General features: G+C 40.1%; 5 protein-coding genes and 2 pseudogenes across 8 annotated transcripts in view; all 7 read left to right on the top strand.

Annotated features, from left to right (window-relative positions):
• LOC307257474 (uncharacterized protein) overlaps positions 1-18950 on the top strand; it is a 43310-nt gene extending 24360 nt beyond the window's left edge. For both annotated transcript variants that reach the window (XM_080036721.1, XM_080036720.1), the window contains 6 exons: positions 11307-11514; positions 13418-13556; positions 16019-16088; positions 16780-16826; positions 16969-17027; positions 17899-18950. In XM_080036721.1, the coding sequence (XP_079892847.1) occupies positions 11307-11514; positions 13418-13556; positions 16019-16088; positions 16780-16826; positions 16969-17027; positions 17899-17941 (566 nt within the window). In that variant the 3' untranslated portion in view covers positions 17942-18950. The remainder of the gene's footprint in view (positions 1-11306; positions 11515-13417; positions 13557-16018; positions 16089-16779; positions 16827-16968; positions 17028-17898) is intronic.
• Positions 18951-30931: 11981 nt separating this feature from the next.
• Positions 30932-53121, top strand: LOC307257955 (E3 ubiquitin-protein ligase TRIM35-like; annotated as a pseudogene). Its single transcript has 2 exons — positions 30932-31112; positions 51905-53121. The product of its transcript is annotated as an E3 ubiquitin-protein ligase TRIM35-like (transcript).
• On the top strand, positions 31230-33274 carry LOC307258020 (nuclear factor 7, ovary-like; the record flags this gene model as incomplete). The annotated part of the gene is made up of 2 exons (XM_080037406.1): positions 31230-31274; positions 32402-33274. The coding sequence occupies 2 exons, from the start codon at positions 31230-31232 to the stop codon at positions 33272-33274; spliced, it is 918 nt and encodes a 305-aa protein (XP_079893532.1).
• LOC307257956 (caspase a-like) lies at positions 34900-44209 on the top strand. Its single transcript, XM_080037326.1, has 8 exons — positions 34900-34949; positions 35344-35603; positions 42283-42359; positions 42638-42814; positions 42903-43137; positions 43236-43373; positions 43494-43603; positions 43831-44209. The coding sequence occupies exons 2-8, from the start codon at positions 35351-35353 to the stop codon at positions 43933-43935; spliced, it is 1095 nt and encodes a 364-aa protein (XP_079893452.1). The 5' UTR covers positions 34900-34949; positions 35344-35350; the 3' UTR covers positions 43936-44209.
• Positions 53122-54872: 1751 nt separating the features above from the next.
• LOC307257507 (uncharacterized protein) lies at positions 54873-61797 on the top strand (the record flags this gene model as incomplete). Its single annotated transcript, XM_080036769.1, has 4 exons — positions 54873-56363; positions 57681-57686; positions 58224-58407; positions 60329-61797. 4 exons carry the CDS (start codon positions 54873-54875, stop codon positions 61795-61797), a joined length of 3150 nt encoding a protein of 1049 aa, XP_079892895.1.
• Positions 61798-67967: 6170 nt separating this feature from the next.
• LOC307257703 (nuclear factor 7, brain-like) lies at positions 67968-69654 on the top strand. Its single transcript, XM_080036990.1, has 2 exons — positions 67968-68082; positions 68174-69654. Exon 2 carries the CDS (start codon positions 68191-68193, stop codon positions 69619-69621), a length of 1431 nt encoding a protein of 476 aa, XP_079893116.1. The 5' UTR covers positions 67968-68082; positions 68174-68190; the 3' UTR covers positions 69622-69654.
• Positions 69655-69668: 14 nt separating this feature from the next.
• LOC307257704 (nuclear factor 7, brain-like) overlaps positions 69669-72089 on the top strand; it is a 4634-nt pseudogene continuing 2213 nt past the window's right edge. Inside the window, exon 1 of the transcript XR_013845610.1 lies at positions 69669-72089. This exon is cut by the window's right edge and continues 188 nt beyond it. The product of XR_013845610.1 is annotated as a nuclear factor 7, brain-like (transcript).

Raw genomic sequence — 72089 nt, 5'->3', positions numbered from 1 at the left:
TTCTAAACCCATAACCACTGCAAGAAAGAAGTAATTTGGATCAGTCGTCCTATTTGTAATGTCAGACACTATCAAGTATCCAATCAGAAACTGACAAATAGTGGATCAGTGCATCTGTATTTGCTGTGTTCTGACATTCCACATATTGGGCATAAATCATTCTTCACTTGATAAAGATAATAATAGTGGATCGCTGCATCTCTCGATCTCTAGAACTCAATTCTCAGTTTATTGTTAGAATTTTTTTTTGTTATTCCCGGTAAAGGTTTTTTTACTGGGAGTTTTTTCTCAGCCGAGCTAAGGGTGTAAGGGCAGGGTGTCATATTGTATCATATTGTATCATATTGTATGAAATGTAAAGCCCACTGAGACAAATGTGTTTGTGATTTTGGGCTATACAAATAAAACTGATTTGATTTGATTTGATTTAGAAAATGCAGACATGTACAGTTTTTAATACTATTTAGTTTAGTATATATATTTGTTTGACCTTTTTTACAATGAAATAGACATTAACACCACTGCAAGATAGAATACATTACAGTAGATCGGTGCATCTCTAGAAATCTCTAGCTGCTTCGTTTTGACATATCGGGCATAAATCATTATTTTGCGTTGTCATCAGATTTGTAGTAAAGCAAACGGGGGAGAAAGGGGAAGGTCAGACGAGGTGGGGGGTGTGAGGGGGGGGGGCAGACGTTTATAGTTGCTGCGTCAGAGCGCTGGAAGCAGACAGTCAGCTGAGGGAGTGTGATCGCCCGCTGCAGTCTTCCACACCCCCCTCCCTCTTTCTCTCCCTCTCTCTCTCTCTCTCTCTCCCTCTCTTCCTCCCTCCTTCTCTCTCTCTCTCTCACTCCCCCTTTCTCTCTCTCCCTCTCTCTCTCTCTTTCTCTCTGTCTCTCTCTCTCTACCTTTCTCTCTCTTTCGCCCTTTCTCCCCCCTCTCTCTCTCTCTTCTCGGGCTCTTCCCCCTCTCACACACTCACACATTTCCTCACATTTCTCTCTCTCGCTCTCTCCCCCTCCCCCTCCCTCCTTCTGTCTCTTTCCCTCCCTCCCCCTCTCTCTCTCTCTGACTCTCCCTCTCTCTCCCCCTCCCTCCCTCCCACCCTCCCTCCCCCCTCTCTCTCTCTCTCTCTCTCTCTCTGACTCTCCCCCTCCTTCTCCCTCTGTCTCCCTCCCACCCTCTCTCCCCCTCCCCCTCCCTCCTTCTGTCTCTTTCCCTCCCTCCCTCCTCCTCCCCCCTCTCTCTCTCTCTCTGACTCTCCCTCTCTCTCCCCCTCCCTCTCCCTCTGTCTCTCTCCCTCCCTCTCTCCCTCCCCCCTCTCTCTCTCTCTCTTCTCTCTTCCCCCTCTCACACACTCACACACATTTCCTCGGTCGCCTCTCGGTCCCTGTGTGTCTGTCTCTCTCGGTGTGTGTGTGGGTGGAATGTGTGTTTGCTGATCGGACAATATGGACAACAACGACGTGGATGCCGACACAAAGGCCAATGATGCCGCCAACACCGATTCCAAACACTGGAGAGACCTGGGTATAAAATCTAATCTTTTCTCTGGCTCTTACTGCCTCTTTTTCTGGCTCTTACTGCCTCTTTTTCTGGCTCTCTCTGCCTCTTTCTCTGCCTCTTTCTCTGGCTCTTTCTCTGGCTCTTTCTGGCTTTCAGGAGTAGTTCACTGGTGCAAGGGGCTGTGGGAAGAAAACAGCTGACTTTGGCAAAAATAGATCTCTGTTGATTTTTAAAGCTTAATATCAGTCGTACTCGCAGAACTGTCGGACATTTTATTTTATTTTATTTCGGGGGATACAAAGGAATCAAGTGTTGAGGAAGGGCGATTTTTAAATATGTCAAAAATCATGGTTGCAATTATTTAGATATATTGGAAAAGCTGAATTTTTATTTTTAAACAGTGGATTTACTTGGATTTAAATATAGTTAAACTGTCAAATAAATACATGATCTGGCTCAAACTGGCTTGTTAACCCTGACCAAAAACATTATCTTATGAAAGTCGATTATTTTTAATATTTTCATAACATTTGGAGGTCAAAATAGCTATTATCTCGCTCTGTTAAATCTTCAAGATGTGACGTGTACCTTTTATGAGACTGTGACCATAATCAGGTTCCTTTTTCTGAACTTAGGACATAAAATATCAAGCTAACTATCGGACATTTAGCTCCATGGGTCTTTTTTAAAACACATCGGGTTTAACTCGATATCTAGGGTCATAAATCGTGTGTTTTAATCTTGTGGTGTGACTTTTACCTTAGGGGACTCTAAACCGTTTGCATGATTGCATTGTTTTAGTGCATAGTGTGCAATCTGCAGTGTGGCAGATAGACAGGGGACCTTTGGACAGTCAGACACTATGACCAAAGGTAGAGTGGAGAGGAGGGAGGGGATATGACGTGAGCTGGCACCGCATTGATTGGCTACTGTGACGGGGATATGCTAATGAGCTGGATAGGACAATCAGGGGGTGGGTGTGTGTGTGTGTGTGTGTGTGTGTGTGTGTGTGTGTGTGTGTGTGTGTGTGTGTGTGTGTGTGTGAGAGAGAGAGAGAGAGAGATACTGTGTGTGAGAGAGAGAGAGACTGTGTGTGTGTGTGTGTGTGTGTGTGTGTTTGTGAAAAAGAGAGAGATACTGTGTGTGTTTGTGAGACTGTGTGTGAGAGAGAGACACTGTGTGTGTATGTTAGACTGTGTTTTGTGTGTGTGTGTGTGTTAGACTGTGTTGTGTGTGTGTGTGTGTGAGACCATGTTGATGTCGTTAACTAAAACTATGACGACCTTTGTTTCATGACTAACGTGAGGTGTTGACAAGCTCAAACATTTGGGATGGGCCCAAGTGTACCTTCTTCAAATTCTCCCTCGGTGCACTGTGGTCCCGCCAGAGTAAAACCTATTTCTACACCAACTGTAGCCTAGTGGTTTTAGTTTCTAGCTTTACACTACATTTTACAAGGTACCATTGAACTTATCACCATGAAGTTACCTTAACCAAATACTCATTTTTACTGGATGGCACTTGAACACATCACAATTTAACTCAATGCAACCTATTTTCCAAAGAAAAGACACCAACCAAATCACTGCATGTTATTGGATTTTTTTTATAGTATTTTTTGGCATTTTCAAGCTTTATTAGACAGTACAGAGTTGAAATGGGGAGAAAGAGAGAGAGAGAGAGAGGGGGGGGATGACCTGCAGTAAAGGTTCACGGGTCAGATTTGAACCTGCGACCACTGCAACGAAGGCCAGAGCCAATATGGTACACGTTATATCCACTACACCACCGGAGCGCCCCATGCTATTGCATTTTAATGTATTTGAAGCTGCATTCTTCACTTTAAGATGCTTTACACAACTGAACAGCAGTGTTGTTTTTCGGGGAAACCAACTGTTTTCTGTTCAGCCATATTTTCTTTCTAATGAGCCGATCTGAGGAGGCGCTGTCACGTGACACACATGGCGAGTAAGAGAGCTTTGTCTAAATAGCGTTTAAGTTTTTTATTATTTGAGAATTACTCAGGCCATCCATCATTTACAGGAGTTCTGTCATCACTTTTGTAGCATCTTCAAACACAGGTGTTGGTGCTACTGCCACACACACACACACACACACACACACACAAACACACTGAAGGAATGTCTTACAAATATGCACCAAGCATTACATTACTTTCGTATGACTATACCTTGTTTTTAGGAGCATCCTACTAAGTATACCTTGAATGTTCCAGACTTCCAGTGCTGTTACTTCTGAATATGAAACTAAAGTAATAATAATGGATAGGATTTATATAGCGCTTTATTTATCTGTGACTCAAAGCTCTTTACAGGGTTCCAGGTTCCATTCGTTCACACACAGTCATACCGGTGGTGGTAAACTACGAGAGTAGCCACAGCTGCCCTGGGGCAGACTGACGGAAGCGTGGCTGCCATTCAGCGCCTACGGCCCCTCAGACCACCACCTCAAACATACAGCAGTCATACACATTCACACAAAAGTTCAGCTCTGCATTACATGATGGATAGATGGATAGATAGATAGATAGATAGATTAGATAGATAGATAGATAGATAGATAGATTAGATAGATAGATAGATAGATAGATGGATGGATGGATGGATACAGTAGATAGATAGATAGATAGATAGATAGATAGATAGATGGATAGATAGATAGATGGATGGATGGATGGATACAGTAGGTAGATAGATAGATAGATAGATAGATAGATAGATAGATAGATAGATAGATAGATAGAAGCATGTGTTCGCTGCATTGCCCCATCAGGAGCATTGGTGTGATGCCAGGAGGCTGAGTCACACAATGACTAAGCAGTTTTGTGTGTGTGTGTGTGTGTGTGTGTGTGTGTGTGTGTGTGTGTGTGTGTGTGTGTGTGTGTGTGTGTGTGTGTGTGTGTGTGTGTGTGTGTGTGTGTGTGTGTGTGTGTGTTACTGCAGTTGAGACATATACCAGCAGCTTTATGTTGCAAGTCAGATTTAAGAAATACGTGATGTGTCGTTAGAGATAAATTCTCTTCATCTGGGCTGAAGGTCAGTTATGTGTCCATCAATGCAATCAGTTAGGAGTTGCGTTAACTGAATATTTCTTTAAATGGAAAATCCCTGAATGCAATCCTTTATTGTGACATATTACATCATGTGTGCTAATGCTATCCAGCTGATTGAGAAATCCCTGTCTAGTTAGTGGACAGTGTGCACATATTGATAAAGCCTCCAGAATTGTCTTTGTAGTAGGATGTCCTAGAGTTTGAGAGGTTCCTCCCAGTAACCAGGAGGTCTCTGGTTCCTCCTCCCAGTAAACATGAGGTCTCTGGTTCCTCCTCCCAGTAACCATGAGGTCTCTGGTTCCTCCTCCCAGTAACCATGAGGTCTCTGGTTCCTCCTCCCAGTAACCATGAGGTCTCTGGTTCCTCCTCCCAGTAACCATGAGGTCTCTGGTTCCTCCTCCCAGTAACCATGAGGTCTCTGGTTCCTCCTCCCAGTAACCATGAGGTCTCTGGTTCCTCCTCCCAGTAACCATGAGGTCTCTGGTTCCTCCTCCCAGTAACCATGAGGTCTCTGGTTGGATCCCCGGCACTGGACAGGAGGGTGTTAGTAGTAAAACTAGTGGTGGCTGCTATTACATCTATGGTGCCCACCATCTCTACCATTGTGTCCTTGACAGGGCTGTACGCTTATTTTTTAAAGTGGTAGCACTGGTGCTAGCAAGCAAAAAAATTCAGTAGCACAAAAATAAATTTGGTAGCACACAAAGTATGATCGAAAATGTGCATGACCCTAACCCTTGCATTTAGCTCTAATTACCTTTGAGCATCTCATCTTGGTTTTATTTGAGATTCTCAATGAATAAGATATCCTAGTGTGCAGTAATAATTGTAGAAAAATTAATAGGGGTGCACTGATTGCAATTTAGACAAAATAGTCTAACCTTCCAATGGCAATTTTTTTGCTGATTCAGAATTATTTCCCCCCATAGAACTATAAAAATAATGTCTATATATCTATATATTTTTTATATAAACATATCATTATTATATTAGGCTAATAATAACAAACATTTTTAGAACATTTCATTCTTTTAATGAAAACCAAACTTTAAAACATTGAACATATAGCCTATTAAATAAATTAGTAAACATATTTATACAATTTAGGCCAAGTTAAATTGGTTGTGTCAATCTTTGTTTAAATGTACTACTGTTGACCGCTCTCTGCAGCTGAAGTAGTTACTTTTCAAGCTAGAGCACTGCATGGCTTCCTGTTCTTACCTGCTTCAAAATAAAAGTCAACTCGCATTTGGCTAGTAACATACTTTTATTGTGAAGGCGCACAGGAAATGTTCTGTTTGCACACGCGCTAACTTGACTACGTTAATGTAAAGAGAGCCGTCTCCTTCCTGTTTTTAACCGTTGGTGAAGTTATAATCGCCGCAAAACACAAGCACAGATCCCGAGCACACATCTTTCACCAGCCAAAGTGGAGGCGGGTAGACTTAATAACTTACTCGCCTAAGACTACATTCACCCGCATTTGGCGAGTGTTAATGTCGAGCCCAGCGCCTCTGTGTTTCAAAGAGACAGCATCTGCTCATTAGCACTGGTGCGACTGTACTTGTATTCATCATCGCACATGATCAATTTCAGTAGCAAATGCGATCAAAACTGTCGCACTGTACAGCCCTGGTCCTTGAGCAAGACACTTAACCCAAAACTGCTCCAGGGGCGCTGTACTATGGCTGACCCTGTGTGAGGACCCCCTCTGGAGTGTGTCTGTCTGTCTGTCTGTGTGTCTGTACTATGGCTGACCCTGTGTGAGGACCCCCTCTGGAGTGTGGGAACTTGAGAGGGGAGATGAAGAAAGACAAATCAATGTAGCCGTTGACTAATAAAGTAACTAACTTAACTTAGATCTCAGTTATGGACCTCATTGTCTCTCAGGATTGGTAACTTAAACCTGCAGTGTGTAGAATTTTGGGTTTTATTTCCTAGCAGATTTTGTAGAAAGTAATTATAATATCCATAAGTACGTTTAATTTAGTGCATAATAGCTGAATTTTTTTTTTATTATTATTTTTTCCCTTAGAACGGGTCTCATATATGTCCATATTTCTGCATATTTTGGACCAAGGCCTAGTGCCGCCATCTTGAAAGTGTCATAGTTGGAATGTCATCAGGTGCATTGTTTAAAATTTAGAATTGTTCTTGTCCTTGAAGGCCACTGTAGCTTCTGTTATTATTCTAAAGGGTTGGGGTTACCCAGGGAGCGTTGCATTCTAGAACTTTGTAGAACTTTCTTGATGATGTCATATTACACACTGCACCTTTAACTGCCTGAAGTGGATCTATTAATTGCAGTGGCCATTTTAATTGTAATCTGGCAAGTGATTGGATTTTTTCTGTGTGTTTTATGTGTCGGCATGAAAAGCCTATGGAAGGTTTTATTTGATGGATGTATCTCATCTGCTACACTATATTATCTAAAATCCAGATATTTTTCTCCTTTTTAAAAAAAAAATCCTGCTTTTGGTCTGATGTTGTAAATTACATAATATATTCAACTTTTTCTATGTGACGTATGAGATCATTAATGTATGAAAACATCCCTGTTGGTTTGTTATGGAGTTAGACGCTCTCCCAGAATGCACTGGGACAGCTTGTAGTTCCTCGTAGATTTTTTATTTTTTTACATTTTTTTAAATTTCTATTTACAATAAAACAGACGCGTACACACAAACCTCGCATAGATTTTGAATGGATGTCCGTATCACTGGGTTTGTTTGAGCGCATTTTTTTTTTAAATTCTTTTCTTTGTCTTTTTTTAAGGGGAAAAAAAGCACTAGAAATAATTAGGATAGGCAATATAAAATATGTCCAATTATTTACATCAGAAATCTGTAATATTTAGTAAAAATTGACCTATGATGATTTTTTTTTCGGCTTCATTATAATTTTAAAAACATTTTCCTCTTTTTTATTTAGTCAGAATCTGTCTCGGAGTTACATTTCTATAGATTAACCTTAAATAAACTACAGCTGTAGTCCAGCGGAGGGTTCATATGCGCATGCGTCTGTCTCTCCACCTCTCTCTCTCCCTCGCGCTCATCTCCTAGCCAGGCGGTGGTTCAAGATGGACGCCAAACGGGGTCAGTTTGCTGCTAATCTTTTGTTTACCGACATCTCTTTGCTCATTTTACTCATGATAGCCTGGTTCTTAAGGAGGTTTTAGACCGTGTGTGTGAGTGTGTGCAGCCGGCTTTGGTGCTTGTTCTCCCGGGTGAACGATGCGAGGTGTATCGGGAGCTGTCATGGAGGTCACACCGGATAGTTTGACGTATTGTATCCGCTATAAGATGCCTGCATCCTGGGTAGAATAATAGGGATAGGCGGGGTGGGGTGGGGGTCAGGCGGCTTCCAGGGGGAGAAAGATAAAACTCTTGGTCATGTTAAAAACGGAAAGGAGGGGGGATTAGACATAGCGGGCAGTGAAATGAGATCAGGCCGACTTCGGTGCGCTCTGATGCGGATCTATTTTTAGCGACTCACCGCCGATGCTAACGCCTGCTACCATATGTAGCCACACGGCCACATTTGGACCGCGGACCCTCCCCCTTAACACCAGCTCCCTCTCTCCTCCTTTTCCTTATTCTCTCCATCTTCAGCCTCTTCCTCCTTTAAGATGGAGTGATAGGAGAAGACAGGTTATTTTAATAGCACAATTCAAACACAAGGCCATTCAAAGGGCTTTGCAGCTGCATAAAATTAAAAGAAATGTGGACCGTAGATTGGTTTGATTGATTTCTTTGTTGTACAAGGTTCCTAAAGAGCCTTTAAATGGATTGAATGTATTTATCTAAACATTAACAACGCCACTACTGTTGTTAGAATAACATTATAATTCAACTTTCTACCAGCTGAGGCACGATTAATACATATATTTGTTTATTTTCTTTTTTTCATTTTCTTGTAGGGTCTCTACTGCAAAAAAAAAAAATATATATATATATGTGTTTTTACCTCCCAAAAAAAACACATTACTATTATTTTTTTTTCAAATATTAAGATTAATACATATCATTTTGTCGTAGGGTCTCAACTGCAAAAGAAAATGTTTTAACCAAAATTAAAAAAAAAAACTCATTACAATTTTCTTTTTATTTATTTATTTTTTTAATTAACAATACCAAATTTTAATGTCGTCTCTTCCTCTCCCCGTGTGCTACTGGCGATATCCGGCCAGGACTTACTGTAATTGGTCCCAAAGTCTGAGCCAACCAAACAATGTTTTCAAATGTGACAGGAACCAAACTATGGTGATTTGATCCGTGAAGTTAAGACATGATGCAAAATGAGATTTTATTTGAATTGAGAGCATTTTTTTTTGATTATTTTATTTGTTACTGAAGGTCTTAACAAAGTTCAGATTATTTTTTTTTTTTTACCAAATGAAAACATTTTTGTAATGTGAGGTGATTTTTTTGGAAAGTGCATATTTGTAAAGCAAGGAATTTAAGGGGGGAAGTGAAGATATTTTACTAACTGATGGCATTTTTGGAAAACAAACACATTTTTAGATATTGCTAGATTAATTTTTTTTTTTTTTTAACCAAAACACAGTTGACATTCAGTCTGCAGCAATAGCATCTGCCTTCGGCCCTCTGCTGCAAACACACTTTATCTATTGGTGTGTGTGTGTGTGTGTGTGTGTGTGTGTGTGTGTGTGTGTGTGTCCGACCGTGAGAAATTTGACTGTGCGACTGTAACCGTTAGATTCCATGGTGACGTGACGTTTTTCTGGTGGTCATAAAGTCCGCTCAGTCTGAAGGAAAGTCCTGCGTCTCTCCTCTGGACTTCTAATATTGTCCGCTGACCTGCCTGGAATTCCCTGGTGAAATATGAGATCGCTCAGCCGTGTGTGTGTGTGTGTGTGTGTGTGAGACTCTGTGTGAGACTCTGTGTGTGTGTGTGTGTGGTCAGGAGCCCCAGGTCAGGAGCTCAGCTGTCCCATTGCCGATTCGGACCTTAAACGCCACCTGTCGACCTGGGCGCTACATACTGAGAGAAATCAGATTTAAAATATCAAATCTTGAGCCTTTTGAGTTTCACAGAAATCAAATCAGTTTTATTTCCACCGCCCAATATCACAAACAGACATTTGCCTCAGTGGGCTTTACATTCCATACAGTATGACACCCTCTGCCCTTACACCCTTAGCTCGGCTGAGAAAAAGCTCCCAGTAAAAAACCCTTTACCGGGATTAAAAAAATTAGAAATGTCAGGGAGAGTTGACAGAGTAAGGGATCCCTCTCCCAGGACGGACATACTGCACATACAGGGATCGTACAGTTTGAGTGAATTTCCTCCTTCAGGGGTTTTAGACTCTGGATGACTGTGTGTGTGTAACCCTGTGTGTGTGACAGACTGTGTGTGTGTGTGTGTGTGTGTGTGTAACCCTGTGTGTGTGACAGACAGTGTGTGTGAGACCTCTGAACAGTCACATGTTAAAATCGTGTGACGTGACATCAACAGTTTTGTTTGATTTTCAGATATTTCTCCTCGGGGCATTTTAACTTTACGATTTATATTTTTTGTAAAACCCAAAACTAATGGATGAGTGATCAGTGTGTTTCACCTGCGACCCCCTGACCATCACATGACTTTACCGTAACCAATATCTCATCATCTACAACAGAACTAAAGGAGTTGTTAGGAAATCTAAAGGTCACTTGTTGGGAGAAGACGCCATGATTATATTTTAAGTCATACATTTTGTATAATAGGAGTATGTTAAGTCACTCAAGGACATTTTACGAGTCCAGATACGATGATCAATACATTAGGAAAGATAATGGTGGATGGACAATAACAGAAAATAAAAATCTAAAATCGCAGTTGGATTCCCTAAAATGATTCGGTATGTTGACAATCATTCAATACTCAAGTTCAATTAATGTTTTGGTTGTTAAGTGCCGTATGGAATAGAGAGCATGTGATCTTGCTCTGTGGCGAAAGGGCGATGTGGCTATGGACAGCTTGTCATGACGGCAATATTTTAGAAATGTAACAGTTTGTGGAAATAAATAAGAGATTTTTATTTTTTTAAGATTTATTGTCTCATTGCATATCAAACAAAATAGTAGTTTCTCTATTGTACACCTAAAAACAGCCATTCAAGTATTCAAGATCTCAAACAACAATAATGCTGCATTTTTCAAACAAATTTAAAAAAAGAAAGCGACAAATCAACTAATTCGAAAGACATTAAAAAGCTTCTAGATAATATGTCTAAATTTGTTAAAGGTGCAGTGTGTAATATGACATCATCAAGAAAGTTCTACAAAGTTCTAGAATGCAACGCTCCCTGGGTAACCCCACCCCTTTCGAATAATAACAGAAGCTACAGTGGCCTTCAAGGACAAGAACAATTCTAAATTTCAAACAATGCACCTGATGACATTCCAACTATGACACTTTCAAGATGGCGGTACTAGGCCTTGGTCCAAGATATGCAGAAATATGGACATATATGAGAGCCTTTCTAAGGGAAAAATAAACAATTCAAAACATTTTTTTCAGCTATTATGCACTAAATTAAATGTACTTATGGATATTATAATTACTTTCTACAAAATCTGCTAGGAAATAAACCCCAAATTCTACACACTGCAGGTTTAAAGGATATGAAGGTATTTATTTTAAATGTGTTGCTGAAAACCCTTTTGTTGGCATTGAAAGCCTCTATCTGTCTAACCTCTCCCTCCCCCTCTCCCCCTAGTGGTGGACCTGCTGTACTGGCGCGATGTGAAGACCAGTGGTGTGGTGTTTGGCGCGGCCATGCTGCTGCTGCTGTCTCTCATGGCCTGCAGCATCGTCAGCGTGAGCTCCTACATCGGCCTGGCTCTGCTCTCCGTCACCATCTGCTTCAGGATATACAAAGGCATTCTGCAGGCCATTCAGAAGTCTGACGACGGACACCCATTCAAGTGAGTGGTACACCTATAAACAGTATGTAGTTAGCCTGACCCAAAGACCCATTCAAGTGAGTGGTTAGCCTAGAAACAGTATGTAGTTAGCCTTTAGTTAGCCTAACCCAAAGACCCATTCAAGTGAGTGCTAACCGTAATGTAACCCTGAGAGCTGGGTTAACATCACACATCCATTCAAGTGAGTAGCTAGCCTAACGTAACCCTAACCCAGAAACCCATTCAAGTAAGTTCCTTACACTAAAATAGACCCATTAAAGTAAGTAGTTATCCTAATGTAACTGTAACCCAAATACCCTTTTCAAGTGAGTAGCTAGCCTAAAAATAGTATTTTTGTGCACTTTTTTTTTACCTAAAAACAGACACTTAAAAACAGTATTTTTTTTTGGTGACTTCTGTGCGATTTTTTTTTTTAGATGACCTTTTTTGAAATATTTTTGCACTTTTTGTGACTTTTAGTTACCTGAATGTAACCCTACGAATAGGATTTGTGTAACAGACACTCATTCAAGTGAGTACTAACCTAGTAGCTGGGTTTAAATTAGGGACATCCATTCAAGTAAGTACTAACCCCTAACCTTACAACCCAAGATTTACATTGCATAAACATTTAAGGAAGTAGTTACTGCACTAAAAATAGCATTTAGATCACACACCGGTAAGCAGCAGTTAACTTAAGAACCAGATTTATATTAGGACAAACCATTCAAGTGAGTTCTAACGTTTAGAGAAGGATTTAATCTGACTTCAACTCCAATATCGTGGAGATCATAAGGCCATTATCTAGTGGTGAAAAAGGCTCAAAATATTGTCAGTTTTTGTAAGAAGTTATATTTTTATTTCCTTGTCTCATGATGATGTAATGTCAACTGTGTACATATAACTCTCACACACACACTCACTCACTCACTCACTCACACACACACACACACACACACACACACACACACACACACACACACACACACACACCCTCTCTCTCTCTGTGTGTTTGGATATTTTGCTAATTCATCAGTCGCTTTGGCAGTTACACCAAACCTACTTATTGAGTGTTTAGCTCCAAATTGACCTCAGATCATTAGAAACGATTAACTCAGATTAGCAAGAGCTCTGATGTTCTGCTTATTTCACACTTTTTAAATCCCATTGAAACAAATCAAAGATCCCTTAAAGGTGTAGTCAGTGATTCTGGAGAACGCTTGTTGTCAAAATCACTTTATTGTCCAAATCAGTGAATATCTCCTCATGATCCGCTACCCGTCTGTACTGTGTGTGTTGAAAGGCTCTGTAAATGGGCATGTTGTATGTAGCCACAGTGGACCCCTTTGTTTACATACCTGTTTACAGAGCATAGACTGTGTATGTTTTTCAGCGCACATACATTACGGACAGTATTGGATCATGAGGAGATATTCACTGACTTTGACAAAAAGGGATTTTGACAACAAGCGTTCTCCAGAATCACTGACTTCACCTTTTTTTTAATACACAGCCTAGCCTCTGTAAACTGGTATGTAAACAAATGGGGCTTATCTACAGCTCTGGAAAAAATGAAGAGACCACTCCAAATGTTCAGTGTCTCTCATTTTACTATTTATAGACATATGTTTGAGTAGAATGAACATTTTAGTTTTATACTTTAAACTATTGACAACATTTCTACCAAATTCCCCCCAAAAATATTGTCATTAAGAGAATTTTCATTAAGTAATGTAGAGATGAAGATTGAAGAAAAATCCAGACTGGCCTCTGAATGTTTTTAGGCAGCCTAGCCTCTGTAAACTGGTATGTAAACAAAGGGGTCTTATAACATTAATGCTACTGTCTCCCTTCAGGCAGTACCACAGCCTAGCCTCTGTAAACTGGTTATAACATGTATATTAACAGTGTTGTGTCCCCGCAGGCAGTACCTGGACCAGGAGGTGGCGCTCTCAGAGGAAATGGTTCATAAATACAGCGACTTGGTTTTGGCAAAACTGAACAAAACCATCGGAGACCTGAGACGCGTGTTCCTGGTGGAAGATCTGGTCGACTCCATCAAGGTGAGAAGCAGACAGGCAGGCAGGCAGGCAGGCAGGCAGACAGACAGACAGACAGACAGACAGACAGACACAGACAGACAGACAGACAGACAGACAGACAGACAGACAGACAGACAGACAGACAGACAGACAGACAGACAGACAGACAGACAGACAGACAGACAGACTCCATCAAGGTGAGAAGCACAAATAAAAAAAACATCTTAAAGATTATTTTTTAGGTTTTTCAAGCTTTATTAGACGGTACAGAGTTGAAATGGGGAGACAGAGAGAGAGAAAGAGACAGAGAGAGACACACAGAGAGAGAGAGGGGGGATGAGTAATTCCTTAGGGATGCTTTGAAAAAAAAAAAAAGTGAATTTGGAGAACACAGGTCATGAAAAGGCTGACCCCCAACCACAAAAAAAAAAAAAACACTTACTGAACCGATCGTGGCGACGTATTGTGAAGAAGCAATGGTGCCTAGGCCCGGTTCTTTAGGAGCAGTGTGAGTGCAGACTGGGCCTGAAGCACAGATCAACCAGGCCTAGTGTGGGTGCGCCCTTAAAGACCTTATTCAGACTACAAGGTTGTCGCCCTGATTTTTCCATTCACCAACAACGTTTCGTTTTACCCGTGTAGTAGCTTATGCCCTGTATAACTGTAAAAACCCTATTTAAGATGTTTTTAGACTTTTTAAGGACACAGACAAACGGTCGTAACCCAATTCAGTTCACCCCGTGTGTCGCCCTCTGTGTGTGTGTGTGTGTGTGTGTGTGTGTGTGTGTGTGTGTCGCCTTGTGTGTGTGTGTGTGTGTGTGTGTGTGTCGCCGTGTTTGTGTCGCCGTGTGTGTGTGTGGCCCTCTGTGTGTGTGTCGCCGTGTGTGTGTGTCGCCCTCTGTGTGTGTGTGTGTGTGTGTGTGTGTGTGTGTGTGTCCAGTCTGAGTTTGTATCTGTTAATGAGAGGCAGCTCGGTCAGGCGTGTTCACATGTCCACGGATCAGTGTTGGTTTCCCCCTGCAGCTGTCTGTAGCTGTCGTCGCCTCACAACCCCCCACCAACCACTTCACTGCTTCAAATCTACAACTTCTAAAGCACGCACATCAACTAAACTTTCCATAATCATTCTCAGCACTATTCTGAAGGTTATTACAGAAGGATTTGTTCATATGTTGTTCACTGTCTGATTTATGAGACATTTTCTTATTTTAAAATATTTTTTTAAATGCATTTTTAAGACCTGTACATAGTATTTTTTGATTTTACAAAATGAAGAAAAGGCTGTAGGCTTATCCAAAATGTGAAAACTTTGGAGTCTTATGTTAGAAAAATTAAATTAAGATTTTAACTCTGGCTTTATCCAGGGGCAGTGTGTAATATGACATCATCTAGAAAGTTCTAGAATGCAACGCTCCCTGGGTAACCTCACCCCTTTAGAATAATAACAGAAGCTACAGTGGCCTTCAAGGATAAGAACAATTCTAAATTATAAACAAAGCACCTGATGACATTCCAAAAACATGGATTCCTCCATAAGACTTGCCTGCTCAATGTACAAACTTATATTAATATTTGTAATTCTCCACTCAGGAGGATAATTTAGATTATTGGTGATTTTACACCAATGAGGACATATTTATGAATGAGGATATTGATTTAGGTTAATAAATTACTTAAAATGTTACACAGTGCCCCTTTAAAATGTTACAGTGTCCCTTTAAAATGTTACGCAGTGCCCCTTTAAAATGTTAGTGTCCCTTTAAAATGTTACGCAGTGCCCCTTTAAAATGTTACGCAGTGCCCCTTTAAAATGTTACGCAGTGCCCCTTTAAAATGTTACGCAGTGCCCCTTTAAAATGTTAGTGTCCCTTTAAAATGTTACGCAGTGCCCCTTTAAAATGTTACGCAGTGTCCCTTTAAAGAGATGCAAATGTACACATAAATTGTTAGATATTGATACATTTGCATATCTATTCAAACATTTCTGAAAAAATTCCAATACAAAAAAACAGTTTTAATGTCGGTAATCAACTGGCAAAGTTTCATGATATCTATATAAGTTAAAAAGTAAACTTACCCTATCCATCTGCAGCGTCTAGACCTAAAACATATCTGCTTTAAATCTCAACCTCTAAAGCACTCGTATCAACTAAACTTTCCATAATCATTCTCAGCACTATTCTGAAGGTTGTTACAGAAGGATTTGTTCATGTGTTGTTCACTGTCTGATTTATGAGACATTTTCTTCTTAACAATATTTTTAAAATGCCTATCCAAAATGTGAAAACTTTGGAGTCTTATTACACTATTCTGAAGGTTATTACAGAAGGATTTGTTCATAGGTTGTTCATTGTCTGATTTATGAGACATTTCATTCTTAAAAACATGATGAAAACTGTCAAAGTTTAAAGCTAAAATGTTAAACCTATTGACCTTGTATAGATAATTTTCCTAATGTTTCTGTTGATGTGTTTTCTTTGCAGTTTGCCGTGTTGATGTGGATTCTGACCTATGTGGGAGCCTTGTTCAACGGACTCACCCTCCTCATTCTGGGTAAACACATATAGTTTACAATTGTGAATGTCGATAGTTAGCTGCTGCTATCGGTGTATGAATGTGTGTGTGAATGGTAACGTGTGAATGGGAACAGGTCTCCCTTGTAAAAGAGTCTCCGGTCTCAATAGGATTTACCTGTATATTAAAAAGTGTTAAAATTGCTAAGACTTTGGGAGGAACTTTTTATTTTTTCTGATGTTCCAAAAATGTCAAAATAATTGGGAATATCAATGTTTATGGTGCATTATAAATGGTTCTGGCTAATTTAAGTGACATAATTATTAGTAGTAGTACTGGCATTTTAGTTTCGTATTTTGAATGATTTGAAGTAAAATAACATCAAATTAAAACGTATTTATCATTTTAAGAACATTTTCAAACTTTGACTTGACTAAGAAAGTCATATCTATTTTTCACATTATAACATTTGGCAAAAATATGGCAACATTTTCCCCAAAGAAATCAAAGTAAATTTTCTTCAGTTTTGGTTATTGTAAAATGTATCTTTAATTTCCATCTTAGTGGCTTGAAAAAATGCCTTTAAACACCTGTATCTAACTGATTGCATTAAGCTGTAGGACGTTAACATACACTGGACTTTGGCTCCATCTAGTGGTGAACAATGTAACGTCTTCAAACTGAAATGTGAAATTTAATTTGACTAACTTATTTTCTTTATTTCTTTCAGCTCTGATTGCTCTGTTCAGCTGCCCGATCATCTATGAGAAACACCAGGTAAAATCCTACACTCACTCACTCACACACACACTCACACACTAGTATTTATTCTACTGTAGTAAGAAACGCTGGCGATTTGTGGTTAGATTTAAAGTTATTGCACTATGAGGATATTGATTGTGACTGTTTTTTTTTTCAGACTCAGATCGATCATTACGTGGGTTTGGTCAACAACCAGGTGAAAGACATCGTGGGAAAGTAAGTCACAGTTTTCAATTATAACAAAAAAATAAAAACTTAAATTTTATTTTATGTCAATTAAAGCTCAAAAAATGCCCATAAATAATCTTTAAATAAGAAAAATAATAATAATCCAAACTGCAAAAAGATTTGTAAACTTCACTTTTTTTAAATGTAAATCTTTCGGTTCCTTAAAGGTTTTCTTTCAACTTGTATCTTGAAAATTGCTGGATAAAGTCCTTAAATTTTATTTTCACTTTTGAAGTTGTATAGGCCTTGTAAATACCTCTGTGTAAACTTCCCTTCTAAGATCCAGATCCAAAGAAAATAATAATAATCTTAACTTCAAAATTATTCTTTGCATTACTCTTTTCTTTAAAAAAAATGTCATAATTGTTTTGTGAACATTCCTTCTATTTTTAACATTTTAGTTAAATCATGAAACCGTGAAAAATGCCCAAAAATGAATCTTTAAAAAAAGAAAATAATAATAATAATCTCAACTGCAAAATAATTGTATTTTTATGTTTTGTAAACCGAAAAGTCCTTGAATTTTGCTTTTTCTTTTATAGACCTTTTTTTTATGTTTTATTTAACCAGGAGAAATACCCTATTGATATTAAAAATCTCTTTTTCACCTTGTAAATAACGTGTGTGAACTTCAAAGAAAATAATAATAATCCAAACTGCAAAATTATTCTTTGCATTATTCTTTTCTATCTATCTCTCTATCTCTCTATCTATCTATCTATCTATCTATCTATCTATCTATCTATCTATCTATCTATCTATCTATCTATCTATCTATCTATCTATCTATCTATCTATCTATCTATCTATCTATCTATCTATCTTTATATAATACATTTTTTGTGAACTTTCCTTGTAGGATCCAGGAGAAGGTCCCTGGGATGAAGCGTAAAGCGGAGTGAAGAGAGAAAAAGGACAAGTTGCAGTTTGTGATGAAGAGAATAAACGGAGGACGGTGACAGACGACAGAAGGGTCTGGCGCGCGGACGCAGAAAACCTTCAACACTTTTATTTGTCAAAATAATAAAAAAAAACACTTTTTTTCCAGCTCAGAATTCCTCCGTTTTCTTTTTGCTTTTTCCTTTTGGGGTCGAAAAAAAATCCCCAAAACCGACTTCTTCTTCTTTTTATCATTTCTGATTCTTAATAAGCAATGTTTGTTTGTGTGAGACTTGCATTTTAAATTTCAGTTCAACCCTTCTTCCTTCCCACAACCTTATCCTTATAACCCCAAACCCCCCCCCCCCACGTACAATATGGGAGTACTTTTGTTTTTTGTCGAGCCGAGCACTTTTTATTATTATTTTGTTCGTTTTTTCCTGTCTTGTTCTGAGTGTTTTCGAGCGTCGACGTGATGAATGACGTCTTTGTAGTAATGAAATGGACGGGACAAAGGAGGGGGGAAGGGGAAGGGGGAGGGGGGGTCTAGGCCTTATATACTACCATTTGAAAAAAATGAAAATTAAAAAAAAAAATGACTTCATTGCTTTATGAGTATCTCTAGCTAGAAACATCTAGAAAATCATTTCCCATGTCAGCTGTGTAGTGATTTGAAAAAAAACTCTGGAAGAAACTCGTTTACATTCATATACATCAGACGGAAAAAAAATATTTAAAGGAAAAATACAAAAAAAAAATGACCTTACCATCACTGTCTGTGGATCTGATATCTTAATAGAAAGTTGCAGCTTGTAACTTTTTTTTTTCATTTTTGGGGAGAAGAGAATAAGGAAGAAAAAAAAAAAAATACCGCATTTGTTTGTTATGCAGAAAGTATACTTGTGAATGATACAACAAGAAAACAAACCGTTCATACTTCATAGTTGTGACGATAAAACAAGCCGTGTTTGTGGAATGCATTGTGAGATGTAAACTATTATCAATAAAGCTTCTAGACGAAGAAAAAAAAAATCACGCGTCCCTCATCTGTCCGTCAAACTGCTACGCTTCAGTTAGCTTCATTTAGCTGCTAAGTCACTGTGCGAAAATGCTCTGGTTGTGTTGGAAAAGCCCTACTAACGTCCTACTACTCATACAAATGTTGATGTCAATTAGAGCCCATTTCAGTATGTCAACTGAATTTATACAGATGCATCTCTAAACATTAGGATATCTAAATTGCTTACAAAGGGAATTATGTCAGTTCTTTCTTTTGTTTTATTTTGATTTTGATGATTATGGCTTTCAGCTCACGGAATAAAGAATATGACATGAAACCAATCAAACAAAAGGATTTAAAATTATGTCGACCTTCTGAAAAGTATGTTTATTCTAGATCCATTTCACTTTTTTGTAATATAGTTTCACTTTTCAAAATTAGATTGCAGAAAATTTAAATAGATTTTCATATTTTTAGAGATGCCCCTGTATGGTGACCCCTCCCCTCTCCCCCATGCATTGCATAGTTTGTCCCATTTTCTCTCTCTCACACACACACACAGTTAAGAGAGAGAAATTATGCTTCATTTAGCTGCTAAGTCACTGTGCGAATATGCTCTGGCTAACGTCTTCCTCATTCTAATGTCCTACTCATACTAATTTTGATGTCAATTTGAGTGTGTTGTGGTTGTGTATGCGAGTTTGTGTTGGAAAGATTATGTGTATGGATCGATAAGTTACTTTTCCTACTCAACCCGCCCCACAATGCATTGCGTCTTTTCAAACGACACAGAAGTTTTTTATAAAATTCTTTATTGCTTCTGTATACTTCAGTGTAAACAGCCCGACGAACCTTGCATACACAATGGATGGTTAAGTAGACAGTATGTAGTATATACATGTTGAGTATGTAGGAGGGAGGATGTTTGTAGGGCTTTTCGAACACAGCCCCCTGCGTTCATATCCCCATACTTGCTGCTATTAAGTATGGTCTACTAATTTTAGTATACTAGTAAAACTTTAAGAACATCCCAATTCTTGTGGTCAGATTTAGCATGCTTAAAAATACCCGGATGTCTACTACATCTGGTCGAGATTTTTAGTGTTGAAATCGGGAGCATTATGGAGGTTCCTACTCACAATCCAGTGCGCAGTGGACAATTTTATGAAGAAATAAATAAGTTAAAGTGTAATTTCAGTATATCAACTGCTCTTGTACAGATGCATCTCAAAACATTAGGATATCAAGGAAAAGATCATTCAAAAAGTGAAACACTAATATGTTCTAAATTGCTTACAAAGGGAAGTATGTCAGTTCTTTATCTTGTTTGATTTTGATGATTATGGCTTTCAGCTCATGGAATATCTCAAATTGTTAGAATATGACATGAAACCAATCAAACAAAAGGATTTCTAATACAGAAATGTCGACCTTCTGAAAAGTATGTTTATTCCAGATTAACTTAATTTCACTTTATTTGTAATAAATATTCTACAATATATGAAAGATTCACTTTTTCAAAATTAAATTACAGAAAATTGATGAGATTGTTTTCCTCCCCCAAGATGCTTTGCATGGTTTGTCCCATTTTCTCTCTCACACTCACACACACACACACACACACACACACACACACACACACAGGTAAGAGGGAGAAATTGTATATTCAAATTTAAAATATTTCAATAGAGGCATCATGGTGTAGGCTACAGAACAGAATGTGAGTTTTGAAGATTCACGATTTTCAAACCAAAACAATCCGTTGAGGCAGAAAGAAAGTCCCTTCACTCACTCTACAAAGACCAACATTTTACTATCACAGTTTCATCACACCGTTTGACCGATGAGCCTCGGTGTGTGTAGACGCGCCTGTGCGGAGCTCCGCCGGCAGGGGGCGCTGTGTGACCTGCTGATCCGAGTCAGAGACGCAGAGTTTCCCGCTCATCGCATCGTGCTGTGTGGCTGCAGTGAATTCTTCAGGTGAGGAAGACGGTGGGTTTTTTAATTTTTTAATTTTATTTATTTGGCCTATCAGATAGTTCTGAATTCAAAGGACATTTAAAGGTGCACTATGCAGTTTCAGAGGAGGGGGATTTGTTTTGTTTGCCAGGTGAGAAGAAGACTGTTTTTTTATTATCAGAGAGATCATAGCCTACATAGTTCTTGTATTAGCTTCATGTAGCAATGACTGACCAGATGACTTCGAGAGTAAGAAGATTTCAGAGACTTGACTTTAACTCTATTATATTGTAGAATATTCATAACAAAAAAAGTTAAATTAATCTAAAATAAACATACTTTTCAGAAGGTTGACATTTTTGTAATATTTATCATTACAATCTGCATAATGATACAAACATTGCTCTTATAATTGCATCAAGTCAGAGTACAGACCACTGTGTTATTATTTCTAAATTTGTCTAACATGTCACGATATGGAGCCACAAAACCAACTTTAACGTTTGTTTTTCAAATATGTTAAAGTTGGTCTAAAAGGGTTCAATGTGTTGTCAGCAATTTTGGAGAACGCTTTATCAAATAATTTTGTCATATATCCTTTCACGATCCGCTACCTGTCTGTACAGTGTGTGCGCTGAAAAAAAAAATCCAGTGTTAATGCACAGCCTATGCTCTGTGAAATGGTATGTAAACAAAGGGGGTCCACCGTAGCTAGCAAACATGCCCATTTACAGAGCCTAGGCTGTGTATTAACACTGGATTTTTTTCAGCTCACACACAGTACAGACAGGTAGTGGATGATGAGGAGATATTCACTGATTTTTGACATAAAATGATTTTGACAACAAGCGTTCTCCAGAATCACTGACTACACCTTTAAGATTAAATGCTTGTTCCTCTGAATCTTGATCCAACAGGGAAATCTTCTGTAACAAACTGTCGCCATCTCAACAACAGCATCAAGTCTTCACATTCCACCAGGTGTCACCAGACATTATGAGTCTCATCTTGGATTACGTCTACACACACGAAATCCACGTAACAGAGGAGAATATACTAGATATTTTGGCGGGAGCAACATTTTTCGCCATCGCGGGCATTATAAAAGCGTGCTGCGATTTCCTGGAGCAGCGTCTTTGCTTGAAGAACTCCGTGGACATTTGGACGTTGGCCGACTTCCACAAATGTCCCGATCTGAGGCAGAAAGCAGAGCATTTAGTCCTGGATGGGTTTGAGGAGGTGGTGAGATCTTCTGAGATGTTCCTGAAGCTCTCTGTGGATCAGCTGGCAGGTTTTCTGGAGAAGGATGAGCTGAATGTGCCGAGAGAGAGAGTTGTGTTGGACGCCGTGATACGCTGGGTCGCTCACAGTCCAGAGGAACGAACACGGGACATGGTAACACTGCTAAGGAAGGTAACTAAGGCTGGACATTTATTTTTTATATTTTTTATTTAACCTTTATTTAAAACAAGTAAAAATGTCAACCAGCTGCTCTTAGGACAATATTTACTATCTAAAAACACTACAAGGAACTTTTAAATGTGTGTGAAACAATTACATTTTTCCTCTGATGATCATAAATTAGTCAAATTAAATATTTTTGTTAGGCTATCTTTAACTCATCATGGAAAACGTCATTTTTGCTATTTTCGACAGTAATAATGTCACATGAGCACGCTGCTAAGCAAGGTGAAGGAAGGCTGGACATGTTTTATTTTAGGGGCGAGATGGTACCACCACGAGATGACGCTAATTACTCCAACATTACACACTGTACCTTTAAATCTATATTAAATCTGTCTTGTGTCCAGGTGCGGCTGCTGTTGATGTCCGACGTGTGTCTGTCCGAGGCTTTGACTAACTCACTGCTGAGGGAGTGTCCCGAGTGTGTTACCATGGTGACCGACGCCATCCAGACCACATTGGAATCCATGTTTGAGTCCAGTAAACAGCCGCGACCTTTGACCCCCACACGTCTGCCCCCAGCTGTGATTCTGGCTATCGCCGGCTCTGCAAAAGACTCTACAAACAACTGCAGTCCGGGGTGGGTTGATGTGGGCATATTTACCTTTAAAAATATAGTGCGTAACCTTTTACTTTACTTTTTAGTGGACAGGGATTAGGGCCTTTTTATTTCTTTTAAAGCTATATTGTGTAACTTCTGTCGCCCCACTTGAGGAATTCTGAGTAATTACAATAACACTTGTCGGTGCATCTACATGAGGTAAAGCCTTCAGTGATGGCACATGGATTTTATACCTTCTGCTGTACGTCCAGGTTTTTTTTTCTTAGCAGTAGAATCAACAACTGAAACATTTCTTGGGCTCTTCTTGGGATTTTTCTGAGCTCCTGCACCAGTGTCATGGGAGGGGGGGGGGGGACACACCAGTTTGTAAACGCTGCCACACTGAGAAATACAGAGAGAGTTTTGTGGAGCTGATAATAGGCTTAATCAACTTTGTGTCCACTCGCTTTGGCCATGGCTTGGATGTAACCAACATTCATTTAGATGAAAAAAGTTACACACTATAGCTTTAATATGTCTGTTTATATTTTAAAGAAGAAGCATTGAAATAACAATTTTTATAGCTTGGTGTTTTGAATTGACACTTACAAAATATAAAACCAGAAAAATGTACTTTTCGCTGTATGTACAGTAGATATATCTTTGTTACCAGACTATAAGAATAAGATAATTTTTTGGCATTTTCAAGCTTTATTAGACAGTACAGAGTTGAAATGGGGAGACAGAGAGAGAGAGAGAGAGACAGAGAGAGAGACAGAGAGAGAGGGGGGATGACCTGCAGTAAAGGTCCACGGGTCGGATTCGAACCCGCGACCACTGCAATGAAGGCCGGAGCCAATATGGCACGCGGTCTATCCACAACACCACCGGAGCACCCCACCAGACTAAATCCCTTTGTATGTGTTTGTGTGATGAATGTATTTATCTATCATAACTGTATTTGCTGTTTTCATCCGAACCAACAGGATGGAGTTGTACGACGTGCGCGCGGATCGCTGGGTGAGCGTAAACGTAGCCGGGGCTCCTTCCTCATTCCACGGCACCGTCTTCCTCGGTGGATCTGTCTACTGTGTCGGAGGCTTCAACGGCGGAAAATACTTAAACAGCGTTCAAAAGCTCGATCTCGCCACTAAAACATGGCAGGAGGCGGGGTCTATGCACACGGCACGATGCTACGTTAGCGTGGTCGTGCTAAACGGCTGTATACTGGCGATGGGAGGCTTTGACGGGCGCGAGAGGCTGAAAAGTGTCGAGCGATTCCAGCCGGACGCAAACCAGTGGACGATGATCGCACCGATGCACGAGTACAGGAGCGATGCCAGCGCCGCCACACTGAGCGGAAAGGTAGGTGTTTTTTTTGCATTTTTTATTAGACAGTGTGTAGAGACAGAGATGAAATGTGTCAGAGAGGGGAATGACATGCAGAGAACGACCCGGGCTGGATTCTAACCCGGGTCTGCTGTGAAGAGGACAGAGACTCTATGACATAAGCAGAATTAAGGACTATTTAACCACAAACTGTTCATGCCTGGTTGCTGAACACTGACTTACTGCCAATGAGATTGATGACATTTTGTTTTTTAGTGTGAAACTAATATGTTTTTATGCTGCTTTCTTGGCCAGGACTCTCATGAAAAAGAGATTTTGAATCTCAATGATAATGTTCCTGGCTAAATAAAGGTTAATTAACAATTACAATGAATAGATTTCTAATAGTCTACAGTATCTGATGTTGTCTCTGTTTGATATTTCCCTAGGTTTACATCTGCGGTGGTTTTGATAAAGCTGAGCCGCTGTGCTCTGCAGAATGCTACAACCCTCAAACCAACCAGTGGACCTGGATAGCTGCCATGGACGTAGGATATAACGCCACACGAGCCGTCGCTTACCGAGACAGAATCTATGTCGTAAGTAGGGATGGGGACCGTTCATTTTAATTAATATTTATACCATTATCGAGACTCCCTTAAAGACCTACTTCACCGGTGGGAGTGTGAAGGTGTATTGAACTCTGAGATCCTATGTAGTATAAATGTGCAAACATTTTAGAAATAGGTTCATCCTAGCCTGAGAAAAAAGCAGAAAGAGTGTTTTATGGTCGCACCTACATTTTAAAATGTAGTATTAGGATTAACAGGACAGCTGGGCAAAGGGAAGACGAAGGGAAGACTGAGGGAAGAAAAACCTTATTCATCATTATATTATAATAGAGATTTTATAATGATAGAACGCCGGTTCCGTATGGGTGTATATATGTAAGTATTCCTTTAATGATCTGAATCTTTATTGATTCCATGTATAATATCGATACTTTTCTATTATTTTGTCTGTTTGAATAAAACCGGACCGGGTTCTTTTGTCCCGTTAAATCCACTGTAAACCTGGTATAAAATAATAAAAAAATAATCAACTATATCAAAGTTGGGTTTCTCAATAAACTGTAACAACAATCTGATTGAAAATAGATGTTTTTAAATATTAAAAATATTATGAAAGTAACTCCCCACATTACATAGTTAGAAGTATTTTATTTTGTGGTATTTGGGTTTATAATTTCAGGGACTTTAAAGCCCTACTTCACCGGTGGGAATATGAAGGTGTATTGAACTCTGAGATCCTATGTAGTATAAATGTGCAAACATTTTAGAAATCGGTTCATCCTAGCCTGAGAAAAGGCAGAAAGAGTGTTGTATGGTCTCACTGTCTAACCCTACATTTTGCCCAGTAGTGACATCACAACTGGGAAAATATAGGGTTAGGATTATCAGGACAGCTGGGCCAAGGGAAGATTGAGGGAAGAAAAACCTCATTCATTAGATTATAATAGCGATTTTATAATGATAGAACGCCGGTTCAGTATGGGTGAAGTATATTCCTTTAAAGGGACACTGTGTAGCATTAGCTAAAATCAATATCCTCATTCATAAATATGTCCTCATGGGTGTAAAATCACCTCCGCCAATAATCTGAATTATCCTCCTGAGTGGAGAATTACAAATATTAATATTACATTTTGTACATTGAGCAGGCAAGTCTTATGGAGGCATCCATGTTTTTGGAATGTCATCAGGTGCATTGTTCATAATTTAGAATTGTTCTTGTCCTTGAAGGCCACTGTAGCTTCTGATATTATTCAAAAGGGGTGGGGTTACCCAGGGAGCGTTGCATTCTAGAACTTTCTAGAAATGTCTTGATGATGTCATATTACACACTGCCCCTTTAAGTGTTTTCCTCATGGTAGGTTGGCGGCTTCCGAGGCGTGTGGCATACGTGCAGAGTGATCGCGTACGAGCCGCGGTCCGACCGCTGGACGCTGGTGAGTCCGATAGCGACGGAGCGCAGCAGCTGTGGCGTGGCCGTGCTGGAGGGACGGCTGTACGTGGCCGGAGGAATCCACAGCCACGGAGCCGTACGAACCGTAGAGCGATACGATGGAACGACCAACAGGTGGGTTTAGTGTGTAGTCTGTAGTGTTTAGTGTGTAGTGTTTAGTGTGTAGTACTTAGTTAGTCAGTTAGTTACCAACAGGTGGGTTTAGTGTATATAGTGTGTAGTGTGTAGTGTGTGGTACTTAGTTAGCAACAGTTAGTCAGTTAGTTACCAACAGGTGGGTTTAGTGTGTATAGTGTTTAGTGTTTAGTGTGTAGTGTGTGGTACTTAGTTAGCAACAGTTAGTCAGTTAGTTACCAACAGGTGGGTTTAGTGTGTATAGTGTGTAGTGTTTAGTGTGTAGTGTGTGGTACTTAGTTAGCAACAGTTAGTCAGTTAGTTACCAACAGGTGGGTTTAGTGTGTATAGTGTGTAGTGTTTAGTGTGTGGTACTTAGTTAGCAACAGTTAGTCAGTTAGTTACCAACAGGTGGGTTTAGTGTGTATAGTGTGTAGTGTCATGGACCGTACTTGGTTAGCCATTTATATAAGGTTTCCCCCAAGTGTATTAATGTTTTTTTTTTTTTCAACTTTTTTACAAAAAAATGTGTGACTTGATGTAACGACCAACAGATGGGATTTAAATACATTTTACTATTTAGAATGTATTTGTTGTAAATATCACTAATCTTATTTTACCAAATGTTATCCTTTTGTTCTTATTGCACCGTGGGTCTGAGACGAGTGTGTATATAGTGTGTAGTGTTTAGGGGACGGTAGCCATTTATAAAAGCTTTCCACAACTGTATTAATGCGTTATTTTTGCAACTTTTTTATTGCCTGGAAATCCAGAACTGCCGGTCGCAAATGTAATACTGATATGTTGTTTGAGTTTGAAACGGCTTTTGGCCTTGACACTCAACGATTTGGAAGACGGCACTCAAATCTTTCATTAGCAAGTAAGAGGAATGTTCTGTTTTGCCGACCGACCACGGCACAAGTTTAATTTACCAGTTAATCCCGCTGTTCGCTAAACGGACAAGGCTTAATACGTCACCTTGTTCATTGCTCTGATTGGTTGTAGTGCTATCCAATCACGTGCAGTGGTATTTGAAATGCACGAGTAGGAGCCGCCCCTTGAGTTGGGAGGGTCTATTGATCATGTCCAGACCCTCTATCGTTCTAGATATGGGTCTGGATTTCCAGGCTAACTTTTTGGACTAACAGGTGGGATTTAAGTAAAGCAGAACCGGGTTCTTATGTCCTACATGTTGCTAGCTATTTCTCCAGGAATACTTTAAAGCTGGGGTGGAGGATTTGGGGAGAAAATGGCAGTTGGGATAGAGATTCGAATCCAAATACCTCAACCGCTCCACTCGTTCTCTTTGGTCCCTCCCCTATGGTCCCTCCCTGACACGCTCTACACCAACAAAGTCGTGCCAAAGTGAATGGACAGTCCCAACAGCCAATAAGAACAGAGAATCGGAGCCTCGCTCTGATTGGTCAAAGTGTACAGCTCATGTTAACTTTGACCAATCATAAATCATATACCCCAGCTTTAAGCCTCTGTTAACCTTGTATAAAATATAAAAAAATCAACATATGACATCGAAGTTTGGTGTCTCAATAAGCTTTAACAGAAATCTGATTGAATTTAAATGTTGATAAACATTGTAACGACCGACAGGTGGAGCCGAGTCCAGGACATGGAAACGCCGCGCAGCAACTTCAGCTGCTGTGTGGTGGAGAGAAACCCCTTCACTGCTGCTTTCCTCTGATCACTATCTAATCAATAAATATTTATTTTCCTTAAAGATACAGTGTTTAGCCTTATTGGGGTTTATTTAACGTCATCTAAGGGTGAGATTGTAGATGTCAACGCTCCCTTGCTGTCCACGTCCTTTGGGAGAATTTACAGAAGCAGCGATGGCCTTTAAAGAGATTGGCTGCAAGACTGAACCCCCCCCCCCCCTTTTTTTTCCCTTTCTTTTTTCTTTTAACTGTTTTTTTTGTGTTCCTAACTTTATTTAGTCGCTGCTTGTTTTTTTTGTTTTTTGTCTATTTATACACATTTTTGTGTGAAAGCTTATTATTTTTTGTATGATGTACTATAGAATGAATAACTAAATACATCTTCACCTCATCACTTGATATTGTGACATATCCAAGACAACCCCTCCACACCCAGAGCTGTAAGCATTTCTGGACGGATCTCATCAAGCCCCGTTGCTCTGCCACTGTTCAAGCTAACTATCGGGATCAATTTAGGGTTCAGTGTCTTTGCCCAGGGACACTTGGACATGTGGCGGGGAGACGAGGGATCGAACCACCGACCCTGTAACCCAGTGGACGACCGAACCGCCCTACACACTTCACCACAGTCGCCCGAGATGCCTGAAGATCTTCCAGAAACACTTTGGTGCCGACCGAAAGTCCTTCTCCATGTCTTCTCTGAACTTCTCGCCCGCTGCTTTGGGCCTTTCACAGCAGAGGCTGCAGCTCTTTGGGCCTGTCAGTAACCTTGTAGCTGCCTCTGGAGTCCCTCGAGATAACATATCCTGGAAGCACTCCCTCCTAGCCCCTCCTTCTCTCCATCACCACTGGACTTAAATTGTTTGGCAATTGTAGGGCTGTGTTCGAAATGGCCTACTAACGTCCTACTCATACTAACATCCTACTTATACTAAAAGCCCTACTAACGTCCTACTCATACTAACATCCTACTCATACTAAAAGCCCTACTAACTTCCTACTCATACTGACATCCTACTGATGTAAAAGCCCAACTAACTTCCTACTCATAATAACATCCTACTGATACTAAAAGCCCAACTAACTTCCTACTCATACTAAAAGCCATACTAACTTCCTACTCATACTAAAATCCTACTCATACTAAAAGCCATACTAACGTCCTACTCATTCTCATGTTGACGTCTATTTGAGTATGTTGTGGTTGCGTATGCGATTTTGTGTAGGCGAGAAATTCCCAGATGAGTACTTACTTCAGGGAAGATTTTGTGTATGGATCGATAGGATACTTTTCCTACTCAACCGCCCCACAATGCATTGCATCTTTTCAAACGACACAGACCTTTTATTCAAAAATTCTTAATTGCTTCTGTATGCTTGGATCATTAAGTAGACAGTATGTACAGTAGTATATACATGTTGAGTATGTAGGAGGGAGGACGTTAGTAGGGCTTTTAGTATGTAGTATGTACATGTTGAGTATGTAGGAGGGAAGACGTTAGTAGGGCTTTAACAACACAGCCTGTGCCTCCTTTAACTCCCCTCCTCTCCCTGTTCACCCTTTGTGTGAACATGATGCATTCAGGAACGACTCCAGAGATCGTATATTGAAGTATTTATAGATTCATGGTTTGAAGAACTGATTTTACTTATACAGACATACATAACCTATATCCCACGTTACCTTCTTTCTTTCATATATCATGGTCCCCCAATCCCAGAATATATCCCGTGATTTTACTTTACTAAAAATGTTAACTCTTCCAATACATTCAGTGTCATTCAAACAAGCATTAAACATTAACGTTACTGTTGCAGCAGCTTACTCTACACTATCAGTCTATACAACCAGCAATAAAACTCAACTTTGGACTGAAACACACCTTGCTGTCACATATGAAGCAACGTAACTACATACAGGACGGACAGACGGACAAAACTTCACCAAGAGACACAGACACGACTGCGGACACTCCACACACTGACGGTGAGTTTGATTAAGAACAGGACTCAGAGAGAAAGTTAATCTGGTAACGCTTTACAATAAGAAACACAAAAAAGAGTAGTTACTGTTCCTTTTTTTAACAGTAACTACTCTTTTTTGTGTACCCTTTTGTAAAGTGTTACCGTTAATCTTAGGGCACACTCACACTAGGCATTGGTACCGTGCCCAAGCACAGTTGACAGCTACAGTCTAGTTTGTTTTAACTAGTGTGGGTGCTCCGTATAGTTCTTTGGCCCGTTTGGAAGAGGTGTGCTTTGGCCTTGTTTATCAGAGAGGTTAGTCGAGGGGGAGGGGAGCCACGTCTAATGCTGACCTTACATCAAACGACTTCTCACATGATTTCACTGTCGCAATTTTTTTTCCAATGATAGTCCTGCTAGAGTTGGTTCGCGCTCCTCTTATCTCAGTCGTTTGGTGTAAGGTGGTCCTATAGGCTGTCTTAATTCAGTCTGTTCCCGTCTTGACATTCACAGGATTTTACTTGATATTTTAACTCCTCCAATAGTGTCAATGTCATTAAAATGACCTTTTGCTTAATCACTGCATGGGTCCACCAGGCCAAGTGTGAGTGCGCCCTTATTTGAATTTAGACGTTGCTGTTGTGAAAGCCTTCTACACACTATCAATCTACATATAGTATCTAGTTATCAAACTGTACTTTGGACTGAAACAAACCCTTGTCTTACATGTGTTTCAAGATTCACCAAGAGACACAGAGATTCACCTTCAGACCAAAGTAACAACTTCCTCTGAGTGAGTCCAGCTCCTACAACACTGTGACACTCCACACACTGAAGGTGAGTTTGACTCAAAGTTAATCTCAGAGAAGTTGGTAGAAGAGGGAAGGGAGCCACTACTGACTGTACTTTCTGTCTGCTCTGTTTTCAGCTGCACTCAGACAAAATGGCTTCCAGATCAGAGGAGGATTTCTGCTGTCCGGTCTGTACAGATGTCTTTAGAGATCCTGTTGTTCTGTCATGTAGCCACAGCTTCTGTAAAGGCTGTCTGAAGAACTGGTGGAGAGAGAAACCAACACGTGAGTGTCCAGTTTGTAAGAGAAGATCTTCAAGGGTAGAACCTCCTTGTAACCTGGTATTAAAGAACCTGTGTGAGGCCTTCTTACTGGAGAGAGATCAGAGAACCTCAGAGGCTCTCTGCAATCTCCATTCTAGAAAACACAAACTCTTCTGTCTGGACCATCATGAGCCAGTTTGTCTCGTCTGCAGAGATTCAGAGAAACACAGCGGCCACAGATTCAAACCCATCCATGAAGCTGCACCACAACACAAGAAGAAACTAGAGGAAACTCTGAAGCCCTTAAAGCAGAAGTTAAAGCTTTTTGAACAAGTTAAAGTGAAGTCTGATCAAACAGCAAAACACATAAAGGTCCAGGCCCGACGCACAGAGAGACAGATTAACGCGCCCCACACACATCCTGCGTCTACCTCTGGAGCGCGTCGCGTTACCTTACTGCTGCCTCTCTCTGACTTTTCTCGGACACACATGCAACGTCTCAGCAGCTGCTGCTTCTAAAAGCCCTATCTTTCTACATAGAGTTTTCATCGATAATTCCCATTTAAAATGAAGTTCTTTCATGTCATCTATGATGCATATGATTTATATTGAGTCTGGACAGTAATCCGTGCGCCCCATTGCCATTTTTTTTCTTTTTTTTTGCCATATGTTCGCTTGTTGGAAGTTTTATTTTGAAGGGGACACACCAGGAAATGGTGAAACTACAGCGAAAGCTTCCAGTATGAAGTCAATAGGACTCTCAGCAGAGTATTTCAAAAATCACTTTACTGATTTATACGGGAGAGAGAGAGGGGGGTGTGGTCGGGGAAGAAGAAGGCCGCAGACACAGATAGAGCAACGGAAAACTGTTGCGCTCATCATGATCTTTTTTATTTCTTCACTATATTGGATCTCTATATGTGTCATTTATCCAAAAATGAAATGCCAGAACTAATTGAAAATTAGGTTTTAAATCCCTCGGATTTTGATTGCACAATTAAATCGTGAAATAAAGGGATTATTCGCGTATACGACTGAGGGATGTTTTATTTTGAAATAAACACACCGGGTAAACGTGTAACTAGAGTGAATGCTGCTGGTATGACTGTCAGCAGAGTATTTCTCTATCAGTTAAAGCACAGAGACGCGAGAGAGACGCGCTGCTCTCAGAAAAAAATAGGCGAGCCTCCTGAGGTGAAGGGGAGCGTCGCTGCAGACGTGCCTCCGACGCGCCTCAGCAGTGCGTCTGAGGTTGGATGTGTGCTCGCTCTACGTTGATTTCACGGTCTGTGACAAAAAGTCAGACGCAGACGCGAGGTAGACGCGCAGTAGAGGTAGGATGTGTGTGGGGCGCGTAAGGATCAGTTTAAGAAGCTTCACCAGTTTCTAGAAGAGGAAGAGGTGGTTAGGTTGGCTGCACTGTGGGAGGAAGAGGAGCAGAAGAGTCAGATGATGAAGGAGAAGATGGAGGCTCTGAGCAGAGAGATAGCAGCTCTTTCAGACACAGTCAGAGCCACAGAGGAGCAGCTGAGAGCTGAAGACATCTCATTCCTGCTCAACTACAAGGCTGCAGTGGACAGAGTCCAGCAGCGCCCCCTGCCATATTATCCACAGCTGCTCTCAAGAGCTCTGATAGATGAGGCCAAACACCTGGGCAACCTGACCTTCAACATCTGGAACAAGATGAAGAACATGGTCTCCTACACTCCTCTGGTTCTGGACCCAAACACTGCTCATCCAAGTCTCATCCTGTCTGAAGATCTGACCAGTTTGAGAGAAGGGCAGAAACAGCAGCTTCCTGATAATCCAGAGAGGTTTGATCCTTACGCGTCTGTTCTGAGCTCTGAGGGCTTTAACTCAGGGACTCACAGCTGGGACGTCCAGGTTGGAGACAATACAGTCTGGTTACTGGGTCTGTTAGCAGAGTCTGGACAGAGGAAGGGAGACGAAGAGTCTGGATTATGGGAATTAGGGTTTGATAAAGGGAAATACTACGCACGGTCCCCACCAGCTCCAGACATTGTTCTCCCATTTGAGAAGAAGCTCCAGAGAATCAGAGTGAATCTGGACTGGAACAGAAGAAAGCTGTCGTTCTCTGATCCTGATACTAACAGACGCATACACACCTTCACACAAACTTTCACTGAGAGGATGTTTCCTTGCTTTAACACTAGCGATGAACTGAAGATATTACCAGTGAAGGTCTGTGTGACAGTGGAACAGAGCAGTTAGAGATAAAGACGATTAGAACATTTATGATTTAGTTTATGATTTGTAGGTTATTTTATAAGATCCTGAAAGCAAACATCACCTAGTGGATTTCCTTTCTTTAGCTGCACCTGTTCTGCTGACTCATTATTAAGCAATATTACTACTCTTGTCCCTGATCTTGTATTTTATATTAGTTGGATGCTGAATGTGGTGTATGATCATTTTATGTGACTGTGTGGATTGTGCTTATTTTATCATAATGCTGCTTTCCTGGACAGGTCATTCTTGAAAAAATACATTTTAATCTCAATTAATTCTACCTGGTTAAATACAGGATATTGATATTGATTAACTTTTTTTGTTGTTGTTTAGTTTGACATTTGGATTTTTGTTTCTATTGGCGACTGTTTCACATGTAAAATGATTTTAATAAGTGTCTGATTTGTTTAACTTCTGTTTGTTTAACTTTCTAAAGTGTTTTCAAAATGAACAATTTTAATGGATTATTTAACTTTTATTGGTTCTGACATTTTTCTGCTGCACGAGCCTGCAGTGGCCTCCAGGGGGCGCGAGAGGATAGTTAATGTTTATCCACATTCAATCTGAAGCCGTCAAGAAGTTACAGTATCTCACAAAAGTGAGTACACCCCTCACATGTCTTGAATGGGTGGAGGAGGATTCCAGTGGCAATCTGTGAAGCTCTGGTGAACTCCATGCCCAAGAGGGTTAAGGCAGTGCTGGAAAATAATGGTGGTAACACAAAATATTGACACTTTAGGCCCAATTTGGACATTTTCACTTAGGGGTGTACTCACTTTTGTTGCCAGCAGTTTACACATTAATGGCTGTGTGTCGAGTTATTTTGAGGGGACAGTAAATTTACACTGTTATTCAAGCTGTACACTGACTACTTTACATTGTATTAAAGTGCCATTTCTTCAGAGTTGTCCCATGAAAAGATATAATGAAATATTTGAAGAAATGTGAGGGGTGTACTCACTTTTGTGAGATAATGTAGTTGTTCCCTGCATGTCATTGCCCTCTCAGTCCCATTTCATCTCTGTCCTTTCTCAATCTGGGCACTGGGTGTCAGCAGAGTCTTGATTATGGGAAATAGGGTTCTATAAAGGCGTATAATCAGCACAGTCATGAGGATGTTTGCACACTTTTAACACTGTAGATAAACTCCCTCTGAAGATATTACCAGTGAAGATGACACACACATAAATGCACACACACGCACTAACGCCACACACACACAGAAACAGAAACACACACACACACACTAAAGCTTAAGCATCTTTGTGAGTTTGAAAAGCACTATATAAGTCGAATAATTATTATTATTTTATTTTTTCATCATTATTATTATTATTATTATTAATATTATTATTATTATTAATAATAATGCTTGATGAATGTCTCATTCCATTAATAAAATGTTTTCTACAATTGCAGATGTTATGATCAAGTACCAAAATACACATTATTATAGTTCGTTTTAACTTTTTTTAAAGGTTCATATTTTCTGATGGCATGTCGAGACTCTTTTTACTTTGGGGGAATAATTAGACAAGATAAAACAATAAACAGACACACCCCGGATCATACGTCAGAGTTTCCGCTTTATCCTCTTCCTCTTGCATCAGATTTTCTCCCTCTCGTTCAGACACGCCAAGAGTGACTCTGCATTTTTGTGAGTTTTTCACTACTTTTTATACTTTATTCTTACTTTTAAGACATTGACATGAAACGGACGATACAAAACAGCCATTCTCTTCTGTATGAGCCATTATTAACACTCCTTTTAAAGACACTTTCACATTATTTACTGCCCCCAGGGTATAGGTCTATGTATTTTCCTCTTCAACTTCAATACAGTTACTTTCGCCCTGTGGCCACGAAATGTGCCGTGCCCTAGCAGTTTATGCCGCTCCCTATATTGTAATGTGGATACCTGTTCACATTAGAGAACTTTGAATGGCCTTGTGTCTGAATTGTGCTATAGAAATGAACTTGCCTTGCCTTAAAGAGAATCAAAAGTTGGTTAATGAAAACAGAAAAATTCAAATGTCCTCTGATCTTCACAGGTGAGCAATGGCGGATCATCAAACCATACTTCGGGTTCTAACAGTTCTGGAAAAATTGCGAGTAGAGGAATTCAAGGTGTTCAAGTGGCATCTGAAAAACCTGGAAGAGATCCCACTGTACAAACTGGAGTGTGCAACCAGGCATGAGACAGTGGATCTGATGGTTCAACATTACCCACAGGAGGTAGTGCAGGTGACCACTAAGTGTCTGAGCAGTATGAAGAGGGATGACCTGGTGCTGGCTCTGAATCCACCCAAAGGTAAGACCCTCACACACTAAACCACGTCTTGTTCACACTGAATTAATCCAAAAAGGTTCATTTAGTCTAACTTGATAAATTAACTTAAATGTTCATGTAAACAGACTGTCGCGGCAATTAAATACCAGTTTGTCTAGTTAGGATGAGAGTTGACAATGAATTACCAGTTGACAGACACACTATTCAAGTATAATAGAAAGATATTTAATGCTCCTTGATAGTAAAGCCTCACCGGAGCCCAACGTTCATGTCGGGACACCAAACTGTCTGAAGTTTGTTCCTGTTTCCATCAGAGAGTGTTTTTAAATCCTCCCTACCCTCCACAGCCAAAGAGTGAGCCTCCGTTTAGCATAGGCCTAAATTAATTTGCTTACAAACTGCCGGCCTTACTTCCTCAGTCGCAAAGTGATAGGGAACTCTGCAAACTGATTGGACGTCATAGCAGTTATGTATACGCCCATTATACAACAGAACCAATTAGATCACTCGATTTAAGCCACCCGTTTTATATATATATATATATATATATATATATATATATATATAAATATATATATATATATATAAAATTTTTTCCAGAGTTGTATATACACATGTACATACACACAACATTAATTTCCATCACAAGACAGCAAGTTAAGCAAAGCATGTCAAGGTACAAAGAAGTTAATACTAGTCTGTTGACATGAACAGAAAAATGTATGTGTGTGTGTGTGTGTGTGTGTGTGTGTGTGTGTGTGTGTGTGTGTGTGTGTGAGAGAGAAACCCCGCCCACCTTACCTGCATTCAGTTCACAGACACTACCTACTATCATGCCTCTCCCTCTGTCCTAAAAATAGCTTCAGTGCAACACTAAATCCTACAGAACTGGTCTGCCCGCATCATTACTCACAAACTGATCTGAACACGTCACCCCCCAGTGGAATTCACCTACACGGCTCCCTGTACATAACTATCGGTTACAACAATCTTCTGCCCTCCACCACCTTTCCCTCAAAACCACCTGGGGCCTCATTTATAACGGTGTGCGCAGAAACCATCCTGAAACATTGCGTCCGCACAAAGCCAAGACTGTGCTGTGCAAAAAAAGAAATCAGATTTATAAAACTGTGCGGCGCACACTTGCACGGAATCTTCCCTTTATAAATACCCACCTGCGGTGAATTGTGCGCAGACGATCTCCACCCCGTGTCCTCCCACTTCACCTCCCAGTTTCATCCCACAATCTACCATACATGGCGAATGCTAAATAGCTCCTGAATATGATGACGCTCTTAATAAGCACAGAATTTTGGCTGACATGAGGAAAAAAGGGAGGCAACCGGCCGCAAAGACAGCGACTGGGAAGGAAGAAAGCCTGTGACGTGCATGTGCTGCAGTAACTGTCACACAAACACACACACACACACGCGCGCGCGCTTATCACATATCATGATTGGCACAGTCGTTGTAGTCTTTGTAAAACAGTTTCGCCCACCTTTGTGCTGTATGCAATATCACGTATTAGCGTAGGCCTACCTGTAGTACTATATGTAGGCCTATATAAAATATGGTGTGACAAGTGAAATAATGCCTATAGTCTATTCGAGAGAATTGTTTATCTCCCGTGAGATCCACACATTTCCAACAACGTCAGATTATAGTTATATCTTCCAGGGTGAATTGTTATGGGAAAGAGATGTGTGTAATGATTTGCAAAATTCATAACATGAATTTATCTAACGAAATATACAATTTAATTAATATCTGTTGGGCTTAAAATTTGCTCTCCCGCTGGCCACTCACGGAAACACCTCCCGACGTATAGGATATTATTATAAAGTAGCGCTATAAGATTCAACGTATAAAATATAACCAAAACATGTAGACCTAGGCTACTTGATAAGTAATTCAACCTACATCACAACTGCATGCCATAGACTACAGTAGCCATACATTCGCAACTATAGGTAAGCTTATACATTTTATTGACTAAATAGATTGGGTGCCAAGCATCATTTGTCTGGGTTTTTCTGATGACTGAGCTTTATTTCGAGGTGTTGCCATTGAGTGTCGCTGATTCCCCGAGTCAGGAAAACCTTGCGGTAGCTCTACGCATGGTCGAAAGTTGGCGTAGGAATACGCACACTTCTCCGCAAATAATGTTTTTATAAATACCAACGTTTGTCACCGCACATTTTCCCGCACATTTCTGTCCGTCTACGCAAGGTTTTCGTGCGCCGCAAGCTTTATAAATGAGGCCCCTGGTCTTACTGGCCTACTCTCTATCACTAACACTGTAACTGTATAACTACCTTTTTGGGCTGCTTTTGATATTTTTTTATTGTTTTTTAAAATTGTATTCATGACATGTTGGGTGACTGAGTGTCAGGGCTGCCAAGTTTCACCAAAAGTTTGGAGTGAGATTTTTTGGCCGAGGGACCCAAAACCGTGTCCTCTTTCCCACCCAATCATTTTTGCTAGTGTCCTGCAAGTTTACATATTGTTCATAATAAATCAGAAATAAAAGACAATTGGAAAATGTGATAAAACATCAAAAATCTTATTAAAATAAACTAATTCATGAATTGCAAAGTCGTAGGACAGGTTTTCATTAAACATTGGGTGTGGACATATTATAAGTGGGGGTCTGAGGGTCCCCCCACCCAGAATTTTTTGAGCATTAAACACTTAACACTTACTGTGACATCACAGTTCAGTTATGGGTTCAGTTTGGTGAGCCTAAACTGACCTGGCTGGTTTTATCTGTGTTTTATCTAGTGCCGCCCAATTTCTTCCCTAAAGATCTCTCATTACATTGGTCCATTTCATCACTCAATTTGGCCCACCTGATCACATACTTTCAAGCAGCACTGTATGGTGCATAAAGTAGACAAAGGAGTTACTTGGTCCCACGGTGTGTGACAATCTCCTCTTTCTCCATGTCATTTCAGGCTGTGATTCTACATCTCGTCTATTTGGCATAGGAAAGGGAATGGCACTGAAAAAAGTAAAAAATTACACTAGCTAGGGGAGGGGTTAATCTAATTCATGAGAGGCACCTGTTATACCCCTGGCAGGTAAGCCAGGCTGTTTTTCAGGTTAGAGGCCAGTCTAAAAGCAGCATTGCCATCACCCATTGGCAGTACGATGATTGGATATTGAATAAGTGTGGAGCTCATGTGCATATTCAAATTAATTTAAAAAGAAACTTGTAATACAAAAAAAGTTACTTTTCAAGTATACTTTTACTTTGTAAAGTTTTATTGTGGTAGGAGTAAAGGAAAAAATTAAGCCTATTTGGGTTTATTTTGGGCGTGTACGATTAGTGTATAGCTCATTTGCATATTAAAATTAATTTTCAAAGAAACTTTTAATACGAACATTTTTAATTATCATGGATACTTTCAGTCAAGGGAGTAGGTTTGATTTGGACATTGGTGGGGTCCGTGGGATATGAAAGTGCTTCCTAAAGTTGATAGGTTTTTTTTGTATTCGCAATGATAATTGAAAAAAAAATCAATAAATCGGCTTAATTAACATGTTTATAATGCATATCTGAATATCAAAAGAGAATATGCATTCTGTAATGTTATAGGTTAAAGCAACTAATGAAAGAAAATGAGTCAACTTAGAAGAGTTTTCAACTTTACTCTGGTGCAACTGAATCTCATGACTAACATATTAATCATTATTGAACCTCACCTGTGAATTTCCAGCCTCTCTTCCATCTCCTCCAGCCTCTCCTTCTCTAGCCTCTCCTTCATCTTCTACAGCATCTCCTCCTCTGTCTCCTTCTCTATCCTCTCCTCCTCTATCTCCTCCAGTCTCTCCTTCTCTATCCTCTCCAGTCTCTCCTCCTCTAGTCTCTCCTCCTCTATCTCCTCCAGTCTCTCCTCCTCTAGTCTCTCCTCCAGTCTCTCCACTGTCTGTCACCTGACAGAAGTATGTTGATGCATGACATATGAACAGATATATTAGGGTACATACATGGGTAGACAAAATGTTCACACAATTATTATGTTTTATTCCCCCAAAATATATATGTATAAAATCACATGAGCATCTGCAATGTGCTTGTTGTTACTGTACATGAGAGGGAAACCTTGAAGGAAAATAAAGGTTATTAAATTTAATTAATGTTTATTTATCCCAATTTTTTTTTAAACCATTGCTCCCTTTCCACACAAATAAAACATGAAAATAATGGTAGGCCTATACCTTAAAATGCGGATCTCTTTGGCATTATAGCCTATGCTGACTAATAATCAATATCAGTATTGTTATGGCTCTAAAATATATAACATTTTAATTAACTTGCACGTTCACTTCCAAAGAAGTCTATTATGTCCAGTTTTCGTTTCTTCGACATCCTACACACACACAAACACACACACGCACGCACGCACAGCACGCGCGCACACGCACAAGCATAAAACACACACAATTATAAGTGTTACTGCAAATGACATCACTGATATTAAAATCCGTCTCGCTGACGTGACCGAAGGCAGAACTTACACTCGCAGATGCAGATATTAGCTATGCACTGAGGCGTCCTGTTGCTCCTCCTGTCTGGGACTAGCAAGTTGCCGGTAGCTTTTTTTTTTTTTTAACAAGTAGATGGAGTGACAGCGGGGACGGCCAATCAGGTTGAATATAGGTTTGCGGGAAACCGCTACAGCCAATCAAAGCGCGATAGTTGTTTAGAGGCGGGACTTCTAGCAGAGACTGATTTTTAACCCTTTGTGTACTATAATTATTGCCTAAACAATACGGACAGCGGGTGTATTATTGGTAGGGACTACACAGTAGAGGCTGGATTTTGGTAGGGTCGGGACCCTACCGTCCCTATATAATCCTACGCCCTTGCTTTCAGTGTGTAAAGTTTCATTTTGATAGGACTAAAGGAGAAAAAAATTGCCCTATTTGGATGTATTGGTGTCTCGCCTTATTGGCACACATCTCGGATTGATGAGAATTAAACATATTTCCTCAACTAGGATTTCTTAGGATGTTGTTCTGGACACCTCATAGAAATGATCTGAGCTGAAAAAAAATATTTTACAATTTATTCTATTTTTGGCCCCAAAATGCCTTACTTTGCCTGGCCTAATAGGCTAGTTCATTACACAGAATAATAAAAGCATTTTTTTTGGCGGATGAGCCATTTGTTACTTTGCAAACCTAATTTTCAAACTAAATTACCAAAAACAATATACAAAATGATCCAAAGATCTTCTGAATTTACTTGAGTGAGATTGAAGGGTTAATATGTTTGATGCACGCGCGCTCACCGGCCGGCGGGGACACAATTCTTATCAGCGGTAACTTGGCACGCTATCAACACCATAGATAGTAAATAATAGATCAACACACACCTCGGAAGAGAAGGTGCGGGGGGTGGGGGGGCTCGTCTCCCGCTTCGAATGCACAGTGCACGTCAAAGCATAACGTTAATGCGCGTTCAGAAAGAGGAAGTCACGGCACCCACTTATTTTGGGGATTAATTTATCCGCGTGAGAAATTTGAGGTGTGGCGTGTGAGAGTGTGAACTGGTTGATTTGCGTGTGTCTCACGGCCAAAGAGTGAGACTTGGCAGCAATGAGATCAGCGCACACTTCCTGCAGCAGTAAAAGGTGCTCCGCCGTACTGACATTAAAGTAGGTCACAGAACAACAGGAAACATCAAGTTAGATGTCGGTGCGCGCCCGTCCCTGCGCACGGACTGTTGGCAGCTGGGGTGTTTCCACGTCTAACTTAAAGACTTTAGTTTAAACAATTCTTTGATAAGAGTTTTGAACATTGTCCTTTGTTTTGTTGCGTGAGCCACGTATTGGTTTCACTTTACTGGCGCTCGTGCCCAACCGATTGTATTTGTTTATTTTTTAAGGCAGAAGAAACAAAAGCAGAAAAAAATTATCACATTTGTTCGTTTAAAGTCTTTGTTTAGATAAGGATGATTTGCTTTATGGGACTGCAATGCCCCAAAGTGTGCAGCTTAAACTTCAAAGTTTTAGTTTTATTTAAGTGTCTCGATTTCTTCTGACTTCGTTTGCATTAAGTTAACCCTCCTATCCTTGGCGTGACCCCATTTAATGGTTAACATCTCTAAATGAATGGTTCACAAGAGTGTTTTTGCTTCATATTTTATAACTATTCCTGACTTTATGCAGACAACTTAGTTCCCAGTACATTGATAGTTCTGGGGAGGAGGAGCAAACATATATAATGGGTTGCAAAGCTGCATTCTTGACCATCTGTCTTGGTGCTCTGTGTGCATTCTCTACTGAAAACTTCTAATAAAAGGTTTTGTGCCTGTGAGGTTTTTCCCAGCTATTTGACAGTGAAAGTGACATAGAGGAGAATGTGTCTGAGACAGAGGATAATGTTGAGGACGACCATATTTATGAGGCTGGTGAGAAAATAATGCCCTTCTTCTGAAACTGAAGAAACCGCGCAAAACATTTTTTTGTAGAAGAAGGCATTCTCATAAACCTGTAAATAGAACAGTTGTTTTTAAAAACTTGTAGAAAGATTACAAAAACTGTTATTTTGGAGACACTAGGTTTTTACAGAAAAGCAATGTTTCATAACTATTTCTAATGTCTTCTTCCAAAATCACTACCTTTGTCGGAATCCTCTTAAGAGGCAACTATTTGAGGTGTGTAATTATTTTGTTTCATATTTCCTTTTCTAGATCAGGACATCTTCGGGGTGAGGAGAAAGGAGAAAACTTCAAATGCAACCGGGAAGGAAAAACCGGACAACAGAGATGTTAGTTGTTCATAAAAGCAATATCAAATATCTCACATGGGCTGTATTGATAGATTTTTTTTTCCAGTAGTGGAAACAATGGAGAAAATTAGTTTTACTGCAACAAAATAATTTAATACGTCCATGTGCATCTGAGATGACCTCTTACTTTGATAGAAAGTAGTTGTTTAACCAGCTGGAATAAACGTGTTTCGTAGTTCACATATTTCTTTAAGATGATCACGTTGATACGCGGTGAATTCTTTGTGTAACTTTCTCCCTGTAAACTTGCCTTTCAGATTTACCCCGTGTCTAAAGATTCCATGAGGAGTCGCGTGGCCCTGCTAATCACCAACATAAAGTTCACTGATGAGGAAATGAACAGAAATGGAGCAGAGAAAGACGAGGAGAACATGGAGAACCTGCTCAAATCTCTCAAGTACGAGGTGGTGAAACACAGCAACCTCACTGGAAAGGTACTTCATAAAAGGGAAATAAAAATCAATCAATATTTTTGTCGTATTTTTTTAGCAATGCAGTGACTTTAATATTGTGTCGTCCCAGGAAATTGACCGTTCATTGGTTGAGTTCTCCAAACATCCTAAACTCATACAGACAGACAGCGTGGTGGTGGTTATCATGTCTCATGGGAAACTAGGAGCCATCCTAGGTAAAGACTGGACAGATGAGAACCAAGATGAGTTCCCAATCAACAACATCTATAAACACCTGGACTCACATAATTGTCCTGCGCTGCTCGACAAACCGAAGATCATCATAATCCAGGCCTGCAGAGGAGGTGATTCTCACACCAGATGTGAAGTCTGTTAATGTCTTGTTTTTTAAGTAAGAAAAACTCTTGCGCATGGTCTTTAAAATGTGCCACATGTGTTTCAGGTGGGACGGGATCAGTACTCGTAAGTGATGGTCCAAACACAGCCGAGGTCTGTGATGAGGAAGAAAACATAGAGGAGGATCGTGTGCAGCATGTCCACAAAGAAAAAAACTTCATTGCTCTTCATTCCTGCACCCCTGGTCAGTTAACTCAAATCAAGAATAATCAACAATAGTTTCTTTGAAAACATCTTTTTTTGTTGTTGCCTTATCAGACAATTATCTAAATGTATTTTCTATGTCTATATGTTTTTCCTCCAGATACTGCCGCATATAGACACAAAGATCTTGGGTCTTTCTTTATCAGGTATATCGATGATGTATTCAAGAGCTCCGCACGTCAACATCACATTGAGGAACTTTTCAGAAAAGTAAGTTTACAAAATGCAAACTGTGTTTTGGTAGCAAATTATCTATGTATAATTAGTATTGTCATATACTAGCTAAATGCAAAGTTTCATGCTTTTATCGCAAAGTGCACTATTCTAGCGGAAAATAATATTCATCCGCTAAAGAAATATCAGGTGTAAGCAAAGAAGTGATGCTTTTGTTTTTTTAAGTCTTTAGCCTTGTTTCATAGTTTGTTTCAACCCTGCAGGTCATGCTACGCTTTGAAGACTTCAAATTTCAAACAAGAAGACAGATGCCCACCAAAGAGAGATGCACTCTAACTAGGAACTTCTACTTTTTCCCAGCCAGCTGAGATGAGTTTCACAGTCACAGACTTATGATTGAAATTATTCCTGCAATGCTTTCTGAGGTGCTTTTTGGTGAATAGCTAAAACGTATTGATGGATGACTTAAATAGAGACACCTTGGACATACAAATATTTGTTTGTGTTTGTTTGATACACTTTGTATTCAACAGGTTGCTTAATCATGGACATCAGGCAACCAGTAAATATCAGTTTTAATCTCTTTTGTTTTAATTTGTCAATGCTTTGATTGGAAGGAATTAAAAAAAACATTTTAAATTATTGTGTGTATTGTATTTTGAAAATTTACATTCAGCACTGGTTTTGAAATTGTTTTACGAAAAGTTTAGCTTATCCATGCCAACATGACAGCTAGGTCAAGGCTTTTGTCAAAAAGGACCTTTTCTTAACTTGGGCCCAGTTTGGATGTCTGATGTTGCTAACAAAAGTACAGAGTTAAAGTCAAATCAAAAACCCAATCCCAATAAATGTAATCAACTTGTGTAGATAATTAAATAACTCAAACAAATGTGCAGTTATAAGTCTCGGTAGATAGAAGTGGATTGACTGAGAAAAATGGGAACTTCAGAGTCCACTAAAGAGCTGATGAAAAGAGGAAATAGTTGCCCATCAAAAAAGGGAAGTGAATCCCTTGAAGAGTTGTTTTGATGTTGCGGCATTCCCTTGTGTTGAACTCATGGTTTATTCTACAGTTGTTTTATGCTTTAATGTTTCTTTCTTACAATATATGTATTTGTTGTACTTCCCTTTTTATATAATATGTCTTTTTAATATGTTTATGTATATATATACACACAGTATACTATACTATATACTGTTATCTTTTGTTAGGAATTTTGCAAACCTGCATTTATCTGACAGATATGACTACCTTGCAGATAAATATTTTACATTGAAAATAATATGATTGGTTTAATAAAGAACGAGACAAAATAATGTTACAAAAAAACAGAATGTCCAACCTTAAAATTTGGCTGACATGTTCATTTATAATACTGTATTAATACAAATCCAATAATATACAATATAAAGTCATTGGCAATTGATTGGGCCATTCTTTTACTTTAAGTGTATTTAGATTTTTACTGAAGTTAATTTTTGTTTTTTGACTTCCAAAGCTTTTCAATGCAGGACATTTCGTTTTAAAGCATTATTTTTATTTTATTTAGTTTTTTTAAAAACGATATAATAAATGATTCATTATAATGTTAAAATAGTATTTAACTTCAGGTAAACTTACAGTAGCTTATTATAAGGCAGGATGGTGCACTGTAACCAAAGCAAGGCACACACTCGGAAAGTGATTTTTTTCAGACAAACTTTACTTAAAAACAAAACAAAAACTAACTCGGATCGTACAAATGAAACCATTTCATCACAATACAACATAAAGGCAACAGGTAGAGTAGGCAACATGGTCACATGGTTGCAGTCTGTGCATGTCTGATGTGTCACCACCATGTGAGTCTTTTACATGGCTACTTTGATTCATGCTGATGCTTTCACAGTCATCAAGTTCACTCATAAAATATAAACAGACGTAGCTTTACAGGAGGATATTCTCTGTGGGTTTAAAAAAACAAAACAACAAGCCTTTATTCACTTAAAGACCAGAATTATCAATCCAACCAGACTATACATAATTTTAATATCTTATTTGAACATACTGGCAGTGTTAGAGAGCTTTATATCAGTTTACACTTTTTACAAAACAAAGACACAGGTGGCTAGTAACAAGCACTCATGTTCTCATCCAATGACTGGCACTCTGCACATTCAAACAAGTAGCTACAAATGATGCATGCATGCGCTCACCCCCAACACTGGAGCAACTGTCAGTATTGCTGCTCAACCGTAAAGCCAGATGAAATAAGGTACAGGAGCATAGCTTTTGTGAACTACAAGAGATGACATTAGAAAAGTTTGGTAGTAAACCAGCGTACGACATTCAGATTGATAATTTATTCTTTGTGTTTGGTTGTTAAAATATGCTTTCTGTAACTGTGACTAATCCAAAATACTTTAAGAAGCAGGATATGTATAGCACATCCGCGCATGCCCCTCGGCGAGGCCCTCTTGGCGTTTTTTTATTGGTTGTTGTGCTGTGAAACAAGCTCAACGCCACTCAAGATTAACAAACTATTTTTTGGTACAGTATAATATAAGCAATGGTTGTAAGCCTAGGTATATGAGGTTTCTTTATATGTCCATGGGGTGAATGCCTCCATATATTATATAATTGTTTTGTATATTTTATGTGTGCTAATTATTGTTTACAGGCAATTTTCCACAACACTACCAGCAGAATATTCAGTGTGTCTTCTTTCCACTGTGCAATAGAAAACATAACAGCAATTTACAGTGAACTAAACCATGCAGGTGCTTTGAGGGAGGCTAGAGGACATCAGAGAGAGCAAAATAAAGTACTTTGCTTGTACAACACAAAATAGACATGGCAACTGAATGAATTAAGTGTCCCATTTTAAATTTGGAATGTACAAGTATGGTGTTGTAACTTTTTCAAACATCATATCGTTGACAACACTCAACATACAGAACCACACATTTACAAAATAGCAACTCATGCGCAGAACCATCTCAGGCCCTGCACACTGTGTAAAACGTGTTGTACAGTTTGTAACGCACCTTTTGCTGAATATGTAATAGATTGCATTCGTATTAACAGGAAACAAAAATTGTGAATCTGTTGTGTTTTTGCTTTTGTTGTGTGTGTGTCTTTTCGTGTGTCTGCGGTTGAGGTTTAGGCCAGAGTTACCCCAATGATGGAAGCAACGACTATTCCCAAAATCACACAACATATGATAATCATAATTTTCTTCTGTAAAGTTGTAACAAGAACAGAGAAACAGTCATCCGAGGCAGCAAAGGGAGAGCAGTGGAAAACATATTAGAAACAGGGCTGCCAAGTTTCACCAAAAGTTTGGAGTGAGATTTTTTGGCCGAGGGACCCAAAACCGTGTCCTTTCCCACCCAATCATTTTTGCTAGTGTCCTGCAAGTTTACATATTGTTCATAATAAATCAGAAATAAAAGACAATTGGAAAATGTGATAAAACATCAAAAATCTTATTAAAATAAACTAATTCATGAATTGCAAAGTCGTAGGACAGGTTTTAATTAAACATTGGGTGTGGACATATTGTAAGTGGGGGCCTGGGGTTCCCCCCCAGAAAATTTTGAGCATTAAACACTTAATTTCCTGCATTCTGGTGAATTTTTATGAAGCAATGTGTGCCTTTTCTGCATTCATTTTTATGTAAAGTAAAAGAGAACATTCACGGTTTCGCTGACACAAATTTAATTGAATAGCCTACAACAGGGTTCTCAACTTTTGGAAATTGTTTAGAGTGAGACAGAAGCGGATTTCCCATGCGAGCGCGCGAAGCGCGCGAGCGAAATTTTATTGTGTGTTTATTTATTAATTTAAAGCATAATAATGGTTTTTAACACAAGTTCAGTTCAATATAATTTCTTTGTTTTAGTTAAAATATAGCCTATTGTAGTAATTTTATGATGAAAGTATAACTGGATTAATACCAAATGCCAGACTAGTGAGATGGGTGTAGGCCTAGGGTAGTTCTTCTGGGTAGTTATTTCAGTAAAACTCTTAGTTCAGTTCAGCAAATATGGATACTGGATATTACTGATGCTCGCTGTTGTAGCTTCGAGTGGCAGATTTTGAGGCCTTCAGGATAGGGGTTTTCTGGCTCCCACTTGAAGCACTGTGGCTCCACACCAGCCATTTTGACCATCATAATGGAGGACAATGTTCCTTCTAGGGCTAGTCTGTTTCTGGTGCTGGTGAAGACCAACCATGGCAAAGACTCTTTCGGCGTCCGCATTTGAATGTGGGAGCACTAAAACCAACTTGGCCCCTCAACTAGTAGGTGAAAAATCGAAAAGCAAGTGCAAAACAAAAGCATTATTAGCTATGTCTTATGGGCTTCATAAGGGGCCTCTAAGGCCCCCACACACATACAGGAATAAACTTTCTACATGTAAATTATATACTGTTCATAAAAAGTAGCTTTCCACCCTGTATCTGTTGCAATGGGCCCCTCCATCATATAACATGGGTCTGCAGACCAATCTTCTGAAATGTTTTTACAGTTGCAGAGTAAAGAGTGCTGCCTGTTTAAGAAAAATAATGTTCCTTCTGCAGCTCAAGATTTGATTTAAATCTAAATTTTCCAGATTGATTTTTCAGATTGATGCATTTTACTTTAAAACTGTACCAATTTTCTTCCAGGGGGGCATGCCCCCGGACCCCCCAACAAGGTACAGGATATCTCCCACAGTATCCCAAAATCCTGTGGGAAACACTGACTCCCTTAATATGTTTATGCCAGTAAACGTATGTATCTTTGCGGAAAAGTCAATGTAACTGACTGGATAGGGAGGGGGGCGGGGGGGCTTTAAGAGTCTGGGCCTATTATCTCATAATCCGTCTATGTACCAACTAGTTTCCACAATCTTTTTTATTTTTGCGGGGAGCATGCACAAGCATTATTCATAGAAAAAAATAAAAAATAAATGTGGGGGGCCCACACAGGGTCTTGAAATGGGCCCCGAGATCGTTACGACCGCCCCTGCACGCTTGTCGTGTAGCCTGACGAAACGCTGCGCCTTCTCTCTGCCCGCTCGGCTCTCGCAGAATGCATTAGTGGGCGCATCAAACGCCACGGCCCGTGTGAAACGGCCTTAACTACTGAACGAAGGAAATCAAATTAGTTTTTCCCCAAAAAAACGAATGAGTTTTTCCCCAAAAAACGGGACAAATTGTGTCCTGGGAGAGATTTTTCCTTCCTCGGGACAGCTGGTGAAAAAAGAGAACAATTTCGGGAAAAACGGGACGGGTGGCAACCATAGATAGTATAAATAAGGTGGCAACACTAGGTGATGGTGGTGAAGGCCAGGATTTATCGAAGCTATAGGCTAGGCCCTATATATAAAAAAAATTGTTTGGCAGAGTTATAATTTGCGTGAGAAATGCAAGGTGTGGCGTGGAGCGTGTGAATTGCCTGAAATGCGTGTGTCTCACTCTCATTGCGTGAGGGTTGAGAACCCTGCTACAATGCATGTGTAGTGCTTTCAAATATCTCCTGTAGCCTATTGTTAAAAAATTTGGTTAAATTGTAATAAAGGTAATTATTCTATATGTATTCAACATTGTATGGGTTATCCAATTATCCAATTTCAATTCACCATTATTATATTAAATCTATGACACTTGATGTCTTCTCAGAACATATTTTTCCCACAGTAACCTCTAAGCTTAGTTACTCAATACATTCATTCAATTAATGTTGACAACATTTTAGAACAAAAATGTGTTGGTGTGTCAACCAGCCCAATAACATAATGCAAAACAAGCTTGAATATATCAAGTGAAGTGACTGATTTGAATTAAGGTGTTCTTACCTCTTTGTTCATTTAATACCGGCGTCCTTGTTGTCATTAATTTTCCATATAATTTGAACAAAGGGCGGGACTGGGAGGCGGTGGACTTTTATTAGTTTTGTAGTGTAACGCAGGGGAGCGTGGCCGTGGTGGTTTGCCAAGTGGCTGCTGCGGCTACGGGCTGCACACGGCCATGGACCTATAAAGAAACCGCGCGTGCAGAAAGCATGGCAGAAAGAGGATGTCACGGAACTCAGTCCGTTTAGCTTTTCAAAATAAGACTTTCAAAGTAAAAGTACCAAAAAAATATATATATTACGGGGATTCATTTCTCTGCGTGAGAAATTGGAGGTGTGGCGTGTGAGCGTGTGAACTGGTTGATATGCGTGTCTCACGGCCAAAGCGTGAGACTTGGCCGCTCTGCTGAGTGTCCTGAAAGGTGTCCTAAAATAAAATGCATTATTATTATTATTTATAATCTTTTGAATGTTGAAACTCCGTCTCTAAAACCCTGGCAGGCGTATATTTTCAGATAAAATCAAGATTGTAGAAACATTCTTCATGATTTTTACTTCCTTCTTCCTGCACAGCTTTGCCCCTTTGTGTGAACATGATGCATTCAGGAACGTGTTACGCTTGTATCATCAACTGAAAGATTCTGACGTAAATAAGCCCTTAGCCGCTCCACTAAGAGAGAGTTTTCATTTTGGAAACAGGACACACACACACCTGACCACAAGACACCAAACAACACACACACACACACACACACACACACCTGTCCACAAGACACCAAACAACACACACACATATAATGCACACAATGCAAATATTATACAAACATGATGCAGACGTCACACACACCCTTCCCAGGAGCATTTCCAGACAGTTTGGAAGCAGCAAGGAGACGAGAAAGTTAAATTAAACGTTAAATCAGCTCGTTTGTTACCACGCCTACCAGCATCCAGTAGCACACACACTTCACCTCCTTCTCATCCTCTCTTTTCCCCTCTTCTCCGGTGAATGACGGACAGAATAAGAAGTTGGTAGGAAGGCAGGGGAGCTACGCCTGACTGTACTGAGTTTTTTTTTCTGTCTGCTCTGTTTTCAGCTGCACTCACAGACAAAATGGCTTCCGTGTCAGAGGAGGATTTCTGCTGTCCGGTCTGTACAGACGTCTTTAGAGATCCTGTTGTTCTGTCATGTAGCCACAGCTTCTGTAAAGAATGTCTGAAGAGCTGGTGGAGAGAGAAACAAACACATGAGTGTCCAGTTTGTAAGAGAATATCTTAGGGTCGCCACCGACCCGTTTTGGATTTCAAATGCATAAAAGAACCACTTACATTTTGTTTATTGCATCAAATTTTCTTGACTTTGTCAGGAACCTCTATTTCAACAAAATAAAAAAAATTTAAAATGTTTCACTTAATTATAAAATGCTCTGGTGGAAATTATAACACTGGTGGTGTTAGGGTCGTTTTCGACCCGGTTATAGAATAAGATGTAAAAAACAATAACTAGAGCCAAAACTGAAATCATAAGTGCACTGTCAGCCAACACAATGACAGTCAGCTCCTCTCCCAATCATGTGAGCTCTGGGGGGGTTCTCATTTTGACTTTTTTTGCCCTTATACCTGCATAAAAGGGAAACATACAGACGGGCATATCCAGACATGTGAGGTCAATTCAATATAGAGTTGGTGACTTGCACAGTGCACATCTCCTATTTGCAGTATTCAAAAATTAGGAGATATACAGTGAGCCAAGTTCTGGATCATGTTTTTGGTGAAAATGGCCACCTGATTCTAAAAATAAGAGGTGTCAGGTCTGCCGAAGCACTAAGGACAGAAAGATAAAAGTATTGTGCTTTACCTGCAAGAAATATCTCTGCAAAGAACACTGAAAGTGTTGCTCTTTGCCACACATCTGAACACACAACCAAACATATGCAAACAGAGACTTTTACTCTTTTTTTTACTAGTTTTGGAACTAGTAATTGATTTCGATTGGTTTGATTTGTTGATTAGTTGTTGTTTATTTGACCTTACAAATCTATATTTTGTGTTGTGACTTGTTCTGGTTTTCATTGTGTGTTTGTATAATGCTGAAATAAAAGTTTTTTTGCTGTTTTCTGAAATAAATATTTATGGGTCGTAATTGACCAGTAACACCGTAGATGTTAAAAAGGTCAATAATATTAATATGAAAAAATAAATAAAACTAATTTAGTTAAGAAATGTATTCTCATACCCCTCAGTAATGATCAGGTAACACAACAACCAAATATTTATTTATATGATTCTCTAGAGGTTAATTTTACAATTTTTTTAATTGAAATTGAGGCGCATACTGACAAAAAAAAGGCCCAGCTGCCTACACCAAAACTATTAAAAACAATATTTTCATGGATAAGGAAGCCTAACAAGGTAACCAAGAGATGAGAAACAAACTGGATGATAGATAATTGTTTTTAGTGTTTTTTACAGCTGAAACCGACCCGCTAACACCATGGATGGTAGCAGAAAGTTAACACAGGAGGAAGGTTAAACTTAGCTTTAAATAACCTGTGTGAGTCCTTCTTACTGGAGAGAGATCAGAAAGCTTCAGAGGTTCTCTGCAGTCTGCACTCTGAGAAACTCAAACTCTTCTGTCTGGACCATCAGCAGCCAGTTTGTCTCGTCTGCAGAGATTCAGAGAAACACAGCGGCCACAGATTCAAACCCATCGATGAAGCTGCACCACAACACAAGAAGAAACTTGAGGAAACTCTGAAGCCCTTAAAGGAGAAGTTAAAGCTTTTTGAACAAGTTAAAGTGAAGTCTGATCAAACAGCAGAACACATAAAGGTCCAGGCCCGACGCACAGAGACGCAGATTCAGGATCAGTTTAAGAAGCTTCACAAGTTTCTGGAAAAGGAAGAGAAGGCCAGGTTGGCTGCACTGTGGGAGGAAGAGGAGCAGAAGAGTCAGATGATGAAGGAGAAGATGGAGGCTCTGAGCAGAGAGATAGCAGCTCTTTCAGACACAGTCAGAGCCACAGAGGAGCAGCTGAGAGCTGAAGACGTCTCACTCCTGCTCAACTACAAGGCTGCAGTGGACAGAGTCCAGCAGCGCCCCCTGCCATATTATCCACAGCTGCTCTCAGGAGCTCTGATAGACGAGGCCAAACACCTGGGCAACCTGACCTTCAACATCTGGAACAAGATGAAGGATATGGTCTCCTACACTCCTCTGGTTATAGACCCAAACACTGCTCATTCAATACTCATCCTGTCTGAAGATCTGACCAGTGTGAGAGAAGGGCAGAAACAGCAGCTTCCTGATAATCCAGAGAGGTTTGATCCTTACGCGTCTGTCCTGGGCTCTGAGGGCTTTAACTCAGGGACTCACAGCTGGGACGTCCAGGTTGGAGACAGTACACGCTGGTTACTGGGTGTGTTAGCAGAGTCTGGACAGAGGAAGGGAGACGAAGAGTCTGGATTATGGGAATTAGGGTTTGATAAAGGGAAATACTATGCACGGTGCCCACCAGCTCCAGACATTGTTCTCCCATTTGAGAAGAAGCTCCAGAGGATCAGAGTGAATCTGGACTGGAACAGAGGATATCTGTCGTTCTCTGATCCTGATACTAACACACACATACACACCTTCACACACACTTTCACTGAGAGGATGTTTCCTTGCTTTAACACTAGCGATGAACTGAAGATATTACCAGTGAAGGTCTGTGTGACAGTGGAACAGAGCAGCTAGAGATAAAGACGATTATAACATTTATGATTTAGTTTATGATTTGTAGGTTATTTTGTAAGATCCTGAAAGCAAACATCACCTAGTGGATTTCCTTTCTTCAACTGCACCTGTTGTTCTGCGGACTCATCTAAGTAATATTATTACTCTTGTCCCTGATCTTGTATTTTATATTAATTGGATGCTGAATGTGGTGTTTGATAATTTTATGTGACTGTGTGGATTGTTCTTATTTTATCATAATGCTGCTTTCCTGGACAGGTCATTCTTGGAGAAGATATTTTAATCTCAAATAGCCTGCAGTGGCCTCCAGGGGGCGCCAGAGGATAGTTAATGTTTATCCACATTCAATCTGAAGCTGTCAAGAAGATAGTCGTTCCCTGCATGTCATTCCCCTCTCAGCCCCATTTCATCTCTGTCCTTTCTCAGTCTGGGCACTGGGTGTATCAGCAGAGTCTGGCCAGAGGAAAGGAGACAAAGAGTCTTGATTATGGGAAATAGGGTTCTATAAAGGCGTATAATCAGCACAGTCATGAGGATGTTTCCACACTTTACCACTGGGGATAAACTCCCTCTTTACAAATTACCAGTGAAGTTGTGTGTGACAGTGGAATAGAGGAGATAAAAACAATTTAAACATTTATGATTTAGTTTATGTTTTGTATGTATTATTAAGCGATATTATTATCCCTGGTCTTGTATTTTATAATAATTGGATTCTGAATGTGGTGTTTGATAATTTCATGTGATTGTGTGGATTGTTCTTATTTTTTTAATCTCAATTAATTCTACCTGGTTAAATACAGGATATTGATATTGCTTGATAAACTTTGTTGTTGTTGTGAAGTTTGGCATTTGGATTTTTGTTTCTATTGACAACCGTTTCACATGTAAAATGATTTTAATAAGTGTCTGATGTTTCTGTATGATTTGTTTAACTTTTGTCTTTTTCATACATTCTGTGTCATTTTAAATTGTTGTTTATGATCTTGTAAATGGACTTGTGTGTGGAGCCATGAAGTTGTTTACAAACATTAAAATAAATTGTTAATTACTCAAATTAAATGTTTTTTGGTTTTTCATGCCTATGATGGTTCTACATTTTTATACTGATGTAGGTTTTTAACTACCATGTGGTTTATCTAGTTTTTATCTCTTTTACATTTACATTTTTTGAAAATATTTATTTAACACATGCCTTTTTAATTCCCTCTACACTCTGTGTTCCATGGTGCAGGTGAAGGTAGCAGCTCATAGCTAACAAATAAGTTTGTGTGAGTGTGTGTTGCAGACAGGCCTCAATGTGTCCATTGGCTTGCCTTGACTATTGGCAACATGAGCGACAGTCCATGTCTCTCCCTCTGTCCTAAAATAGCTGTGTGTGTGTGTGTGTGTGTGTGTTGTGTGTGTGTGTGTGTGTGTGTGTGTGTGTGTGTGTGTGTGTGTGTGTGTGTGTGTGTGTGTGTGTGTGTGTGTGTGTGTGTGTGAGTGTCTGTGTGTGTGTGTGCCTGCTACTTATCAGTTTACATAACCAGCAGTAAAAAGAGGACAGACAAAACTTCAGCAAGAGACACACGGAGACCAAACTAACAACTTCCTCTGAGTGAGTTCAGCTCCTACAACACTGTGACACTCCACACACTGAAGGTGAGTTTGACTCAAAGTTAATCTCAGGGAAGTTGGTAGAAGAGGGAAGGGAGCCACGCCTGACTGTACTTTCTGTCGGTCTGTTTTCAGCTGCACTCACAGACAAAATGGCTTCCAGATCAGAGGAGGATCTCTGCTGTCCGGTCTGTAAAGACGTCTTTAGAGATCCTGTTGTTCTGTCATGTAGCCACAGCTTCTGTAAAGGCTGTCTGAAGAACTGGTGGAGAGAGAAACCAACACGTGAGTGTCCAGTTTGTAAGAGAAGATCTTCGAAGGATGAACCACCTCGCAACTTAGCCTTAAAGAACCTGTGTGAGACCTTCTTACTGGAGAGAGATCAGAAAGCTTCAAAGCCTCTCTCACCTCCTGACTTTGCTTTAAAGAACAAGTGTGAGAGTTTCTCAGAGGCTCTCTGCAGTCTGCACTCTGAGAAACTCAAACTCTTCTGTCTGGACCATCAGCAGCCAGTTTGTCTCGTCTGCAGAGATTCAGAGAAACACAGCGGCCATAGATTCAAACCCATCGATGAAGCTGCACCACAACACAAGAAGAAACTTGAGAAAACTCTGGAGCCCTTAAAGGAGAAGTTAAAGCTTTTTGAACAAGTTAAAGTGAAGTCTGATCAAACAGCAGAACACATAAAGGTCCAGGTCCGATGCACAGAGACGCAGATTAAGGATCAGTTTAAGAAGCTTCACCGGTTTCTAGTAGAGGAAGAGGTGGTTAGGTTGGCTGCACTGTGGGAGGAAGAGGAGCAGAAGAGTCAGATGATGAAGGAGAAGATGGAGGCTCTGAGCAGAGAGATAGCAGCTCTTTCAGACACAGTCAGAGCCACAGAGGAGCAGCTGAGAGCTGAAGACGTCTCATTCCTGCTCAACTACAAGGCTGCAGTGGAAAGAGTCCAGCAGCGTCCCCTGCCAGATGATCCACAGCTGCTCTCAGGAGCTCTGATAGACCAGGCCAAACACCTGGGCAACCTGACCTTCAACATCTGGAACAAGATGAAGGACATGGTCTCCTACACTCCTCTGGTTCTGGACCCAAACACTGCTGGTACATGGCTCATCCTGTCTGAAGATCTGACCAGTGTGAGATATGGAGAGAAACAGCAGCTTCCTGATAATCCAGAGAGGATTGAGGATTATGCTTCTGTCCTGAGCTCTGAGGGCTTTAACTCAGGGACTCACAGCTGGGACGTCCAGGTTGGAGACAGTACAGTCTGGGAACTGGGTGTGTTAGCAGAGTCTGGCCAGAGGAAGGAATCAAATGTGTCTAGATTTATTAGAACAATGGCCCTCGCATTGTACTTACCAATGGGTGTGGAGAGGAGAGGAGACAAACGGTCTGGATTATGGGGAATAAGGTTCGATAAAGATAAATACTATTCACGGTCAACACCAGATCCAGACATTGTTCTCCCATTGAAGAAGAAGTTCCAGAGGATCAGAGTGAATCTGGACTGGAACAGAGGAAAGCTGTCGTTCTCTGATGCTGATACTAACACACACATACACACCTTCACACACACTTTCACTCAGAGGATGTTTCCTTGGTTTAACACTACGGATGAACTCCCTCAGAAGATATTACCAATGAAGGTCTGTGTGACAGTGGAACAGAGCAGCTAGAGTAAAGATAATCACAAGGTGTAAGTTTCTGCCCCTGTCCTACTGCTGTCTCACTAGTCAGTGCGGCTGCCACTGTGTATTATTTGAAGTACTTACATCAAAACCTTTACAAGAGTTTTGGCCAGACAGTTTTGAGGGAAAAACGCAGGAAAATAAAATGATTCTCAATGGAAAAATGTATGGAAAATTTAAATGGAATGCAGAAGAGAATTTTCTTTTTGTTAATCACTGTCACTTGCACAAATTTCACGCTACATGCATATCTGTTAGATTGAAATTTAGGAAATCTAGTCCTGGTCGCACCCATGTGACTACTGAAGCAAACAGACCTCCATATTTTGATCTGTGAGCTTCCAAGTGACAGAAAGTCCAAAAAACTGCCACATAGGTTAAATACAGGATAATGATTGATTGACTTTTTTGTTGTTATGTTTGGCATTTGGATTGTTGTTTCTATTGGCGACCGTTTCACATGTAAAATGATTTTAATTAGTGTCTGATGTTTTTGTGTGATTTGTCTAACTTTTGTCTTTCATACATTCTGTGTCATTTTAAATTGTTTATGATCTTGTAAATGGACTTGTTTGTGTGGAGCCATGAAGTTGTTTTCAAACATTAAAATAAATTGTTAATTACTCAAATGAATAGTTTTCTTTTATTTTTCATGCCTACGATGGTTTTGCATTTTCATACTGTATGTATGTATTTAAAGGTGCTGTAAGGGGAATGGTTCTTTTAGCTAACTTCCTGTCAGTTACTGCAGTTAGCAGTCCCCTCGCTCGTCCCTACGTCACCACATTAATGCACTGCGGTCTTCAAGCAGCGAGTTAGCTAGCATCATCTCAGATCCATAAGTGTGATAAAACACGATTAAAAACCATCAAAACAGACATTGGGAAGGATTTTTACCCGCTCCGCCATTGTAGGTGCATAAACATTCACCCATGTGTCGCACTGGCAGTGAGACGATGAGTGAGACGGGTGTCAGTTTGTAGGCTTCTCTCTTGTGATTGGCTAAAAATTTCGGGATCCTCCAATAAGTTTATTTGCCGATTGCTTGCAGAGCAGCTGACTGAGAGATCGGCTTTATGAAACGTGCACATCATGTAAGTGATCACTGTATGAATAAAGAGCGATTTAACACTTATATTAACATAAATAAACCGCTTACTTCACCTTTAACTAAGCTGTGGTTTATATTGTTTTTATCTTTAACTTTTACATTTTTTAAAACATTAATTAATACATGCCTTTTGAATTCCCTCTACACTGTGTTCCATGGTGCAGGTGAAGGTAGCTGCTCATAGCTAAAAATACAGAAAGTAATAAGAGAGCTTCACTTTTTACAACTTTTCGTTATGTTACAGCCTGGAATAATGCTGGATAAAATTTTGGTTTCCTCAAAATTCTACATAATACCCCATAATGACAACTTAAAGAAAGTTTGAGATTTTTGCTAATTTATACAAAATAAAAAACTAAGAAAATCTCTTGTACATAAGTATTCACAGCCTCTGCAATCAGGTCCATTCTGTTTCCACTGATCAACCTTGAGATGTTTCTACAGCTCAATTCGAGTCCACCTGAGGTAGATTCAGTAAATTAGACATGATTTGGAAAGGCACCGCTCATCACCTGGCCAATACCATCCCTACAGTGAAGCATGGTGGTGGTAGCATCATGCTGTGGGGACGTTTTTCAGCGGCAGGAACTGGGAGACTAGTCAGGATTGAGGGAAAGATGAATGCAGCAATGTACAGAGACATGGAAGAAAACCTGCTCTAGAGCGCTCTTGACCTCAGTTTAGGGCCACGGTTCATCTTTCAACAGGACAACGACCCTCAGCACACAGCCAAGAAGATATGGAAGGAGTGGCTTCAGGACAACTCTGTGAATGTCCTAGAGTGGCCCAGCCAGAGCCCAGACTTGAATCCCATTGAATATCTCTGGAGGGATCTGAAGATGGCTGTGCTCCGACGCTCCCCATCCAACCTGATGGAGCTCCAGAGGTTCTGTAAAGAGTCAAAGCGGGTTTGTGGCGTGAGACATGGTCTTTGAATCTGTTTTTTAGTTTTTAAAGCCCTTCTCTCACAGATGCCGTCTGATGGTTATTGAGCTTCACTCAGCACCAGTTAGGGTCTTCATTTGGGTCGAGGATCGGCCTGGGTCTTCACGGACTGCACCTCGGGTCCTCCGGCTCAGCGCATTGTTTTTGGGTCGACCACTTGAACTTTTTAGTCCCTTAAGCCTCAGGATCTTTAAAGAAACATAAAATGACTGTATTACTGCGTCCAACCTCTGCAGCGTGGCATGTTGTGAGAGGCCTTGATTGTGCAGCTCAACAATCCTGCCATGTTCAAAGACAGAAAACCTTTTTGCCTTCACCATATGGAGGTCATGACAGTGTGAATGTCTGATTAAAAAATTACATGAAATCCAGATTTTGGTGCAGATTTTGAGTTTTGATCAGGTGATGAACAGCGTTTTTGAGTTCAAATTCAGTTTAAATTCAGTTTTAATTTTCATTAAATTTGCAAAAATCTCAAACCAACATTTTATTAAGTTTTCATTATGGGGTATTATGTGTTGAATTTTGATGGGGAAAAATTAATGTAATCCAGCGTTATTCCAGGCTGTAACATACGAAATGTGGAGAAAGTGAAGCGCTGTGAATACTTTCCATATGAACTGTAAGTGTGTGTTGCCCGCAGACCTGCATGTGTCCATTGGCTTGCCTTGAGTATTGGCAACATGAGCAAAACCTGTGTGTCTGCTTTTTCAACAAGCCATGTCTCTCCCTCTGTCCTAAAAATCACTGAAGCGTGTGTGTGTGTGTTTGTGTGTGTGTGTGTTTGTGTGTGTAAGAGAAACCCCGCCCACCTTACCTGCATCAGTACACAGACACCTACTATCGGTCAACCATGCAATACTGGTCTGCCCGCATCATTACTCACACAAACCGATCTGAACACTGGAATTCACCTACACGGCTCCCTGTACATAACTGGAACGATTACAGCAATCTGCTGCTCATATACAAAGTCCTCCACCACCTTTCCCTCAAAACCACCTGGTCTTACTGGCCTACTCTCTATAACTAACACTCTAACTGTCTAACTATCTCTTGGAATGCTTAGAATCTTTTTAACAGTTTTTATTTTATTTTGTTCATGACATGTAAGGTGACTGAGTGTCCTGAAAGGTGTCCTCAAATAAAATGTATTATTATTATTATTATTCAGGTCATTATTATTGGTCAGTTCTCTGCATATCTTCCCCTACTTGTCCGATTTCAACTCTGTCTCTACAACCTATCTAATAAAAGCAAAAATAATCTTGAAAAAAAAGGGTAAAACACAGGCCGGTGTATATTTTCAGATTAAATCTGGATTTTCGGGACATTTTTCCTGAGTATTACTTTCCTCTTTCTGCACAGCCCTGCCCCTTTCTGTGAACATGATGCGTTCAGGAACGTCTCCAAAGCTCGTACATTGAAACATTTATAAATTCATAGTTTGAAAAACTGATTTTAATTATGCAAACATACATAAACAAACTATATCCTACGTTACCGACTTTCCTCCAGATTTCATGGTCCCTCAATCCCAGAATATTCCCAGAATTTTACTTTATATTTTTACTCCTCCGATACGATCCTCATCATTCCAACTGCCCTTGAACATTAATGTTGTTGCATCAACACTGTCAGTTTACATAACAAGCAGTAAAAGACGTCAGAAAGGAGCCTCACCAAGACACACGGAGATTCACCTTCAGACCAAACTAACAACTTCCTCTGAGTGAGTTCAGCTCCTACAACACTGTGACACTCCACACACTGAAGTTGAGTTTGACTCAAAGTTAATCTCAGAGAAATTTGTAGAAGAGGGAAGGGAGCCACGTCTGACTGTACTTTCTGTCTGCTCTGTTTTCAGCTGCACTCACAGACAAAATGGCTTCCATGTCAGAGGAGAATTTCTGCTGTCCGGTCTGTAAAGACGTCTTTAGAAATCCTGTTGTTCTGTCATGTAGCCACAGCTTCTGTAAAGGCTGTCTGAAGAACTGGTGGAGAGAGAAACCAACACGTGAGTGTCCAGTTTGTAAGAGAAGATCTTCAAGGGATTCACCTCCCCGCAACTTAGCCTTAAAGAACCTGTGTGAGACCTTCTTACTGGAGAGAGATCAGAGAGCTTCAGAGCCTCTCTCGCCTCCTGACTTTGCTTTAAAGAACAAGTATGAGAGTTTCTCAGAGGCTCTCTGCAGTCTGCACTCTAAGAAACTCAAACTCTTCTGTCTGGACCAACAGGAGCCAGTTTGTCGCGTCTGCAGAGATTCAGTCAAACACAGACGTCACAGATTCAAACCCATCGATGAAGCTGCGCCACAACACAAGAAGAAACTAGAGCAAACTCTGGAGCCCTTAAAGCAGAAGTTAAAGCTTTTTGAACAAGTTAAAGTGAAGTCTGATCAAACAGCAAAACACATAAAGGTCCAGGCCCGACGCACAGAGAGGCAGATTCAGGATCAGTTTAAGAAGCTTCACCAGTTTCTAGTAGAGGAAGAGGTGGTTAGGTTGGCTGCACTGTGGGAGGAAGAGGAGCAGAAGAGTCAGATGATGAAGGAGAAGATGGAGGCTCTGAGCAGAGAGATAGCAGCTCTTTCAGACACAGTCAGAGCCACAGAGGAGCAGCTGAGAGCTGAAGACCTCTCATTCCTGCTCAACTACAAGGCTGCAGTGGACAGAGTCCAGCAGCGCCCCCTGCCAGATGATCCACAGCTGCTCTCAGGAGCTCTGATAGACGAGGCCAAACACCTGGGCAACCTGACCTTCAACATCTGGAACAAGATGAAGGACATGGTCTCCTACACTCCTCTGGTTCTGGACCCAAACACTGCTCGTTCAAGTCTCATCCTGTCTGAAGATCTGACCAGTTTGAGACGAGGAGAAGAGAAACTGCAGCTTCCTGATAATCCAGAGAGGTTTTATCCTTACGCGTCTGTCCTGAGCTTTGAGGGCTTTAACTCAGGGACTCACAGCTGGGACGTCCAGGTTGGAGACAAAACACACTGGTCACTGGGTGTGTTAGCAGAGTCTGTCCAGAGGAAGGGAAACAACATGTCTGGATTATGGAGAATAGCGTTTTTTGAAGGTATATACTCAGCAAGGTCACTACCAGATCCAGACATTGTTCTCCCATTGGAGAAGAAGCTCCAGAGGATCAGAGTGAATCTGGACTGGAACAGAGGAAAACTGTTGTTCTCTGATCCTGATACTGACAAACGCATACACACCTTCAAACACACTTTCACTGAGAGGATGTTTCCTTACTTTAACACTATAGATGAACTCCCTCTGAAGATATTACCAGTGAAGGTCTGTGTGGCAGTGGAACAGAGCAGCTAGAGTAAAGATAATCACAATTAAAGGTGTAAGTTTCTGCCCCTGTCCTACTGCTGTCTCACTAGTCAGTACGGCTGCCACTGTTTATTATTTTAAGTACTTTATCAAAACGTGCAGCTTTTACAAGAGTTTTGCCAAACAGATTTTTGGGATAAAATGCAAAAAATAAATTATAGTTCTTTATGTAAAGATGAATGGGAAATTTAAATGGAATGTTCAAAATTGTCAGACTGGGTGACATCACTGAAGGCAGCCTAAATGCAGAAGAGAATTTTCTTTATGTTAATCACTGTCACTCGCACAAATTTCACTCTACATACATATTAGTTAAATTGAAATTTAGGAAATCTAGTCGTGGTCGCACACATGTGACTACTGAAGCAAACAGACCTCCACATTTGGATCTGTGAGCTTCCAAGTGACAGAAAGTCCAAAAAACTGCCCCATAGGCTCCCATATTACAGAAACTAGACTTTTCTGGAGAAACGTAAACAGTACGACTTTTTTAAATTGATCTATAATTTCTCACGTTTTAAACTACAGACACAATATTCTGTAGCAGCAGTTTGAGAGAAAGTTTGAGAAAAACTAAGTCTGTGACAGATATATTAAGATTTAACTACAATTCACTGTATGTTAGTGTTTTATCATATTTTTATTTGATTATCTGACTTTGTTTTTGATGGGATGTTTTCTCTTTTATTACTGTTTATTCATTGATTCTATATTTTGGATTCCTTATCTTAAAGGTTTTACGAGGAACTTTTAAATCTTTCTGAAACAGTCTAATGTTTCCTCTGATGATAATGAATTACATGTAACAGCAAACGAGACCATCAAAGCAAAGAATGATATTTTTATATAGTTTTTCTGAATGCCTTTGTCATGGAAATTCCTCAGAGCACCTTCTAATGTGTAGGCTTGAAGCCTTTTATTTTTTTTAGAAGTGGTCAGCCTTATAGCCTACAACTTCAGTGTACTAATAATTAATGAAATGTCAATCATATCAGTGTCAAAGGAAAATTTGATTACAACAAGTAAACTAAGTCTTGAACAGTTTATTTTGCTTTATGCTTTTCCTTGATTTTAAATATTCCTTTAGATGTGTCCACTTGTAAATGCAAATGTAAGATGAGTAAAAAAAGAAGAAAAAAAGTTCAATATGCTATATAGAAAATAACAATATTGTCAGGTATTAAATTTGCATTGCAGCCATTCTACATCACTGTCTAAATGTTTAATGTCTAATCTTGAATCTTACTTTATTTTCTTTGTTTTTACCATCTCTTAAAGGCGTATTCTAATGTCTAATCTTGATGTATTTCATGCCCCTGTAAAGCACTTTGTGCCTTGCCTTGAATTATCCAAATAACATGTAAAATATGTATAATTTATACAATAAAGTACAGTTGATTCTGTCTAAAGTGTTTTTATTTAATTTATAATCGTTAAAGACTTTTCCAGCTCTTATGAAGTGAGGATTTTTGATTAATGGAGCTAATTTATTATAATATGAACCGATTAAAACAACAAATATTAGTTTGTCTAAAAAGTGGAGTCAGTGGGGCGCTCCAGTGGCGTAGTGAATAGAGCACCATATTGGCTCAAGCCCAGTGGCGGCTCCTGACAATAATCTCAAGGGGGGCAATTGTTGCCATGATGGGTAAAATGACCCAAAATGAACCTAAATCAGATAGCAATGTCATATTGCATTTAACAGTTTGTTTGTTTTTCCTGTTCATCTGGCATAACCACTCTGGCAACATTAGACAAGCATTGTACTTACAGTATTTTTGGACATTAAAGACACTACGAGTAAGATGGCACGTTGGCGTCCCCTTTGGACAAAAGCGGTAGTATTTTTACGACGCCCGCTGTCGCAAATGCTCGTGCCAGGCGCGCGAGTGTGAACTGAGAAGGGCGCAATATAGTGCATGTACGTGTGTTGAAAGTGTGAGGACTCTTTTCGGCTCCGTGAGAGTGGTTTTGACACTGCATCAACTAATGCCAGTCAGTACACACCTGATTGCAATGAGTTGATGCAGCAGCGTCACCTAACTACCCTCTCTCACGGAGCTGTGTCCTCACAGAAAGCGAATGAAAGAGAGATGGCAGTTTGTATGGATCACGATGAGGTAATGTGTTTGTGTTGTTGATGTAAATAATGACTATTTCAGATAATGGTTATCTGATGATGGTGAAGCAAAGCAAACGTTGTGTTAGTACCAACCGCTCATTCATTTAGGAGTAAACACAGTCTAGTTTCGCTCTCGTGAAATTGTATACACGTTGCTTGGCAACGTCCTCGTCCCGCCCGTAGTCACTCTCTCTTTTCGCTTTTCTTCATTGCATTCTCTTTTTTTCTTTGATGGTTCAGCCTCGTTACCAGTCATTGTGACGACAAATAACTGTCTCAAACAAGGCTCCCGCTCCCCTTCCCTCACCTAGAGGGATAGGCTTCTCAAATCACGCTGCAGCGCCACACTGAAATCTGCAACCAATACGGATATGTGACCATAGAGCCTGCACGAGCGAACCGAAAATCGGACTGGGTGTGCGACCAGACCAAAAGCAGTAATAAAAACTATATAAAAACGTCTTTCTTTGCACTGATGGTCCCGTTTGCTGTTAAAGGTAATTTATGATTATCAGAGGAAACATGAGGCTGTTTAAAAGATATTTAAATGTTACTCGTAGCCGCTTTAAGTTAGTTAATTTCTTGAATAAAATTATTTTAGCTCTAAAATGATTTAATTATCCGGCTGTGGCCATCACAGATAACTTGTCATTTACCAGTGTGCTCCTCAGATAGGCTTCCTTTAAAAGTTAGGAGACCTGCTCTACAATTAATCACAATAATCTGATTGACTTGACAGTTGTGTTCTGATTAAACAAAAATGGATGCTGGCATAGCATATGTGCAATCATCACATTGGTTTGCGTTACTACTGTCTACCTTTCTTTATATGTCCATGCTGTCTACAGCACCGTTACTTGGTAGGCGGGTTTATGCCGCGGACGGACAGCAGCTGTCAGAGTAAACAGTCTATGGATCAGCTGTTGAACGGCGCAGGCTCGTCCATATGCAGATTGATGTTTAATGTTTGTTTTACATTTTCTGAGAGATGATGCATAGGGGTGACGCCCGAAGTTATCCATGCGGAGTCTGTGCTGCCATCAGGATGGATTAAAAGCCAGTATACAGTCCATAATCATCATGCAGCGGCAGCAGAACAGAGTGTTAGCTCCTTTGCATCCTGCTAGCCTCGTTAGCCGTTGAAACGAGCCCCGTGAAAATCCGCGTTTATACGATCCCCCAATCCAGCTTGGTAGATACTTGCTTGATGGTTACATTTTGTCTGGAAAGGACCTAGTCCTTTTAATGAGATGATCAAGTAGCTTGCCAGTCTAGCCTGAGTTGATATTAGTTATGTTGGTCTTGAAAATGACCGCTTTGGGTAGCATACCGGACATGTGACTGTATCAGTCACTGTAATTGGTTCATTGTTTACTGTACGTATGACGACAACACGTTAGGGCGATCACCCCCGGAACCCATAGAGATTGCATTGTGAAGCCTGCAGTTTGAAAAAAAAAAGTTTTACATTGCAGTCTATGAGAGCGCTGGGGGCGATTTTCAACCAGCCCGACATCGCCCCAGAGTGACGGTCCAGAGCACAGACGCTGATTGTACAATGATATTCAGACTTAGATGCAGGTAAAAACTGTATTGAAATAATAAATTATGATTATAAATATAAAAAAAAAATATTTTTCATCATTATTATTATCATTATTATATTGTTGTTTTTTGCTGGTTTGGCTCAAGGAGGGCGTCGCCCTATCGCCCTCTATGGGCGAGCCGCCGCTGCTCAAGCCTCGTTGCAGTGGTTGTGTGTTCTGTCTCCCCATCTCAACTCTGTACTATCAAATAAAGCTTACTTTCAAGTGTTTAGAAAATGTTTTTCTTAATTGACCAAACCCCATGATTCTGTTACTCGTCCGACATTAGTTTTGGAATATTTGGTTTTCAAGCTAGCTGTCAGGATCGTAACTGTTACAACATTTGTTGTTATGGTAGTTTCAGAGTGGAAGAAGTAAGTGGATCAGTTTACCCCCTTGATTTCTCTGGTCTGTCTCAGTTTACCCCAGCTGTGGGGTAAACTGAGACAGACACACAACAACTTTTTTTTTTTTAAATCATATTTTCACTGCCCTGTGTCATGAATAAATTCTGCCAATGCCCTTTTCTAGGAAACATCCTGAATTAATGGGAAATGTGTAAATTTGACTGATAAATCATTTTAGCTCGCTAAGAGGAGAGCAAATGTAAAAAGTGTCTCACATTACCCCGTTCTCCCCTACATGTTTTTGATATCTGACGGTGTTGACATATTTAACATTTCTTAAACAGAACAAATAGAATTTTTCTAGTAGCAGTTTGTTTTTTCTTTTGATGATAGGTGCTAGTATGAACTACTTCAGGAAAATTAAATTATCGAAACATTTCCTATAACTTCTTCAGAAATTGTAAGTCGGTGTTGACGTATCATGGTTGTGACGCGGGACTTTCAAGGTTTGTAATGTAAAATATTCTAAAACTAAAACACTAATCAGAGCCTGTCTGACTCTAATGTACTCTGCACAGATAGCTTGTGACAATAGGTTCTTCACGGAGACAGCTGCCCCTCATATTGCCTGATTTTATGACATTTTAATGAAATGTCTGACGGTGGAGACAAAAAGTGTCCCCCCACTTAGAAACCTTATAAAACATGAATGTGTCGTAGAAAAACATTTTCTATTGACATGAGAGATTATTTAGTGTTGCCTTTGATGAAAACAGCTATTTGTAATCATTAAAGTACATTTTTAATAGGTTTTATTGCATATGAAAGATTGAAACCTTCTCTGTGGACACGTTGTTTTTGACGTCATGAGAAGATAACAAGTGTCATAAATTTGACATAATAATAATAGAATTAATTTTAAGTGGATAATTGTGCTCCAGACCTTCTCTTCCTAATCCGTAATAACATCTACAATTTTAAATATTTTTATTTTTAAAGATAACAGCAGTTACATTTTGTCCTAGCCTTTTGTCCCGGTTCTCAAGAATCACTGACATGCCTTTTGAATTCCCTCTACACGCTGTGTTCCATGGTGCAGGTGAAGGTAGCAGCTCATAGCTAAAAAAAAGTTTGTTTGAGTGTGTGTTGCAGACAGGCCTGGATGTGTCCATTGGCTTGCCATGACTATCGACAACATGAGCGAAAGCTGTGTGTGTGCTTTTTCAACAGTCCATGTCTCTCCGTCATGTCTCTCGCTCTGTCCTAATAATCGCTTGTGTGTGTGTGTGTGTGTGTGTGTAAGAGACCCCCCCCCCCCCATCCAACCTGCATTCAGTACACAGACACTCCCTACTATCAGTACAACGTGCAACATTAAATCCTACAGAACTGGTCTGCCCGCATCATTACTCACACAAACTGATCTAAACACGTCACCCCCCAGTGGAATTCAACTACACGGCTCCCTGTACATAACTAGATCGGTTACAACAATCTTCTGCTCATATGCAAAGCCCTCCACCACATTTCCCTCAAAACCACCTGGTCTTACTGGCCTACTCTCTGTAACTAACACTGTAACTGTCTAACTATCTCTTGGAATGCTTAGAATCTTTTTTAATTGTTAATTTTATTTTATTTATGACATGTAAGGTGAGTTGGTGTCCTGGAAAGTGTCCTCAGGTAAAATGCATAATTATTATTATTTATAATCTTTTGAATGTTGAAACTCCATCTCTAAAAAAATGGTAAAACCCAGGCAAGCGTATATTTTCAAATAAAATCAGGATACTTCCTTCTTCCTGCACAGCCCTGCCCCTTTGTGTGAACATGATGCATTCAGGAACGTCTCCAAAGCTCGTACATTGAAATATTTATAGATTCATAGTTTGAAAAACTGATTTTAATTATGCAAACATACATAAACAAACTATATCCTACGTTACCGACTTTCCTCCAGATTTCATGGTCCCTCAATCCCAGAATATTCCCAGGATTTTACTTTATATTTTTACTCCTCCGATACGATCCTCATCATTCCAACTGCCCTTGAACATTAATGTTGTTGCATCAACACTGTCAGTTTACATAACAAGCAGTAAAAGACGTCAGAAAGGAGCCTCACCAAGACACACGGAGATTCACCTTCAGACCAAACTAACAACTTCCTCTGAGTGAGTTCAGCTCCTACAACACTGTGACACTCCACACACTGAAGGTGAGTTTGACTCAAAGTTAATCTCAGAGAAGTTTGTAGAAGAGGGAAGGGAGCCACTACTGACTGTACCTTCTGTCTGCTCTGTTTTCAGCTGCACTCACAGACAAAATGGCTTCCAGATCAGAGGAGGATTTCTGCTGTTCGGTCTGTACAGACGTCTTTAGAGATCCTGTTGTTCTGTCGTGTAGCCACAGCTTCTGTAAAGAATGTCTGAAGAATTGGTGGAGAGAGAAACCAACACGTGAGTGTCCAGTTTGTAAGAGAAGATCTTCAAGAGTAGAACCCCCTTGTAATCTGGCGTTAAAGAACCTGTGTGAGGCCTTCTTACTGGAGAGAGATCAGAGAACTTCAGAGGATCTCTGCAGTCTGCACTCTGAGAAACTCAAACTCTTCTGTCTGGACCATCAGCAGCCAGTTTGTCTCGTCTGCAGAGATTCAGAGAAACACAGCGGCCACAGATTCAAACCCATCGATGAAGCTGCACCTCAATACAAGAAGAAACTTGAGGAAACTCTGGAGCCCTTAAAGCAGAAGTTAAAGCTTTTTGAACAAGTTAAAGTGAAGTCTGATCAAACAGCAGAACACATAAAGGTCCAGGCCCGACGTACAGAGACGCAGATTCAGGATGAGTTTAAGAAGCTTCACCAGTTTCTAGTAGAGGAAGAGAAGGCCAGGATGGCTGCACTGTGGGAGGAAGAGGAGCAGAAGAGTCAGATGATGAAGGAGAAGATGGAGGCTCTGAGCAGAGAGATGGCAGCTCTTTCAGACACAGTCAGAGCCACAGAGGAGCAGCTGAGAGCTGAAGACATCTCATTCCTGCTCAACTACAAGGCTGCAGTGGAAAGAGTCCAGCAGCGCCCCCTGCCAGATGATCCACAGCTGCTCTCAGGAGCTCTGATAGACGAGGCCAAACACCTGGGCAACCTGACCTTCAACATCTGGAACATGATGAAAAACATGGTCTCCTACACTCCTCTGGTTCTGGACCCAAACACTGCTCATCCACAACTCATCCTGTCTGAAGATCTGACCAGTGTGAGACGAGAAGGGCAGAAACAGCAGTTTCCTGATAATCCAGAGAGGTTTGATTATTACGGCTCTGTCCTGGGCTCTGAGGGTTTTAACTCAGGGACTCACAGCTGGGACGTCCAGGTTGGAGACAGTACAGTCTGGTTTCTGGGTGTGGCAGCAGAGTCTGGCCAGAGGAAGGGAAAGGAAGAGTCTGGATTATGGGAATTAGGGTTCGATAAAGGTAAATACTACGCACGGTCAACACCAGTTCCAGACATTGTTCTCCCATTTGAGAAGAAGCTCCAGAGGATCAGAGTGAATCTGGACTGGAACAGAGGAAAACTGTCGTTCTCTGATCCTGATACTAACACACACATGCACACCTTCACACACACTTTCACTGAGAGGATGTTTCCATTCTTTAACACTAGCGATGAACTGAAGATATTACCAGTGAAGATCTGTGTGACAGTGGTACAGAGTAGGGCTGGGCGATATCGACCAAATCTTATATCACGATATAGGTAATTTTATATCACGATATGGATATATATCACGATATAGTATTTTTCCTTAAAATTCAATGGATTACAATAACCGTACTGAACTTTAATCACATTAGATTATTTAAATTTTTGCTTGGAACTTAAATTTCCATACAAAAGAAAAACTGGTGCAAAATACCACACCAGTCTGGCTTTAGTCAGTCAGCGCAAAATAAAAATGACAGCATCAACCAAAGAGCCTACATTTTCCAATTGATAGTAGCCTATATCAAAATAATGAAAGATTTGAATTTTCCTGCAGTATTTGCTCATCTTCATTTAAAAAAGCTGTCAAAATTAACTAATGAGCAAATGTCTGGTAATACTTTAACTCCAGCTTCAACACAAATAATATTTTCAAGTTTGACATGTTTTAAAGTTACATAAAACCATTCTTGCTGGCCGTCTCCAACAATAACAGCACGGGGGTGAAGCCCCGAGTAGGCTAAAGATGTCATTATTAGCCAGCTAGCTCACGAGAGCTAACCCATGTAGTTTGCGGCTTAAAACAAGCCAACTCTGCGTCACGGCAACAGCACGCTGAAGCAGCAAGCAAGTTTCCTTTGCCCAATGACATTTTTGACCGTTAAAACCAGCTGCTCTGCCACCGTGACACGGAGTTGGTTTGTTAACTTTAGTGACGGCGCACCGAAGCTAGACCACGAGCTAGACAGCTAGAGCAACAGATGAGGCTTCTTCTGTTGCGGGTAGAGAAGCTGTATTGCAGCCCAGAACTCGGCTGCAGAGCCCCTGTGTGGCGCGGCGGTGTAACTCCAGTGTAACTGTAGGGACTCAGAGGGACAGCTGCCTCCCGCTCCATATATGCTCCCGCCACATTAACTTTTTTTCTCCGCGATATAAACGGTATGGCCAAATCTCTCCCGGTAGACACTTTCATATCGTCCACGATATGATATCGTTATATCGCCCAGCCCTACAATAAAGTAGAGTTGATTCAGTCTAAAGTGTTTTTATTTAATTTATAATCGTTAAATACTTTTCCAGCTCTTATGAAGTGAGGATTTTTGATTAATGGAGCTCATTTATTATAATACAAAACCGATTACAAGAACAACTAGAACTGCGAGCAGTTGTGAACGGGGGCCAAGCCTCCCACGCGACTCGGGAACGTGCGTCGTCGTCCGCGGCGCCGGCCCCTCGCTTCACGGAATCCGGGGATGTAAAGTTTTTGAACGTGGGATGTTCGGTTTGGGAGTTATAGACCAAAAGGCAAAAAAATCGCAGAGAAAGATGCTCAAGTGTTTTTGGCGCCCCCTTTTGGAGAAATATAAGGAAAAAGTAGAACCAACCTGAGAACCATAGGACAAACACGTGTAAAGTTTGGTGTTAATAGGATGAATCGTTTTGGATTTAGGAGCTACAAGGTAGCTAATGTGCAAATCTTTAAAGCGCTACCGTTTGGTCTTCCGATGGTCGTACAAAAATTATTTATACAAATGTTGCTCGTGGGAGTTGGTAGAGCATAATGCTTTTGGTTTCGTCCAAATCGGGCAAAAACTGTAGGAGGAGTGTGTTTTGGTGACTGACACAGTTTTTGCGATGTAGCGAAAAAAAATCCCATACCCAAATGGGCGTGGCCTATCTCAAAAGATGCAGCTGACTTGTGGGCATCTGTGGATATAAAGTGTTTGACTGTGGGATGTTCGGTGTGTAAGTTATAGCCCCAAACACGTTTTCTTTGCTTTTTGTGGTTTTGGCACCCCCTATGGATGACATTCGCAATTGAAGTTAAATCAGTTGTACATGTGTTTCTTAAGTCATGCATATGTGCGCATGATCAAGGAAATTGATCAAAAACGCAATTTCTTGAAGGCAATCTTGAATAGGTTTCTGTAAACTGAAACACATCAGCGATACAGGGGTAGTCTAAATCATAATGCAAAAAAACTATCAAAAAAACTATTTCACACCGTTTCTAAAGTGTTTTCAAAAGGCATAATTTTTAATGTTTATTTAACTTTTATTGGTGCAGTCATTTTTCTGCTGCACGAGCCTGCTGTGGCCTCCGGGGGGCGCCAGAGGATAGTTAGATTCCTCCATAAGACCTAATGTATTAATATTTGTAATTCTCCGCTCAGGAGGATAATTCAGATTATTGGAAGAGGTGATTTTACACCAGTGAGGACACATTTATGAATGAGGATATTGATTTTAGCTAATAAATTACTTAAAATGTTACACAGTGCCCCTTTAACGTCTCTCCTCTTGCTGCCCAGCCCTGCCTCTTTCTGTGAACATGATGCGTTCAGGAACGTCTCCAAAGCTCGTACATTAAAACATTTATAGATTTATAGTTTAAAAAACTGATTTTAAATACACAAACACTATACAATACATAAATAAACTATATCCCATGTTACCGACTTTCCTCCAGATTTCATGGTCCCTCAAACCCAGAATATTCCCAGGATTTTACTTGATATTTTTACT

This window comes from Ammodytes marinus, assembly GCF_949987685.1.
Source record: "Ammodytes marinus genome assembly, chromosome: 11".
NCBI classification, from domain to species: domain Eukaryota; kingdom Metazoa; phylum Chordata; class Actinopteri; order Uranoscopiformes; family Ammodytidae; genus Ammodytes; species Ammodytes marinus.
The sequence above is the reverse complement of the archived record's forward strand: the minus strand, read 5'-3'. Positions and strand labels throughout refer to the sequence as shown.

What these genes read in the sequence shown, in the direction of transcription:
- LOC307257956 (XM_080037326.1), top strand. Translation starts at nt 35,351, where the DNA reads ATGGCGGATCATCAAACCATACTTCGGGTTCTAACAGTTCTGGAAAAA. An exon ending in ACAGCAACCTCACTGGAAAG is followed by an intron (nt 42,815 to 42,902) that starts GTACTTCATAAA and finishes GTGTCGTCCCAG; the next exon opens with GAAATTGACCGTTCATTGGT. An exon ending in TTGAGGAACTTTTCAGAAAA is followed by an intron (nt 43,604 to 43,830) that starts GTAAGTTTACAA and finishes TCAACCCTGCAG; the next exon opens with GTCATGCTACGCTTTGAAGA.
- LOC307257703 (XM_080036990.1), top strand. Translation starts at nt 68,191, where the DNA reads ATGGCTTCCAGATCAGAGGAGGATTTCTGCTGTTCGGTCTGTACAGAC.